This window comes from Pinus tabuliformis, chromosome 9 (assembly GCF_031772625.1).
Source record: "Pinus tabuliformis cultivar Carrire ecotype Pingquan chromosome 9, CPIR1, whole genome shotgun sequence".
Classification (NCBI taxonomy): Eukaryota; Viridiplantae; Streptophyta; class Pinopsida; order Pinales; family Pinaceae; genus Pinus; species Pinus tabuliformis.
The window spans coordinates 1,649,027,025-1,649,099,113 of NC_142307.1; positions in this window are offsets into that span (position 1 = coordinate 1,649,027,025).

Here is a 72,089-nt window from a genome sequence, read left to right on the forward strand (position 1 = left end):
ATTGTTGTGATAATTATGCAATGAATTTTTCACCATGCCAAATTTACTCAACAGGTTTTGAAGATTCTTGATTCATTTCAATCTATTGTTTTGTATATTTTTCCCCTATTGCAAGGAATGCAATCCGACCATTTCCAAATTTGAAACTGTGTGATTGATCATGCAAATTATCAATAATCACTAATTTTGTAGTATGAAAACTGAGAGAATTGTCTCAACATAAAATCAAAATTCCAATGAGTAAAGCTTGAGAATATTAGTGGCAATATTGTTTTAAGAAGGTACTTGAATTCTGAAAGAAAATTCACCATGACTTTTGAAATTATATGTTACACCAATATTAAGTCTATAGATTCATGACCTTATGTGCTAGGATAAATTGAAATTATGTGTTGTAGAGTGAAATATTTTGAGAATCTGTTTAAGCAATCATAACTTATGTTAGAATAATTAAATGGAATGCTTTTAACAAAATAAATTGTTTAAAAATTTTTATTGAATGTATCTTGAGATTCTTATGGTTATTAAATGATTACTCTAAGGAAATTTAAGAAATCAAACAACCAAAGAAATATTCCAAACCATAAATAAGAGACACCACTACCCGACCCAGAACCGGATCGGATCACTGGGAAGGTTATCCCTCCCCAACAAAAAAAAAATCATTTTATTAATTATATGGCCTGCCTGCAAGCGCACCCCTGAAGGAAACACCATCCCTCAAATTACAATACATTTTAGCCATAATAATTTCCTAGATAACACATAAAATTGCCTGCATAAGACATAAGACATAAGATTGTAAGCTTGCAGCCATGGCTATGCGTGTTCCTGCAAATTCCATTGTTCTTTTCGACAACAATGTCGAGAAATCTGCACACACTATAAGGTCAATAGTACCATTTACACAATCAATAGTACCATTTTCTCATGCAAGGAACAATCATAGCCCGATCACATAATCTCCACCCACTCAAATAGCCAACTGCATACTTGGTGGCTCTCTAGATCACAATGCAAAAGTTGTTGGCGCTTGGACCACGGTGTTTAACAACTAGTAGCAATCATTGCAGAAGGGCGAGCAATTATTTTCGTTCATATCAGAAGGAATGCAAATAGATTAGCGGACCTCCCTGCCAATAAAGGGGTGGAAGATAATATGGCTTTGTGTTAGCTCACACAGAGTTGTCTCTCAACTATCACCTGGTTCTCTCAATGTCAACCCTCATCTCTCAAAAGAAACCTTCGAGGGAGTCCTCAACCATTGACATGTATCAAGATAAAAACAAGCCTCATGGAGATAGCTCCGGTGGTCCACCGAAACTCAAAAAATTCTCATGCCTATGATAAATTTAAAAAAAAAAAATCTTTGATATTTAAATTTAAAAATCATTACAATGATACGTTAAAAAAAAAAAATCTAGTTTATTAACTCCAAATTTCAATAATAAAATTTGGAAATAACTAAATACATTTTCTGGAAAAGGAAAATAGAAATAAAATGAGAAATCCATATAATGATATACCCAAAACTATCAATGGTTAACTCCAAATCTCAATAATACAAGTTGATTTCTGAATATGTTTATATATAAATAAACGTAACATCTATCCTTTGATACTTTTGGCATGAAGTTAAACTAGGACAGGTTGCTATACCAAGATGGAGTTGGTCAGTAAAGCTACGTGTCTTTGGCCCAAGTAAGATATGGCTACATTGATTGAGTTGATCTAGAGGGAAGGAGTTGTTTAGCAAATTTGCAGGTCTTTCGGATTATGTAAGGCTATATTGGAAGTTTAATGAAGCGTTTGAGCCAATTTTTTTTTTCTCCTGAAGCAGATAAAATTGCTTTGGACTAGTTTACTACAACTGGTACATAATGATAAGTAATAATGAAATAGTAAGCATTACTATCTATCTAGCTATATCTCACTGCACAAACATTAATCATAGGGAGCAGGGTTCATAAAATTTTCTAATGAAAAGGTACTGAAATTGAAGTAATTCTAACTCATTTCTGAAATAAAAAACCTCTTTTGGAATATCAATTCAATCATAAAAATAAAATGCCAATACATTTGGAATTGACAACAGGGCAAACAATATAACGAGTACACAAATTTACAAAATGAGAAACAGAAACAGTTTGCAGCCGAGAAATGGGAAATTACAGCCTATGCAGAGAAGAACATCAGATTTTAGGTCGTAGAGGAACAAATAGCGTGCCAGATTTTATTAAAGAGGGATCGAAGAGGGGAACCTAACTTAAATTCCCACATTTAATTAAAACCTTATATTTCCCACATTTAATTTAAAACATTCCAGATCCATCTTACTGCTTTCTAAATCCTCTGGATACCATTCCAACAAATGAAAACAAAAATATGCTAATAGTGGAAATTACTCATAAGAATGGCTTTAAAAATGAACACCATCAAAATATAACTACACAGTCAGTATAGAACATTTTCCAACATGGATAGGGAAAAATAAAATATATGTTAATTAGTGGAAGAATCAAAGTCAAAATTTCAGAAGCTGTGAGGGGAACGAAATAGAGTAGACACAAATTAGAGAATACCTCAAACAATTGACAGGTCGCTCCAGATCTTTGTCTTGAGAGGGAAATAACAAATGTGTTATGGAGGAGTTTATTTGTCCAATAAAGAATAGATTAATAAGAACCTATACGGTTCTATGATAATATACAACTGCAGTTATGATTTATAAATTTAAAGAGGAACTAGATAAGGATGATAAAAAGATTCCTTAAAATATAGAGAGAACACTGCAATTATGGGAATAATTACATTAGAGTCGTATTGACCTCTAAAGACGTGATCGCGGGTTCGACTCCAATTTCTCCTACTCGCGGGTTCTATTACCACACCATAAAGACAAAGAGCTTCTTTAATCATAAGTATAATATAAAAACTATGGAACCTAGCAGGCTAGCACTGGTACGCTGCTGTGGGGGTCTAATTCAAAAAAATCCAAATTCTATTTACACAGGCATAGAAGTTGAATACTCAAAGAAATATAAATGAAATCAGAGTTTTAATATTGACTTTCCAATCCCCTTGGTAGAAGGTTTTTCTGAAAGGAGACCTCCAACTTGGTATTACTACAACCCTTTCTTTGCTACTAGAAGAGGGCTAGAAATTTTTATATGTCATCCACCAGAAATTTCCCCCATTTTAGAAAACTACGAGACTGAAACTGGCACATAAAGGAGAACATTTGGTACTTCATATTTATGGTTGGCTTTATGATAGAATTTCAACTGAACCTCACTTTTACTAACTTAACAAGTGTACATACTTGTATTTCATAACCCATGGATCATCGTCTTATGGTTGAAATTAGGCAATGTATTTCAGAAAAAGAAACTTAATGAAAACTCATAATTCTTCAGATTTCTGTGATTCTCCTTATTCTTCATGCTACCTTCAAGATCACCCACAATATTTATTTATACTTCTATTATAGCGGAAAGTTTATTATAGCATAGCGGAGAGGTGTATCTATGTCATTGGAAGGCCCAAGTTCCAACATATAATGTTACAAACAGTCCTATAACACTTCATTGGTTACATTAAACATGAGCATTGCATAGAAGTTCATTGATTACATTACAAATTTACACATGAGCACTGCAGAGAAGTTATTTACTTTTCTATCCCTATATGGATCTGAAGCATACTTGAGAAAGAGAAGAAGTGTGCCTTGGTTACTGTAAAATTCTAGCTAGCTGTGAGGGCGAGACTCAAGAAACCTACGTATTTTGTTATGATTTGAGTAAAGGGATGCTCAGAGGCAATGAGAGTAGAAATCATGTGCCTGTACATATTATGTCAGTCAAGGAGGAAGGAAACCATTCTGCACAAACAAATAAAAACAACATAACAAAACCTTGGAATATAGAGCTCCTACATTTTAAAGTCTTGAAGAGGTATAAAACAACTAGCTGCACAAACTATCCCGAGTTTTTCTTGAACACCTCTTTCAGATCGATTAGTTGAATCAATCAATATCCCATGATTCATCATAGGTGAAAATGTTCATATTATTTATATGTCAAAATAAATAAAAGTGGGCATTCCAGCCTACAAAGTTGAGCCTAGCTGTTGAGCAGATGCAAAGTTTTCCAGAACACATTTCGTCAAACATGCAACGTCAAATTTCGGGGTTGTTATAGGCTGATTTTAAATTCTGATATCTGCAGAGATTTTAAAATTGATTTCTGAAAATTGTTTGAAACGAGCTATATTATAACAGTGGTGCTTTAGATTCTTTTGATTTCACTCTACGTTTTGTAATAGAATCAAAGTAAAATAAATATAAACCTGTGTCTTGTCATTATTCTGAGCTATATTTCTTTTATTGTTTTATAAATGATGGGCAAGAGGATTTTGGAATGTAGTGAGAGAAATATCAGAAATAAAAATGGCAACCAACGTTTTGATAAAACAGGGTTTATTTAATTCGACTTCAAGTTTTTTTGTTTTGTTTTGGTGTTGTTGTTTTTTTCAAATAAGAATTCAAACCATTTTACCTAATCGTTATCGCAGTTTCTAGGTTTAGTTACAGAAATTTAAAAGAGATATTACATTTTTCAATTTCGAAAATTCTTTCTGATAAATTGATAATATTGAGAAAATAATCAATTAATTAGAAGCATGCCCTACTTAAAGGAAAATATCGGAGAATAGGATTGAAGCGTGCCCAGACATGCAAAATGAAACGCACGACACAGCTTGAAAACCCTGAAATAAAAATTACGTGTACCGGGAGGGTTTGGAGACCAAAAGGGACATGCAAGTGCCCTGAAGTAACGATCCTGTAACTTTCAAAACAAGTCGAGTTAAAAAATCCCAATTTTTTTTTTTTTTAAATGCCCATAGGTCCTAAGGGTTGAGCCAAAGCTCTGATATCACTTGTAACAATCCAAAATAAATATCTAATTAACTTATTAGCATTAAAATTAAATCAAATTGGCCATTACCTAGCCAAATAAACATGTAATTAATTAACTAAATTCAAACTATGAATAGTGTTTACCTATGCTTACCTATGGTAGAAGTAGGGTTACCGCGACAAGGTTTTGGGGACGACTCTCCACCCAACCGTAGGCTCAATTGCGCAATGATTTGCTACAACTGGCCACCCCTGAGCCCTCAATCAACGTACTACTGCCAGTGACTCCTAAGTCTTAAAACACCATTCTCCCAAGAGAGTGAAATATAGAATCTCGGAATGATGGAATGCAGGAATGCCTCTCATCTTCCTCAGCATCTATTAAATAGAACAAACATTGGATGGTAACCACATGCACACACTCCATGTGTCTACATGCGACTTTGATTTTTAGCTTTGTTGTTTTATTTTCTTCTTTTTCATAGCTTTAGTGATCTTTTTGATTGTTTTCTTTGTTTTATTTCTTTTTATTCTTATTTAGAGTTTTAGTATAGTTATTACTATTTTTATTTTTATTATTTTTTATTTATTTTCTTATATTTTTAAATATCAAGTTAGAGAAAGATTTCGGCGAAAATCACATGGAATTTCATTTGTCGACGCGTTTGGAACCAACCAGTGTGGTTCATCGTCAGGACAAGATGAAGAGACAGATCCAGCTTAGCATGTTAAATAGACTGAGCAGAGCCTCCAACGGCTAGTTTGACCAACCGTAAATATTGACCAATGGACCGGGATCAAAACATTTCTAATAAAAAGGAGATAGGAGACCAATAAATCATTTAAATTAATGATAATAGTTTATTAATAAATAGTTAAAAATTATAGGTTAAATATTTTTAAAAGGAAAATTAGATGCAGAGGACCGCTTCTATGAATAAATTAAATGTGAATACGAGCTAAATGGGAGTAAAAATAACTAAATGAATAAAATAATAATAAAAATAATAAATAAATAATAACAAAATAAATAACAATAAAATAAATAAATAACTAAATGAATAAAATAAAAATAAAAATATAAAATAAATTAAAAATAAATAAATAAATAAATAAAGAAAAATAAAATAAATAAAAATAAAAATAAAATAAAACGATAAAATAAAATGTGAATACGAGTTAAATGGGAATAAAAATAACTAAATGAATAAAATAAAAATAAATTAGATGCAGAAGACTGCTTCTATGAATAAATTAAATGTGAATACGAGCTAAATGGGAGTAAAAATAACTAAATGAATAAAATAATAAAAATAATAAATAAATAATAATAAAATAATAACAAAATAAATAACAATAAAATAAATAAATAAGTAAATGAATAAAATAAAAATATAAATATAAAATAAATTAAAAATAAATAAATAAATTAAAATAATAAATAAATAAATAATAATAAAAATAATAACAAAATAAATAACAATGAAATAAATAAATAAATGAATAAAATAAATACAAATAAAATAAAAATAAAAATAAAATAAATAAATAAAAATAAAATAAATAAAAATGAAAATAAAAATAAAATAAATAAATAAAAATAAAATAAATAAAAATAAAAATAAAAATAAAATAAAAATAGATAAAATAATAAATAAATAAAAATAATAATAAAATAAATAACAATAAATAAATAAAAATAAAAATAATAAAGGAAAAATTAGATGTATAGAGTAATGTATAAAATTAATTTTATTTAAAAATATTATAAAAATTGCGTGTTAATAAAGGTAATAAAGAAAATCAAAGGATGATAAGATAGATCGGAAATTAGTTAAAAATATAAGCAGTAAAGAATTAGAAAGGAAATTAGTTATAGGAAGGCCCTAAAATAATCAATAAAATAATAGGAATGGAAAAACGGCATCAGAAGAAATAGGTTGCTATATACACGCTAAATAAATAAAATAAATAAATAAGTGAAAATAAAGATAAAAGAACACCAAAAAACCAAAGAGGACGACAAAACGACTAGGAAGAGAGGGCTGGGACCAAACACCTACTGACTTTCCAGCCATCCTCTCTATTGAGATTGCTTGGTCTCTTTTCGATCTCAAGCGCTTCCCTGAATTTTCGATGATGGAAATGTGAAACCTTAGCAATGACACTGGCTTCTTCAATACAAACACGATGATTGGTTTTCTCAGCATGTTCAGCCAAAGCGGAAGACTTAGATCTCCTATGCTTCAGATCCGCTGCGTGTTCGCTAATCCTCTGATTAATGGAACGACCAGTCTCCCCAATATAGGGGGTCCCACAGGAACAAGGGATCATATAAACACCCTTCATATCTTTAGGGTCGATGGGATCCTTTACCAATATGAGGGATGAACGAATGGTGTTCAGGGGCCTGAAGGACACAGGGATACTATGTCTCCTGTTAACGATAGTCATAATAATAGTAGTAATACTAAGCATCATAATAATTTGAATATTAATTGTGACATTATTAACGAGAGTCACAATAATAGTTATTGCATTGATAATAATAAGAATTTTAATATTAATAACAACCTAATTAAGAATCACAATAATTGGAATAATTGTTATGATATTAGTAGTTACGACAGTTATAATAATATTTTTGGCATTAATAATAATAATAATATTAATTCTAATACTAGTTATAAAATAATGATAGTATTATTGGTATGAGCAAAAGATTCTCTAGCTTGAATTATAAAAAGAAAAATCGGTCTGCTGGTATTACCCCTTCTTCTCCTTCTAGTAACAAGGTTGTTAATCTCTCCAGTTTCGTTTTTCCCCCTGCTGTTTTTAAAGTTTTGGGCAAAGGCTTAAAAGTTGCCTTAGCCCCTAGAAAAATCCCTGTGGAGGATATTATCTATGATATTGAGTTTGGGATCCGAGGTCTACCTGATAGGATAAAGGATACTATCAGGCAGGATTGTGCGGTGGCCTTGAGAAAGGCTAAGCCACCTAAGAGTAACCTCAGCAGAGATGAATCTTTAGCTCTCAGATCCTTAAACCAGAACAAGGATATCATTGTTCTTAAGGCTGACAAGGGTGGTGCTACCGTGATTCTTAACATGGTTGATTACCACAGCAAGATGTTGGATCATCTTCATAATAGTGGTAACTACAAAAAGCTCTCCAAAAATCCCTTGAAGAAGGTTGCTAGAAATGTGATTGTGGCCATTAAATCCATTGATTCATTGAGTTCCTTGCACCATAAGCTCATTGAAAGCAACCCTATTACTCCTAGAATCTATGGCCTCCCAAAGATTCACAAGGAAGGAGCCCCCTTAAGGCCCATCGTCAACACCATTGGAGGTCCTACCTATCTTCTTGCGAAGTTCCTGGCTTTAAAGCTTAATCCCCTTGTTCGTCGGATGGAGTCCTTCGTAAAAGAATCTGCTTCCTTTATCGACGAGCTCAACGACATTAAGCTTGATCCTGGGGACATTCTTGTCAGTTTTGATGTTGTCTCCCTATTCACTTGCATCTCTATTAATGAGGCCATGATTGTGATCAACTGCCTAACAGATCCTGACACGGCTAAGTTGGTTGAGATCTATCTCACTTCCACCTTTTTCAGTTTTGAAGGGGAGTTCTTCGAGCAAACATGTGAGGTTGCAATGGGATCCCCCCTTTCCTCTGTTGTTGCTAATCTGTTTATGGAAGATTTTGAGTCCAAAGCTCTGAACTCTTCCCGGATCCTTCCTAAACTATGGAAGAGGTATGTGGATGACACCAATGTCATATGGTCTCATGGCCAGGATGAGCTTGATCTCTTCTTTGATCATCTTAATAGGCAGTCCTCAGCCATTAAGTTCACTAAGGAGCAAGAAGTTGAGGGATGCCTTCCTTTCCTTGATATTCTTATTTCTAGGAATGATGATGGTTCCCTCGCCCATCAAGTTTTTCGAAAGAAAACTCATACGGAGCAGTATCTTCATGCCAGTTCCCACCATTTCCTGGCTCAAAAGATGGGTGTTCTTAGTACCCTTGCTACTCGGGCCCTGAGGATCTCGGACAAGAAGAGCTTTGAGAAGGAAAAATCCCATCTGCTGAATGTCTTTGTGGAGAATGGGTAGAGTAGATACATGGGTCATAGGGCTTTCCTTAAAGCTTCCAAGAATTCTCTAGTGAAAAGAGAGCCTAAAGATCGTGTTCCTGGTGTCCATCTTCCTTATGTTCAAGGGACCACTGATAGAATTGGTAGGATTCTCAGGAGACATAGTATCCCTGTGTCCTTCAGGCCCCTAAACACCATTCGTTCGTCCCTCAGATCGGTAAAGGATCCCATTGACACTAAAGATATGAAGGGTGTTTATATGAACCCTTGTTCCTGTGGGACCCCCTATATTGGGGAGACTGGTCGTTCCATTAATTAGAGGATTAGCAAACACACAGTGGATCTGAAGCATAGGAGATCTAAGTCTTCCGCTTTGGCTGAACATGCTGAGAAAACCAATCATCATGTTTGTATTGAAGAAGCCAGTGTCATTGCTAAGGTTTCACATTTCCATCATCGAAAATTCAGGGAAGCGCTTGAGATCGAAAAGAGACCAAGAAATCTCAATAGAGAGGATGGTTGGAAAGTCAGTGGGTGTTGGGTCCCAACCCTCTCTTCCTAGTCGTTTTGTCGTCCTCTTTGGTTTTTTGGTGTTCTTTTATCTTTATTTTCACTTATTTATTTATTTTATTTATTTAGCATGTATATAGCAACCTATTTCTTCTGATGTCGTTTTTCCATTCCTATTATTTTATTGATTATTTTAGGGCCTCCGTATAACTAATTTCCTTTCTAATTCTTTACTGCTTATATTTTTAACTAATTTCCGATCTATCTTATCATCCTTTGATTTTCTTTATTACCTTTATTAACACGCAATTTTTATAATATTTTTAAATAAAATTAATTTTATACATTACTCTATACATCTAATTTTTCCTTTATTATTTTTATTTTTATTTTCATTTATTTATTTATTGTTATTTATTTCATTATTATTTTTATTTATTTATTATTTTATCTATTTTTATTTTATTTTTATTTATTTTTATTTTTATTTTTATTTTTTATTTATTTATTTATTTATTTATTTTTATTTTTATTTTATTTGAATTTATTTTGTTATTATTTTTATTATTATTTATTTATTTATTATTTTTATTTTATTTTTATTCATTTAGTTATTTTTATTCCCATTTTACTCGTATTCACATTTTATTTTATCTTTTTTATTTTATTTTTATTTTTATTTATTTATTTATTTTTAATTTATTTTATATTTATATTTATATTTTATTCATTTAGTTATTTTTACTCCCATTTAGCTCGTATTCACATTTAATTTATTCATAGAAGCGGTGCACTGCATCTAATTTTCCTTTTAAAAATATTTAACCTATAATTTTTAACTATCTATTAATAAACTATTATCACTAATTTAGAGGATTTATTGGTCTCCTATCTCCTTTTTATTAGAAATGTTTTGATCCCGGTCCATTGGTCAATATTTACGGTTGGTCAAACTAGCCGTTGGAGGCTCTGCTAGGTCTATTTAACATGCTAAGCTGGATCTGTTTCTTCATCTTGTCCCGACGATGAACCACACTGGTTGGTTCGAAACGCGTCGACAAATGAAATTCCATGTGATTTTCACCGAAATTTTTCTCTAACTTGATATGGATCATAGAAGCCTAAACTCAATTATTTTTAAATATCATTTATTATTTAACATTTATGATTTATTATTTTTATTATTTATTATTTATTATTAAGGGGAGGGATATTACAGATAATTGAATGCTTACATGCCCAACATGTTCAATTTCTAAGGAAAATCCCAAAGGAGGAAGTGTTAACAAATAGGCAACAGGGATGGGAAACAACTAAGGATCTACAACTAGAGCTTCTGTAACGCCCTCCTCCCACATCCACCTAAGTAACCATGCCAACTTGGGTAAACATGAGATGAGAAGCTACTATGATCAGATTACACCTCATAGATATCCTAAAGGAAGTGGAATCTATAGAAAATCACACACAGTCATCCAGCATCATCAATAGGACCCTTAGGAAACAAGTTAGCCACTTAGACAACCTTTCCCTGGGTCCCACTATTTTTCTAGACCTTTGAGGTCATATTTTCTCTCATGCTATGGGAAAGGGGGTGAACATAGGCCTAAAGTAGCTCTGATAGACTTACCTACCAGTGACCATGGATCAAACTTTCCAGTTTTGTGCTAGCGACCCCAGGAATTAAACCAATTTTTCAGGCCTAGAGCCCAAGCCACTGCACAAAATGGAATGAAAGCTGAGAATCAAGTAAAGAACACGGAAACAATGTTGAAAAGGTAAATATTTGATCAAGATCTTAGCCAGATGCCTACTAGCCATGATAGACATTTTATCAAACATATTCTTAACATGTCACCTATAGGTGTAAACAACAAAATTAAGTGTAGCGATCTCATACTTATCTGAGAATCTCCATGACACATTTTTTCCTCATGTCACTTGCTGCCTTATCATTTATTAGGTCATAAACACGTTATCCATACATACACAAGTAAAAACATGTTGAGAGCCATACATAGATGTTTTCATAAAATATGCACATAAACATCATAATAGGAACAAAAATACAATAAACTTATTATCCATCAAATCCATATATACATCAGTACATTTACACATGAAAATCAATGGAATGGATTTATTATTAATCAGTGCAATGAACCAACCAGTGATGGGACTACCACATTCCATCCAACCATATATTGGCTGAGAAAAGTCTCTCTTCAACCAATCACCCCTGTGCTATATTCGAAGCACGAATGTGGGACTCATAGAACACATAAAAAATGCCAATCAATGTGGATTCCACCGTAGTTCTCCTCTAACACCGTGAGCAATTTGAGTGCCTCCTAGTCTCTCAGGGTTTACCATGCATGCACAATTCGATATATGGATCACTAGGCCCTACCCCAAGATATACTCTCACCTCTTGGTTTTACCATATATCCTACCATTCAACGACAGTGATTTCTAGGCCCACTGAGGCATATAATCTGGCTTTACCACAACCCACAATCTAGTTTAGGGATTACTAGGCCAGTGGCTTCTTGCAACCTCAGTCCTGTTCAGGGACCACTACACCATGTATTTGTCAATTCCAGATCCACCCCACTCGGCCTTGAATCCAATCCATCCATCCCACACAAGCTGAATGAGAGAATCCATCTCATCAAAACTATAGGAAAATTCTAAGGTGAGGATAAAAATATTGTCAAACCTGGAAAAACCCATGCCATGGTAGAAAAGAAACCAATGCAATCCCATGCATGATAAATCTACCAAGGAAAATACACATGCAAGTCAATACCTACAATGAAGCATGTTGTAGCTGCTTGATCTTTCCTCTGCCTGCTTGATCTTTGCTTCCTCTTACCTTCTTTACCTTTCTTGCTCCAATGCCAAAGTGCTCCATGAAAACTCTAAGTCTCCCTGAGTATGAGAAGAGAAAGAGAATAATGAAAGAGCTCCAAAGTTAAACCAACAAAAGGTTACCAACTGATCCTCAGAAGCCTTTTTATGAATGAGGCCTCTAGTTTCTTCATTTTCAAATATTTTCCTTCATTTTCCTCCTCTCATGCAACCAGTGACCTTTCACCTCCTTTTTCTACTAATTTCCATTATTTTAATAAATAATTATGCCAAAAATGCCATTTTTCCTTTCCAAAGCCTTAGCCATCACCTTTGCCAATTTCCTTCGCCATAAACAACCAAAAGAACACCCTCAAGATGTCTTTCTCAACATTCATCTTAGAATACATGTCCCATTAATCCATGGTTATTTTTTTTCACTTTTATTACATGGAATTTTCATCAGGGATGTTAAAAACTGCTCCTCCTTGGGGCACACTGTCCTCAATGTTCAATCACACATATACCTCAACAACCTACTGAAAGAATACATACTCTTATGGAACTTTATAACACAACTCGATGCAATGTTTACAATGAAATATCTTCTCAAGAGATGAACATCATGACAACATGACAACCTACCACATAGTGGAGCTTTATATCACAACTCATTATTGTATTTATAATGATCATCCTACTAAGCACCAATCCTCATGACATCATAACATCATGATAACATAACCACATGATAGCATAATAACATGATAAAATAACCATAATGACATGACACCAATACTGCATAATGGAGCTTTATAACACAACTCATTATGGTATTTACATCCATACACAAGTTTACATATAGAAACATAACCATAAATATATATACCTAAACATATGCCAAATCATATACCAAAACATATATCAAACATATACTAACGTCATATCTAATCATATATCAAAATATCATATACCATATATGAACCATCATAGAGCATATATTGATCACCAGAAAGCATATACTAAACCAACATAAAGTAAATAGAAAACCACCACGAAGCATATACGAAGCCATCATAAGAAAATACTAAACCACCATAAAGTTACTAACAAACCACTAAAGTAATCACCAAAGCACCATAAGAAATCACCAAACCACCATATCAAAGGTGCTTTATTGCAACTGGCAAACAAGGAGGGATATAGAGCTCTCATCTGGTCTGCCATCTCCCACGTAGCTTCATTAGGACCAAAGTTCTTCTATTTCAATTCAACTTGCTTGATTGCTCGGTTCCGGATGATGAGAACCTTTTTATAAAATATACACTGAGGCTCCAGTTGGAATTGTTCATCTAGTTCCACGTGTATTATATACCAGTCAATTACATTATCAACATACTTAACAAAATTCTTAAGAAAAGATACATGGAACTCATCATGAACTTTCACTATCATACGTAGTGCAAGGTGATAGGCTCATGGCCCAATCCTCTCAATTATTCTTAAGGGTCCACAAAACCATGATGCCAACTTAGCACATGATCCAATCCACAAGGAGATCTTCTTTGTTTTGATGTGCAAGTACACATGTTCCCTAAGCTGGAACACCTTGAACAACCTGTTCATGTCTGCATAACTCTTATGCTTATCCTGTGCTACCTTAAAATTCTTCTTGATCACCTTCATCTCCTATTCCATGTATGCCAACATATCTAGTCCAATCAATACCCTGCTAACCAGATCATTCCAACTAATGGGAGTGTTACAACTCTTCCAATACAATGCCTCAAAAGACTCATCCTCAATGACTCTTGAAAACCACTATTATATGAAAACGTAACCAAACAGATATACTTTTCCCACATCCTCTATTGATGCATCACATACATCTTCAACATGTCCTCTAACATCATGTTGAATGTCTCTGTCTGCAGATGATAAGCTTTGTTGAAGGCCAACTCTTTGCCCAAACTTACAAATAACTCCTTCCAAAACTTGGAAGTGAAATTTGCATGCCTGTTTGGCACTATCTTCTTTGGAACACCATGTAGTCTAACCACATCTTTGATGAACACTTCTGCCACATCTCTCTAACACCACTCTTGAAATTCGGCCAATAATAATATCTCTTCACCACTTTCAGTGTCTTTTGATAACCCGAGCGACATACACATGGTTTCACATGAAACTCCTTCAAGGTCACCCTATTGAGCTCACTACTATCCCATACATATATCCTACCTTGGAACTTGACCAATCCATTCGTGGTAAGACAATAGTCCATGCACGTGTGCATGTACTTGTGACTGTACCTATACTTGTATTGCCACCTGTACTTGTACCAGTACATGTACCTCTACTTGCACATATACCTGTACCATGACATGTGCATGTACTATCACCCTACTGCAACCTTTGTACAATCTACTTATACCTTCCATCCTATTGTCCTGCCTAAAATATCTTATCCTCTAAGTCCGTCACATAGGAGATCAAAGTTGCAAAGTGATGTACCTATAACCATTTACTGAGAGCATATGCCACCCTGTTATCTTTCCCTTTGATGTTCTTGATCTCGATATCAAACTCGTTGATCGTGGCCAACCATCTAGTCTACCTAGTGTTCAGATTCCACTAGTCAAACAAATACCTCAACCCAATGTGATCACTCATAACCACGAACTGCCTTCCAAGAGGATAGTGCCTCCACATCTTCATTTCATCTATAATCATTTCTATCTCAAAATCATCTGTTGACCAAGTCTTCTCATGCTCATTTAGCTTTTGGGACCCATACCATACCACATATCCATCCTACATAAGGACTCCACCAAGCCCTCTCTTGCAAGCATATGTCCCTACCACAAACTCTATGTCCAGATCTCCAATATATAGAACCAGTGCTTGCATCGATAACTTCTTAAGCTGCTCAAAGCTAGCTTCACACTCCTTTTTCCACTCAAACTTCTTACTTTTCCTTTGCAATGATGTAATGGGATAAGTAATATGTTAGAAATTCCTGATGAACCTCCTATAATAGCATGCCAAACCCATCAAATATCTCACCTCATACACATTCTTATGAGCTACCCATGCCATGATGGCCCTTATCTTCTCTGGACCTACTGCAATGCCTTCCTTGGAGACAACATGTCCCAAGTAGTGCACCTTAGTCTGAAAGAAACTACACTTGCTAAGTTTAGCATACAACTGATGCTCCCTCAACAACCTCAATACTGCTGCTAAGTGCTCGGCGTGGTCTTACTCATTTTTAGAATATCCCAGTATATCATGAATGAACATAATAAAAGCTTATCCAAATATGGAGGCAACACACTATTTATCAACACATGAATGTAGTTGGAGCATCGGTTAAGTCAAATGGAATAACAACAAACTCATAATGCCCATACCTGGTGCTAAACGTAGTCTTGTAAATTTTCTCCACTTTGATGCATACCTGATGGTATCTAGGTCTCAAGTGAATCTTCAAGAACAATGTTGCTCCCTTCAGCTGATCAAATAAGTCATCAATCCTTGACAAAGCATATATTTTCTTGATAGTCACTTCGTTGAACAACTTGTAATCAATGCATAATATGAGACTAGCATCTTTCTTCCTCACAAACAATACCAGTATGCCCAAAGGTGATACACTTGGCCTAATGTATCCTTTGTGCAACGTTTCATTCAACTGCAATTTTAACTCAACCAACTCAGCCATGTTCATCATGTAAGGTGACTTCGATGTTGGGCGCGCTCCTAACACTACACAATCAAAAGGTCTACCTCCCTACAAGGTAGAAACTCTGCAATGTCCTTAGGAAATACATCCTGAAATTGTTGTAACACTGGGTATTTGTTCAACACATCTGCATCCTCAACTTCCTTATGCTTATCACTAGAAATATGTACTCCACATAGCTTGCACCCTTTCCTACAAATACACTTTTCTTTCATAGTTGGCACCATGCTATTTGGTGTGGCTTTCTTCTTACCTTGTAAGACCCTTGGTTCTCCACTATCATCAACACACTCAATAACTTTGTCATAGCATTCAACCTTGGTTCTATGTAGATACAACCAATCCATTCCCAATAACATACTATATGAATCGAACGATATTACATATAATGCGTTGCAGTAGGCATACCATTTAAATCAAATAAGAAAATTCTTTACCAGTGATGAACTCACTTCTTTGTACCTGTAGCCAACTGCACTAACCAAGAATTTGTATACAAATCCTTATTCAAGCTACACTTATCCACCAAGTCAATACTAAGGTAGCTATAATTAGATCCAAGGTTAGTCAAAATAGAAACTATTTGATCACAAAGCTTACCATCCATATCAATGATAGATGCCCCGTGTTTTTCATGCTTATTCTCCATTGCTGCATAGATACGTGGAATACTCTAACCAACATCCCCAACAGTCTATGCCTCCTGTGCATTGTATATCTTCGGCCTTCCACCATGATGTTACAGGCAATCTCTCCTAAGGTGTTCCTCACCACATGTCCAACACTCCAACTGACCAGTGCCCTCACCTCTATGTGATTGCTACTATTGTTGTGACGCATGTCCCTATCTAGCTGCATTAAATCTCTTTTGTGGAACCACATTATCTTTCCCATCTCCATGTTGAGGACATTTCCTCTTAGGTGGTCATTTGCGTCTACCTTTGTCCTTTCCTTTTCATCCGTGTTGAGATTCATTCTTACGCTTTGATTTCTCATACTAATGCTTCAGTTTTGTAATAAATTCCCCAAGTGAACGAGGCTCATCATACTCAATCCAGTCTCTAAATGCTAATTGAAAATCACTCACAAATCTGTAAAATTTACCATTCTCATCAGTAAGATATGGTACATACCTCCATTGTTCCAGAAATTTGGCCATGTACTCTTCGTTTATCACTGATCCCATCTTTAACTCATATAATTCTATAGCCTTACTATTGTAGTACCTTTCTGACAAGTACCTCTTCCTAAAAATCCACTTGAATGACCTGCAACTCAAGTCATTTTTTCTGATGTCTCTCACCCACTTAAAATCTTCCCACAGGATGTCTTCTTTACCTTTCAAGCTGAACATAGTTTTTCTAGCCTTCATCTTATATGTGGACTTATGCAACTCAAAGATTGTTTTCATTCCATGTATCTGAGCCTCTACATCTTTTGACTTCCTCACATCTCCATCAAAAGCAAGTGGTTTTTCTTTCTTTAATTCATCTTGTAAGTATCACCTATCATTCTTCCTATAAGGATGATAGCAATAATGATCATGATGTCTATCAGAACCAGAACTAGAATAATACATGCACTCATCACCCCTCCTTTCCAGGCTGTCCAATAACTGACCATCTCTCACTATGTCAGATATATTTAACCTTTTTCCACCGGGATATCTATTTCCATATGCCCCATTAGTCCCATCCTCATGTGCATGGTTGATTTGAAGCAACCCTTATCGTTTCTTCTTCTCAAAAAATGTGAAGAAGTATAGCATTGACCTCTGCTTGCGTATCTTGTGCCTGTATGATCCAATCATTATCTACATTAAAACTCCTTATCTCTTCCTTCAATCTTCTCAATGTATCATTGAAATAAGAAGTATTCCCACACCACATTTCTCATCTCACGCATATGGAGATTCTACATAATCTACCACCTTGATAGCCATTTGATCTTTCTCTTCCTACAATGCATAGTATGTTAGATAAACCAAATCATAATAAACCAACATACCATAGTATAGCTCGCGGAGGATACCTTGTCTACAAGATCACCAAATCACTGTGATATATGTATAACGTAATCATAATTGCATATAGAGATACACAAATAAATGTATCAATACATAAAAATCACTCTAACTAGGATCCAATCATCAATGCAAGGCCATATCAACAATGCATGCTATGACCTCATGCATGACAACAACCATTACTCTGTTGTACAAATTACTACATGCAACCGAAAATATGCACAACCAATGCCTAACCAGCTACAAATATAGATACACACATATAGTCGAACATAATCGATTGGTTCTTTTAATCAACCTACAATACTGATACATGTAATCCAAATATTTAGGAATGTAACCTAATATACAATGGTGTAAGTAGGTGACATAAAATCCACATGTAAGCGACAAATAACCATATCAATTTAGTGACATACTAAAGTCAAACACTCTTAACGAAATCAACATCAAATTCTCCATGATAACCATACTATAATGCTAATCCAATATCTAGGAATTGCAATAAATCTGAGAGTTGAACCATGCTCTGGTACCACTTTGTAACAGCCTCCTTGCATATCCACCCAAGAAATCATGCCAACTGGGGTAAACATGAGATGAGAGGCTACTATGATCAAATTCAACCTCCTAGGCAACCTTAAAGAAGTGGAATCGACGAAGCATCACACACAGTCATCCAGCAACATCAACAGAACCCTTAGGAGAAAAGTCAGCCACTCAGACAGCATGTCCCTGGGTGCTACTATTGTTCTGGACCTATCAGGCCAAAGTCACTCTCATGCTATGGGGAAGGGGGTGACCAAAGATGTAAAGTCACTATCATAGGCTAGCCTACCAGCCACTGTGGACCAAACATTCCAGTTCTGTGCCAACGACCATAGGAATTAAGGCACTTTTTTAGTGGTAGAGTCCAAACCACTTCCTAAAATGCAATGATAACTTAGAATCAAGTAAAGTACATGGAATCAATGCTGCAAAACTAAATAGTTGATCAAGTCCTTAACCAGACCCCTACTAGCTATGCAGACATGTCATCAAACATACTGGCAACATGTAACCTACATGTGTAAACAACATATTTAAGTGTAGGGATAACATACTTATCTAAGAATCTCCATGAACCATTGTTTCCTCATGTCACTTGTTGCCTTATCATTTATTAGGTCATAGACAATTATCCATTCATATAGAATTAAAAATGTGCTATGATCCACCCACGGGGTTTTGGATTGATGGTGAATGGGTGCACTGTTAAGGCACTCCTTGCGATAGGTCACTGTTTCAAATCCCTTGTGGGTGCTTACCTACGAAAAAAAAAATGTGCTAAGATCCATACATAGTTGTTGTCATAAAATGTGCATATAACCAGCATAATAGGAAAAAAAATATAATAAAGTTCACATGAAAGGTGCTTATGTCATCCCATGTTCATGTGGGACCCCATACATTGGTGAAATGGGTTAGCCTATTAACCAAAGGATTAAAGAACATGTGGATGATATCAAACATCGGAGGACCAAATCTTCTGCTTTAGCAGAGCATGGAGTGAAGATCAAGCATCATATATGCATTCAAGAAGCTAAGGTCATCGCGAAAATTTCTCATTTTCATCATCGCAAGTTTAGGGAACCCATTGAAATTGAGAGGTCTTCTAATAACATTAATAGGGAAGATGACTGGAAAATTAGTAGGTGTTGGATTCCCGCCCTCTCCTCTTAGTCTTTTTTTTCTTGTATTGTTATTTATTTTTCCCTTTTATTATTTATTTATTTTTAATTTTATATATTTTTAGTTATTTATAGTTAGTTAGATTTCTATTTGCATTTCATCTATTTATTTATTTAAAAATAAAATAAAATAAATAAATAAATATATTGTTTTTTGAACCCCCTATTTTTAATAATTTTTGAAGAATTTGGTGTATTTATTAATAATTAGTTAAATAAACAAATAATATTAACTAATAAAGAAATAATGAGTAATTTTTTTTATTAATATACTTATTTAAATAAATTAAACTACCATTTATTATTATTTAACGTTTTAAAGCAATCCCCTTCAATAATCATATATAGTCGTTCAGTTGTTTTATAATATTATTTTTATAATTTTCCTCCCGAGTCAAATATAGTTGTTTTCCTCTAACAGTTAGGTTGACCTATTTTCTTATTTAACCTTCATCTGAGATCTGTCTCTTTATCTTCACTTGAAGACAAACCACACTGGCTGGTTCGAAATGTGTCGATCAAATATTATCTATGTGATTTTCTCTGAAAATTTTCATTAATTAACATACAATAAAGTTATTAGCCATCAAAATCCATATATACATAAGTACATTTAGACATGAAAATCAATGGAATTGATTTCTCATTAATCATTACAATGAACCACTCCTAGACGACACTAGCATGTTCCAGCTGACCATAGGTTGGCTGAGCCAAGTGTCTCTTCAGCCAATCACCTTCGTGCCATATTCCAAGCATGAATGTGGGACTCGTAGAACACATCAAAAACACTAATAAATGTGGATGCCACCAGACTTCTATGCCTTCACCATGATGAATTTGAGTGCCTCCTAGTCTCTCAAGCTTTACCATGCATCTACAGTCTGATCCATGGATCACTAGGCCCTACAACAAGACATATTCTCTAAGCTTTATTGTGCATTCCATCCCATGATCACTAAGCCCAACAGAGAGATAATCCACCTGTTGACTTTATCGTATATCCTACCATTCACCAGCAGGGATTCCTAGGCACACCAAGGCACACAATTTGTCTTTACTGCAAGCCACAGTTCGGTTCAAGGGTTATTAGGCCAATGGCTTCGTGCATCCTCAGTCTAGTTTAGGGACCACTACACCATGTGTTTTTCCATTAAGAGATCCAACCCACTCGGATTCAAATCCAATCTAACCATCCCACATAAACCAATTGAGATAACACATCTCATCAGAGCTATCAAGAAATGGAAAGGCTAGGCTGAAAATACTATCGCACTTGGAAAAACCACGCGACGATAGAAAAGAAACACATGCAACCCCTTGCATGCTAAATCTAGCAAGGAAAATACACATGCAATTCAATACCTGCAATTAAGCCTATTGTAGCTGCTTGATCTTACCTTTACCTACTTGATCTTTTCTCCTCTTGCCTTCCTTTCCCTTCTTGCTCTAATGCCAAAGCGCTCTATTATCGGGACATATAGTGTCTATTCAGAGCTGCTAGTCCCACTAAGATAGGTAGCTATCATAGAAACAAACAGATTAAAGTTATTTGATTTTTCTTTACGAGAGAGAGATGGGAAAGAAGCAGAGAGTACCAACCTCAGTCTTCTGCTTCGCTCCTTGCTTGTTTCCTCTCCCCTTTGATAGAATATCACCACTGATTCCTTACTTGTCCAGCTTCAAAGAGCACCTGTAGATTCACAGTAGCATAATACCATCAAAGAATAGAGATCTTTCATTGTAAAAAATATAGGATCATATGTATATTGACCATATAAATGCATATAACAACACAATATTCATAGATACACAAGAATATGGAGGAAAACTCAAATAGCTTTATTAGTAAAAGTCATAGAAGAGAGGATTACAACCACTTAGTCTAACCCAATGCCATCCTCCCGTCTTCAAATCCCTATTCACCTCACACAAAGCATGATCACCCAACAATGTCTTCAAAGAGAAACCAACAACACCTCTTTGCAAATTACCAAATTCCAACCTCCAACCTCTGGATCTCTAAGTTGAGGGATCCATATATAGATATTTGCAGAGGTATGAGTTAGCTCTAGGTTTTTTATTAGTGTCATACCACTAATAGTTCTTGGTTCCACTTGGAGATTTCATTGATCTCTTATTCATCGCTGTGCGGATTCTGAAAGGCAAGTGTCATATGAGAAGTTTCTAGAAGATTCCTTGATCATCCACTTAGCAAACTGTCTCTGCCATTTGTCTATTCTTGCTCATCACACCCTATAGAAGGCCTTTTTAGTAAGCATCACACCTCCCGTGTGTACAAGGTGAGATGCATCACACCCTGGCCATGGAGCGAGTGAGATGATCCATTTTTGACAAGTTCTGAGCAGTTTTTCAGGGAGAACTTCTGGGAGATGATGTAATCAGCTGACCTTGCTCCTTTAGGGTATGAAACAACACTTTTAGGGACTTAGAAGCCCTTGGCTGCAGTGCCAAAATATGTTTATAATATTTGACCCCTAAAGCATGAGGTCGTAAATCTTTTTGATGTCGAGTGAAATGGTTTATAATGAGGATCGAGGTTTTTCGAACTGGAAGGTGACCTGTAATAAGATACAATACAATACATCATCTTCATAATATTTTCATGATCTAGCTGAGGCAGGCATTTCCATGCTCAGCTTGATAAATTCATTTTCATGTACATAGGATAAACAACTGTCTGTGTGCAGACTGATGATTCCGGTAGAGCCATCATCCCTTAGTTTGGATGATTATTTGTGCAACAATGATGTAAATTTGATGTCTTTATTTTCCTGAATATATCGCAGCCTGAATGGATGAAACTAGATCCATGGTCTTCAAAACTCGTTCAATCTTCGCCTGAAAGTACAATTTGGTCAATGTGAAAAGATGTTCTAATGTCGAACATGGAAAGACATCCTCTGATTACCAACCAATGATGTAAGTTGTTAACAGGCATGAGAGGAATCACCAATGATGATGATGACCCTCAAGGTACTGCAGTACCATTCATGTGTGTGAATACATGAGGTGATGTCAAACACCACGCAAAATCTTTCAGTCGAAGGCCATTAATGTAAACCTGTCACTAGAAGTGAGAAACTTACCATTGAGACATGCAAGCTCAAAGTACTAAAAGGGTTGTTCCTAGGTTGGCTTCTTGGATAATGAGCTGATGTTGACAAGAAGTGACCTGTCATAGGAGGGCGTTAATGGATCCCACATCTACAACATGGAATGGAGAAAATGATTATGTAGAGGTGAAAACGATTTGATGATATAAGGTTCAGGGTGGCGGTCATGAAAGAATGAAGCGTGAAGGTATTGCAACGATGAGACACAAGCTGGGTAGGTGAATTCTCTGAGCGACTTCTCTTGAAAATATCGGCAACACTAAAATCGATTAGTAGCATTAACCCTAAAAGTGGATGGTACGGTGGACCAATGGTGATATGACCGGTGAACGGGATAACCCAACTCGACTCAATCATGGTGATGGAGTGAAAGTGTCATGTTTAAGAACGACCTGCTACCAATAAAGTTTCTTCAAGTTTTCTTCCCAATTTTCCCCCGTCATTTCTGACCAATACCTCTTTATTTTTGTCAAGCTTGAGGAGGATAACATATGCTTGTTCTATAATTTGCCCTTCGAGCAAACCCATCGGTATGTTTTAACGAGCCTAGCGATAGTGAAACTCGCTCTTGTCTGAATGGACAAGTTTGTTGCTATTGTTTCAACAAGTTTAATGACAAGGATAACTCGGTCCTTTTGAATTTTAGAGAGTCTGAAAAGAGATGGAAAGGAAACTCCAATATTCCTTTTTCGTAGTCTAATCCCTTAAGTCCGAAAAAGTATAAAAAAATGCAAAAGGGATGACTTTTCAATAGTTTTAATGAGTCGAACAAGACAAATTCTCGATATTTTTGTGTAATAATCCATCAAGTCCAAAAAGATTAAAATCTAGAGGAGGGATAACACTTCCAATCACTTTAACAAGCTGGAGAGGCCAATTGCTTGGAAATATTTTCATATTTTACGAGTCAGATGAAAAGAGCTTAAAGGAGACTCGTTTTTTGAGGAACGAATGATGTTTTCAGATAGCATATGGTCCCAGGTAATGTTTGGAACTTTTTCAATCACGACAGTGTAAAGAAGGTGGCTAATAAAATCGCTCGTCGCAGCAGTTCCTCAAAAGGATTAAACAATCAAATGGAGGTGTATGATCAGCTAAAACAGAGTGGAGGTGATGGTAAGAACACGACCAAGGCTCAAAAGCTGATGATAATGCATGCATAATGTTTATTTACTTGAGGCAAGTTTATTTTTTAACGAGCTTAAACATTGGTGTAACATATTCTCATTGCTAGGTTTAATTTTTAACGAGCTTGAAATTTGTGTAAAACTGCTCGTGGCCTGGTTCATTTTTTAATGAGATTGAACCATGTGACAACATATGCTCAAATTCGGTTTCATGTTTACACAAGCTTGAAACGAGAAACCATGCTTGTTATAAGTTCGCATGCCCCCAACATAATGATGCAAATCGAGGTGCATGCCCCCCAAGCTTCATTGCATTCATCGCGGTGGTTGGAATGAAGGTTTACCTTCAAAATCTTTGAAAGACTCGACTTGGATTTTACAAGAACATAATCAAAGACTCGATTTGGAAAGGGAGTTGTTTCATTCTTTTAATGAGGCTGACATAGTAAAGGAACTATCCCCATAATCCACCGTATTTTCAATATTTTGATAGTAAATCAAAAACTGAAGGATGATTAAGGTTGCTAGAACAATCTTCATGGTAATCCAGAAGATGGGAACAATGGTGGTAATCTTCCCATGGTGCCCGCTCTATGATCATTGACTGAACAATTCCTTCGTCTGTAGAATGTACATGTGACCAAGGATCTGAAGAGGTGCCATATTCCTTAGACTTATCTATCCAAACACTTTATGAGCATTGATTTGGGTTTGCCCTCGAGGCCAAGAAAATTGATTGCTACAATATTTCTAAAATGGCGATGATCCATGTTGACAAAATGTTCAGGAATCTTCTGAATCTTTTAGATATAGAATATATCATATTGCAGGTTCCCACCATGGTCACTTCCACCATATCACTCGGAGACGGTAGGGTGAAAGTACCCATTAAGGTAGTGTCCTTTAGGAGGCCTACTCCAAAATTTTGAAGTGATTGAGAGCTTCCATGGATCATTGGAATGCTTCCTGTAACTTCTGAACTATTGGGGAGAAATGTCTGTTGGTCGACGATTGTAATTCCTCCTTGTAAGGGAAATGCAATCTTTCTGAAGTATGTCAACACAATGGCATCCATAGCATAAATCTAGGTCCTTCCTAGTAGGATGTTGTAATCAAGGTTTCCATCGATAACTTAAACATCAATTTCTACTATTTTCCCCCCCAGTTCGACTTGCAAGTTAACTTAAAATCCCGTACAGAGTGTCTATTCATCCATCAAATGATTTTAACGTCACTGACAATCGCGACAAGGGTGGTGAGCCTAAATTTTTCCAACAACTCATTAACACAATACATGTAGATGCCCCCTCATCAATAATTGTTCGATGAATAGTTTTGTTGAGGGCTTTCACTTGAATGAGGAAAGCGAGTTGAGCTGGTAACTGAGGTTTGTATCCTTTATTATTAAAGGCCACAAGATTGGAATCCATTCGGCAATCCCACCTATTGCTGATAATAGAGCCTGCTTTTGGGAGGGGCAATTTTGTAGTACTTCGAGTGTTGACATAGCGGACGACGATTGGGCCAAGTCCTCTACTATATTATAATTCTGTTCCACTCTGGCAGGAGGATTAAATGTCGATTTGTGTACTACTCTCTTTGGTGGCTTTATCGTTAGCTAAGGAATGATGGGTGGCACAACTTTGGTCAAAGTTGTTTTCGAACTACTAGGTTGATCAGTAGACTTGTTGTTCGACAACTGTGGATTCTCATAATATTTATTCCTTGTCAATATCAAAGCATCATTTTGTTGTTTTGAAATGGAAAACATAAGGACTTGGGATGGGGAAGAATTGTCACTAGCAACCAGACTGGTTCCCGGGTTTGGAAACGGATCAGTCAATACTGCTGAGGTTTTTGAATTCTTAAATAATTTCTTAACTTCAGCTTTATATGGACAATCTCTCGTCCAATGATCCTCATCGCATATGAGGCATGGCTGAGTAGGTTTCCTTTTCCCAGAAGGGTTTGCAGAAGATTTTTCAGGAGACGAATCATCTTATTTCTTCTTTTTGCTCTTCCCTTTCTTCTTGCCTCCCAGTTGCTTCGGTTCTTTGCATTTGTCAGTTTACACAGCATTAACCTCTGAGTCTAGAATTTCTTCATTTTCATTTTGATCAGAAATCTTACAGGCTTTCTTAGATGTAGCCTTTATCGATTTCGTGCTCGTCGTACCTATCACACCATCGTCAGCATGAGAGTCTTTGTTCGATTTAGGAGGAGGAGGAACAAAAAATTCTGGTCTCGGAGCATCATGGATTTTGTCATGGAGCATCCCAGATTGAGTATAGATCAAGTCTAGATATTATGCATGAGCAATAACCAGTTGTTCAGTGACAACCCCTCCCTTTGCCACATCTTCTGTTATAGAAGGTAACAAAGACTTAATAAACCATTCAGCTAGTAGGTGATTAGGGACATATGTTTTTACCATTCTAGGACGACGTCACCATTCACGAATATGATTGGATATATGAGTGGTCATCGTTTGCTTGAAATTTGTAAGAAGCTCTGCTCCTATTTCATACCTTATTGGTAACTGAAAATGGGTTAAAGAGGTTGTGGCAAGGGTGCTGGAGTTATCAAACAAAGCTCTAGGCAATTCAATGTACCATTTTTCTACCAGACCAGTTAACGTTCGCTAAAAAAGGCGAAGCCGAATCGAATCATCATTGAGAGTGTTGGATGAACACCACAGATGAAAGGTCATCACATGATTCGACAGGTCTTCACCTAGATTTCCATTAAATTTAGGAATATCTGATGGACGTTTACGAGGAATCACTGGCCACCGAGGGGCATAAGTGATTGGATCGTTCGTTAGCTGATTTAGATCTGGTAACTCTAGAGTCGCCACGAAGGGCAATTGTTGATTCAGGTTTGACAAAGCGTACCCGGGATAAGATGGGATTTCCTGAGAAGTTTGTATTTGCATACCAGCATAATGCATTTGATGCTGATAACTTTGATAAGGTGGTTGGGCATGACCAATTTGAGACGATTGGTTATAACCGTTTTGCATATACGGCTGCCCATTACCTGCAAAGTTTTGCTTCTCAAGTCCTTGGTAAGCTTTTTGGAATTGTGGTTGTTGATATTGCACCAGCCATGGTTGTGAAATCATTTTCTATTGCCCAATACTAGACATTTGACCAAGATGAGGGGTAATAGTACCCATTTGAGCCTGAGTCGCTCCAGTTAAGGAGCCACTAACTGGTGATTCTGGTTCTGTCACGGAGACAAGAGGCTATTGTACAATGACCTGAGAAACTTGAGGTTGGCATACTGTTAGCGCTTGAATCTGCCTCAGGCTGAGGAAGGCAAAACTCAAGGCAACATCAAACCAAGCTCAGCCTCGTAGCTAGCCCTACGTGGACAGGAGAGGGCTCTCTCTGGGTCTAGCTCGACTAAAGGTTTTCAAAGGGGCTGAGATGACTCAAATTTAATACTGATTTTAGGCTACTAAAGAGACAGGAACGTTTGCTTTAGATTTTTGAGTTTTTTGCTGGAGAAATGGGAAAACCAATTTTGGGTGCGGGGATTGAGGTCAGATTTTTGCAGAGATCGAGTTAGGGTGAGGTAGGCAATAGTATTGATGCCTTTTGATCGGGTGTATGGACGGATCAGAATGACCAAGAGTTGAAGAGGGAAAAAGAGAATATGGATCCTCTTCAAACTGACGAAAACATAGAAAATTAAACAAACTTAAAGGCAGAGCATAACAATCTATGGATTCTACCTTAACACTTCATTTGTTCAATTGCAGAAGATGAAAGAAGGGAAATGATACGTATTAACAACTTACAATTATAGAAAGAATCACACCATCAACACACAAAGCCACAAGGATACCAACAGGTGCTGCAAAATCTCTGATCTTCCCTTAGCCAAAATATGAAAAAATATGTACAATAGTGTCCAAAATCTTCCCAAGAGTCCAACCTGTGCTACTGAATGAAAATTTACATATATAGATCAAGCTAACCTCATTCCCTAACCTCAATGGGTCAAGCTCCTCCTTCTGAGAGTGGTTTCCACAAATTCTAAACATGGAGCAGGAATCTAGGTGATCAAAACAACCTGCTTCTAAAAAGAAGGAAATTGATTCATTACATTAATTGTTTACTAATTTGTGAATGAATCATCTAGAAGAAGGTAGATAAGTGCCATGTTACCTTACATACATCAATTTACATCATGGTGGGTCAAAAATTACATCAAGGAGTAAAACTGGTGAAAACTGGCCGAATTCCTGAGTTGGAGGATGAAAACTAGACCAAAAACCTCAATGCGCAGCGCCCTGATCTCAATGCACAGTGCACCTTTCAGACTGATTTTGAGGCACTTCTCGGCATCCAAATTGAGCACAAGATAGCTCGTTGGAAAGCTCTGGATGTCTACTTTCCAACCCAAGTGGAATTTTGTAATTTGGAGCTCATTGGCGCCCTCAAAACGGAATTGTCCCAGAGGTACTTCCTGCTGTTGCAAAAGGTGGCAGTGAGGTCATTTTTTGCATGTTTTTTTACCCTATGGGTACCCAAACCTTGATGAAATGCCTTGTAAATAGCTAGGAAGGTATATTTCATCACGAAAAATCCAAAAATGCAAACCATTTGTGATTTGGACCTCCCAATCTTATGGGTAGCGCGCTGCGCACTGCGCGTTGAGACAAAAAACCTGTTTTTAGGACAAAATTTTCAAAAATGACAAAAATTTCTCCAAATTTGCCCAAATTTGGAGTAATGACCCTCTATCATGTAGTGTGCTCCGCCAATGAAGTCTCGGCCAAAATTTGGAGTGGATCGGGCTTTTTTCGCCGTTTTAGTGCCTTGCTCAATCGCCTCCTAAGGATCTTCATTTTCGCTTTGCAAACATGCATGCGGGCCCAGTAATGATTCTTCATGTGACGAAGCAAGTATTTGTCTCTATTGGCCTTCGCCAACAACACCTCCAAGTGTCGTTTGACCTTCTCATGCACAAATTGCCGCGCACCAGGTGTCAAATCACCTGGTCTTTTACGGGCCAACCTACGGTCTTCACGGATTCGTTGCAGCTCTATAAGTGTGGGCTCGTAAATTGGCTCCTTTCCTCTGTCCTGAACCTGTACTTGTACTGAAGAAGAAGGCGAGACCCCTTCCATACCATGTGGAGATAATACTCGCCGTGTAGCTGCAAATAAGGCCCTGTGGCCTCGCTGATATGTCACACATGCTGGAGCGCTGACATGCTCGGTCTCAGGAATGTCAAACTGATGTGAAGGCCCTCCCTCACCATGAACTATCTCAGGAGGTGGTTGTGGGACTGTGAAAATATCCCGAGAAATGAAATCCTCCCAAGTAATGTCCTGTTGTGCCAATTGATGAACCACTATGATCTTGATCAAAGCATAATGATAAATAATATTGTTCTGCTGTGCTGGGGTCTTCCTTTGTACTAAAGGCACCATCCTCTCTATGTTGCGACACATGAAAAATAGAATGTTCATCATATGTACCCTTGTGAAATGCATCAAAAAATGAACATGGTACGCATATAGACGTGAGAATCTGCCCTCACAAATGAAATATCGGATGATGAGTTTCATCAATGGTGCATACTCATCCCTCAAGAATCTGAAAGGAAAAACTACACTCAAATGTCTTATATACGCGGACTTAATATATGGCTGACAGTAAGATTTCTCTAACTGCTGACATTTACTCCATTTCTCTCCAACATTTGGTATCCCAATGGTCTCTGCAATAATCTCTGGTGACAAAATGAAATCAACTCCGGCGAGGTTTACATGGCCATCATGTAAATGTAGAATGAGCAACCGAGCTAATTCACGATGAAACTGAATTTGTGAGATTAGCTCACAATAGTGATAGCATGATTGACGACGAAAACAATCCATTGCAAGCGGCTAAGCCTACAATTGAACCAAAGAAATAGGCTCTTCCCTGAGAGGCTTACCACCTTTGCCACCTCTGCGAAACCTTCGTGGCACATTACCCTCTGCTATAGAATCATCGTCATACTGCTGCTCATACTCTGACTCTATGTCTGACATAGCTCTGAAAACACAATGTCTGCAAAAATGTATGTTGTCTGCAATAGTAGGTTGTAGGTGTGGTGAAATTATTATTTCAATACATGCTCAAAAACCAACCGAAACATCATAAGACTTACGCCATAATGGACATTCTGTTTTAGTGTATTGGGCATAAAACAGTCCTAAGGACAGTTTGACAAATGGAACAAATATGAAGTGTTGTTGGCTTAAAGCTTTCACATGGGCATGGAGCTATGTTTCATCGAGGAAAGGCAGAAAAATCTTCACCACTTACCTATATTTCTTTTAATACCCTTAAAAAAAAAATTGCTAGGGGCTTAGGGTTTCATTTGATTTCTTACACCCAACACATCACCTCCTCTCTTCAAACACACTATGAACACTATCAAATTGATTGAGTCAGTTATAGAACACCTACTTGAAGCTTCTGGGCGCATAGACAAGTTTTTCCTGTGGCTGAGATTCAATGTGCAGCGAGCCACCCCAGTGCGCAGCGCACACTCCTATGCGCAGCGCCCGTGTAATTTTGCATTGGCTCAAACCGCCCAATGCGCAGTGCACTGCCCAACGCGCAGCGCGCACTTCCTATGCGCAACACACACCTGTAACACTGTCCACTGGTTTGTAAACACGATCTTTCGCCTTCCAACACTTGAACACGCTCTTGCCTTGATAGTTGGTGAACAAATAGACTTGTTTTCCCCTTTTATAAGTAAACAAAATATCTCATTTGATTTAAATTGATTTTCAAAAACCCACTTTGTAAGGTTTGGCACTTTTCACTTTTGGTCTTTAGTACAACACTACTTTTTGTTTTTTCTTGCTTTTCTGAGGTTTGAACTGATCATTTTTGTTGATTTTGCAAGGATCTGGCATTTGGCTTTGGAAAAGATCAGAGGCTTGCATCTGGATCTTCTTGTGATGAAACAAATACAATTATTCCAAAATGAAGTTGGACAATTTTTAGTTCCAAAATAGAGTTTTGGACTAAAAATGTCTTTAAATGCTTTTTGAGAAAGAATATAAAATAAAAATCTTTGAAACCATCCTCATGACCTGCAAGCTTCTATTACATATATGCAAAGGACTAAAAACCCTAGACTCTAGGACTAAAAACTCTTCTTTACCGAAACCAATTATTTATGACAATAAGCTTTGGTAATTGTTTAGGAATTTGGACTACCCTACAGGTACAAGCATGAGGCAACACAAGACAACTAGACCCCCTCGTCAGTCAATGGCATGCCGCTAGCGAAATGCAACGAAGTGGAACAAGTGAGACACCTAAAAATGATATTCAAAAGCGAAAAGATCTCTGACGGAGGGTTGTAAGGACCGACTCTAACACATACAACAAACAATTCTTGTAGTTGCGACACCATCACAATAGCTGGTGTAGTGGGGATGTTTGACACAGGGAGACTCGGCTGCATTAACTATACAACTCTTGGTTGTTGAGGCAGTATTGGCACCCAACCGCTGGATATGATTCCAATTTGACCTGAATTCGGTTGTTAACTCTCATATGGCGACAATCCACTGCTCAAGGGAATGATTGGCCTTTAGAGACTAGACTTCCCAAATTGACATTGTTGTGAAGCATCAATTTGTTGAGATTCAACGTAAGAGATTCCAGATACTATTCCGAATGAAAAAACGAGAACAAACCATACTGTTGAAACAGTCCCTGGGTGGACTCCTTCTAGCGGTTGAGAGCTAGTTGGGATAGATGGTATACCAGTGAACGTCATCGAAGTGGTGGCAAGAGGTTCTGCTACCGCTGTATTGGATGAGACAGTCCTAGATGTTGATGGTTGTCCAGACATATCAAGTCTATCCAAAAGACTTCCCAGTGCTTCTACAGGAACTTGCGATGAAGGGGTATTAACTTCTGAAGTAGAAGGATATAGGTGTATCTCAGTCCCAAAATGCGATGGAGTACTTGATGGAAGATCCTCCGTGATCTCTTCTATAGCAATCAATCCAGGTGTAATAGGTAGACCGTCAAGTCCATAAAATATTTCTGGTGTCGAAGAAGGTATAGACTTTGTAGCGACAGATGTTGGAGGGGTAACACCTTCTGAATCAACCTTGGATGGATCTGGTTCAGGAATAGAAGTGTTTACTGTTACACTAGGATCAGTTCTAATGTCCTCTTGTAAATGCAGAACTTCTTCTGTAGAGGCAGGGATACCAGAAATAGTTGGAGTAACTAGAGTCTCAGAGGATGTTGAAACACAAGTTTCAAACAAACGAAGAGACTTTGAACCTGTTAAGCAAGTTCACTTGACCCAGAATGGTTTGGTTTCCAGAGTCAAAGATGGTTGACTCGTCAGTCTCTGCAAACGTCGGGGTTTTGATTGACGTTCTTCCACGATTGCGGATTATTTGATCAACTTAAAATAAGAGGGGAAAATGTTATTATGTATTAAATGAATTTTAGATGCTTTGACACAACTTGCTTGTTCACTTTTTAAGAGTCGAGAAAAAGCTATAGATGACTCTAGTCGCCTTTGATTTTTAATGAGCTTGAAGTGAAAGTGCTCAGATGGACCTTTTCTTTTAAGGAGTCTGAAAAGGAACGAAAGAGACTACACTAGAAATCTAGACAGAGGGATTACAAAACCAATCGCAAATCTACAAAATACTTTTTATGGTAAGTTAGTCAATCTTCCCGAATGTTGTGTTCAGTGCATTTCGATTGATAGGGCGGCAGACATGGCTTCCTAGGGATAAACGAAATAGCTTATTGTGGTCTCCCAATATATACTTGTCAGTACGTGGGAGCACAAGTCCGTACTGGCACTTGTTGTCTCAAAGAGGGGGAATCACCCAACCTATGATGAAAGCGACAATTACCAGGCTTTACGATTCTAGAATACATCTCTAGCCTAGACTTCTAAATGTTGTACGTTAGGTTCCAAAGCATTTTTATGTTCATTGAATTTATTTTACAATCGATCTTTCTCAAGAATTTTTCATTTAAGGTTCACTGCGTGATGTAGATATACAATCCCTAAAATGCAATCTAAGATGATAAACAGTCGTTTAATCTTCTTTATGCAATGAAAATCCTAGCTACTAAGGAAAGAGAAATGAAATCCTTTCAACATAGAGCAGAGAGCACACACTAGATGCACTGTCCAAAATCAAAAATCAACAAGAAGTATAACTGCAAATGCATGTGCATGTATTTTTTTTAGCTTTCTTAATATCTGAATGACAAAAAGAATGCTAAATAAAAATCTGAATTATTTCTTCTTTGAGAGCGACAGTACTAACGATTTTCTTTGAAAAAACGACACGAAGGCAAGACGACACTTTGCAATTTTGAATTGAAAACTGCTTTCAAAACTTGAAATACTTATAAACTTAGATCAAATGCAAGAGTAACAATGTAATCGACTATCAAAAAGAGAAGTATTCTTTTCTTTGACTGAAAACGACACTTGCGACACTTCCAAATCAAAAGACAACAGTTCGATTAAGCTACTATTTTGTAAAAGAGAACTGTAAATGGCACACAATACATAAAAACGTTCACAATTTTTTGTACAATAGAGGTTGGATGATGCAAAGAAGGGGGTTTCAATAGTGGTCTACTTATCACAGACAACAAAACTCTTGAATAAAATTGAAGACAGTGGAGAAAAAACCAAAATCTGGAGGCAGATCTCGTCTTGTCTGATCATCGCACCTGCAACACAGGGAAATAGGGATGCATCCCACCTACTCCACACGGGAGGTGTTATGAATCTAGATTTCCTAAAGGAGAGGGTACGATGGTCAAGGAACGAGACTTTAACTTGGTTTTTGGTCACAGTTTTCATTTTAGTTCAGGGATTTAGGCCGAGCAAATGATAGTCAATAACTACAAAGTATAGGGCTGATCTAATGAGTTTACTTAAGCTACCTCTAGGGCACTTAGGATGTTTGCAGGTCAATTTTTTAGTTCATAAACAAACCCAGAGATTGACTGAAGCAACGTTGACCTACTTTGCACTTGCATAGAAAATACAGTTCGAAGGCTAGCTCGCATAGCTTCAGGCTCCGTCTGTGGTTTATGAATCAAACAAATAGAGACAAGAAATGAAACTAATTGCTCCCTAGTGGAGTCACCATTTTCTTATCAGGATATCTATTATCTATTCAAAGCTGCTAGTCCCACTAAGATGGGTAGCTATCTTAGAAACAAACAGACTAAAGTTATTTGTTTTTCCTTTACGAGAGAGAGATGGGAAAGAAGCAGAGAGTACCAACCTCAGTCTTCCACTTGGCTCCTTGCTTGTTTCCTTTCCCTTTTGACATAATCTCGCCACTGCTTCCTTACTTGTATAGCTTCAAAGAGCACCTGTAGATTCACAACAACATAATTCCATCAAAGCATAGAAATCTTTCATTGTAAACAATATAGGATTAGATGTATATTGACCATATAAATGCATATAACAACACAATATTCAGAGATACACAAGAATATGGAGGAAAACTCAAATAGCTTTATTAGTAAAACTCATAGAAGAGAGGATTACAACCACTTGGTTTGACTCAGTGCCATCCTCCCAACTTGAAAGCCCTCTTCAGCTCACACAAAGCAAGATCACCCAACAATGTCTTCAAAGAGAAACCAGCAGCACCTCTTTGCAAATTACCAAATTCCAACCTCCAACCTCTGGATCTCTAAGATGAGGGATCCATATATAAATATTTACATAGGTGTGAGTCAGCTTTGGGTTTTTGATTAGTGTCATTCCACTGATAGTTCTTGGTTCCACTTGGAGATTTAATTGATCTCTTATTCATACCTGAGCGAATTCTGAAAGGCAAGTGTCATATGAGAAGTTTCTAGAAGATTCATTGATCATCCACTTAGCAAACTTTCTCTACCATTTGTCTATTCTTGCTCATCACACCCTACATAAGGCCTTTTTAGTATGCATTGCACCTCCCATGTGTACAAGGTGAGATGCATCGCACCCTGGCCATGGAGCAAGTGAGATGATCCAATTTTGACAAGTTCTAAGTAGATTTTTAGGGAGAACTTCTGGGAGATGATGTAACCAGCTGACCTTGCTCCTTTAGGGTATGAAACAACACTTTTAGGGTCTTAGAAGCCCTTGGTTTATGGACATATGTGATTCGGGTTACAGTGCGCAAATATGTTTATAACATGCTCCAAGAAAACTCTAAGTGTCTAGGAGTATGAGAGAGATCGAGTGAATAATAAAAGAGGTCAAAAGCTAAACAGAGAAAAGGTTACCAATTGATCCTCAAAAGTCTTTTTATGAATGAGACCTCTATTTTCTTCATTTTCCATTATTTTCCTTCATTTTCCTCCTCACACCCAACCTTTATCCTTTCACCTCCTTTTCCTCCTAATTTCCATTATTTTAATAAATAATTATGCCAAAAATGTCATTTTTCCTTTCCAAATCCTTAGCTATTGCCTTTTCCAATTCTCTTGGACATAAGAAACCCAATAAACACCCCTTAGGATTTCTTGCCCAACATTAAGCTGAACAAATGTCTCCCATTCGTCTGTGGTTATTGCTTCTAACTTTTATGACATGGAATTTTCATGAGGGCTGCTATAGTACCCTCCCCCTTGGGGGACACTATCCTCAGTGTTCAATCACACATATATCTTAGCAACCTACTGAAATAAGACATATTGCTTATGTATCTTTATAACATAGCTCGATGTAGTATTTACAATGAAAGATCTGCTCAAGAGACGAACACCATGACAACATCACAACATACCGCATAATGGAGCTTTATATCACAACTTATTATAGTATTTACAATGGTCATCTTGCTATGTGCCAACCATCATGACATCATAACATCATTAGAACATAACCACATGATAGAATAATAACATGACACTGATACCGCATAGTGGAGCTTTATAACACTTCTCGTTATGATATTTACATCCATACACGGGTGTACATATAACACCATCACCATAAATATAAATAGCAAAACGTATGCCAAATCATATACCAAAACATATATAAAAAATATACTAACATCATATCTCAGCATATATCAAAACATCATATAGAATATATCAACCATCATAAAGCATGTATTGATCACCATAAAAAATATACTAAACCGACATAAAGTAAATACTAAATCACCACGAAAAATATAACAAGAAATCATAAGAAAATACTAAACCACCATAAATCAACTACCAAATCAGTATAAGAAATCAGCAAACCACCATAATAAATCACCGAACCACCATATGAAAGTTGCTTTGCCTCAATTGGAAAACAAGGAAAAACGTCTTGCATTGGATTTTCCATCTCCCATGTAGCTTCATCAGGCCCAAAGTGCTTCCTTTGCACTTTAACTTGCTCAATTTCTCAGTTCCGGAGCATGAGCACATTTTTCTATAATATACACTGAGGCTCTATTTTGAATTCTCCACTAGGTTCCACTTGCAATACAAACAAGTAAACTACAGGATCAACACCCTTAACATACTTATTAAGAAAATATACATGGAAAACATCATGGACTTTCACTATCGAAGGCAATGCAAATCGATAGGCTATTGGCCCAACCATCTCAATGATACTTAAGGTTCCACAAAACTATGGTGCCATCTTGGCACATGATCCAATCCGTAAGGATATATTCTTCTATCTGATGAAAAAGTACACCTGTTCCCCAACCTAAAACTCCTTGAAAAACCTATCCCTGTCTGCATAATTGTTTTGCCTATCTTGTGCTACCTTGAGATTCTTCTTGATCACCTCCATCTCTTGTTCCATGTCTGCCAACATATCTGGTCCAATCAATAACCTACTATCTAAATCACTCCAACTGATGGGAGTCTTACAACTCTTCCCATACAATGCCTCAAAAGGAATCATTCTTAATTATTCTTGATAATCGTTTCTATATGAAAACTTGATCAAAGGGAGATATTCTTCCCACTTCTTCTAGTGATGCATCACATACATCCTCAACATGTCCTCTAATATCCCGTTGACCCTCTCTATCTATCCATCATTCTTTAGATGATAAGTTGTGCTCAAGGTCAACTTTGTGCCCAAACTTGCAAATAACTCCTTCGAAAACTTGGAAGTGAAATTTGCATCCCTGTCTGACACAATATTCTTTGGAACACAATGTAATCTAACCACAACTTTGATCAACATCTGTACCACATCTCTATAACACCTCTCTTAAACATTGTTTAATAGTAATATCTCTTCACCGTTGCAAGTGTCTTCTGATAACCCAAGTGACCTGCAAATGGTTTCGCATGAAACTCCCTCAGGATCACCTTCTTGAGCTCACTGCTATCTAGTACATATATCCTATCTCAGAACCTAACCAATCCAGCTATGATAAGAAGATGGTCCATACCCTATGGACCTGAACCTGTGCCTTTACCTCTACCTATGTAGAATTTTGTAGAAATTTTCCTACAAATCAGCTAGCTTTGATACTATGTAGAACTTTTTCTACAAATCAGCTAGCTCTGATACCATGTAGAAATTTCCCACCCGTAGATCAACCTGGTAATGCAATGTAGTAAAGAAAAACACTTGATCTACTTCTACAAACAATTTAGCGGAAGCTTAATCAACCATGAGAAACATCAATAAAAACACATATAATTGATAAGAAGGAATCAATCACACATAACAAAGAAGAATTTACCTGGGGAAAGCACCTGCCTAAAACACCATCTCTGTATTATCATACAAGTGAAAATATAGTCCAGATTACACAAAACCTTAGCTCGGAAGCTATCCATCTCTTAGTACAATCCCTTTACTGGTCATAGATAGTCAGAGGCTTCTCACAAACCTTCTCCTCTGCCCTCCAAGCCTCCTATTTCTATGCACAATTTTCTTGTGTCCTCCAGCTAAAACCTGTGTGATTCTCACCTCACACACAACAATGACCTCAAAAATAACTCCACAAACCTGAAGGAGATAAATCCTCATCATGGATGAGCTTCCTTTATAGGAAAAATATTCATCCAAATGATAGTACACTATCCCTTATCTTATCTCAACTGAGTCTCTGTTTGAACTTCCATGCATCAGTTATCCATCAGAGAATACTCAATTATCTGAAAATAACAGTTGTCACATGCATGAAAGCATCAATAGACTATATCTCATTAATTTAACAACATGTTAAATTAATCTAACTGAACTTGACTAAGTTAAACAAAGTTAGCTAATCCTCTCAACATAGAGCTCATCCTTAATTCCTCAATTAGTGGAGCAAATCAAGGACACATTCCCCAATCAGTGGATAAATTATTGCATGTTCTCACAAAGACTTCAAGTTTGATTTTTCTTAACTAATTAACTCATGGATAATTAATTAATTAATATTCAAACTATTGGTAAGACAAAATTTGAATTTACTTCCTATTTTAGACCAGGGACTGTCTAAAAATAGGAATCCAACTTGAACTGCTAAAAATAGAACTTCTACTTTTAGCACTTCCATTTTTCATTCCCTGATGTCTAATCCAGCACTGATGCCCAAACTGTTATTTTTAGTAGTGCTATTTTTCGCACTTCTATTTTTAGCAATTCCTTGTTGCCAATTTTCAACACTCCCTCTCAACAAGAAATGCTTCCTCTCAAACCCGATCCTATACCTCTGGAATGTTCTGCATGCAACACGTATACCATGTGTGGTTGCTCCAGTAACTCTAGGAACAAAAAAAACTCCCAACTGACCACTCTGTTGGGCTAGAAACATACTCTAATGCTAAAGCTCTACCTGCTGCTAACAAGTGCTCCCTTTCTGACCTCTGCACTACTGCAACATCTCCATGCATCTCGCACCATTTCACCCTTCTCTGTGCTGCCCTGTATAGTGAAACACACTTGTGCTTCTCGCATTGCTCCAGCCTGCATGCTCTGCACTATCCTGGGACTCCCTGCACTATAGCTCTCTCTTCCACTCCATCTGCATCTCTTTCTACCCAATCAGTCAGTTCCTGCTGCTCCACATCAAGGCTCCCATAACAAGGTCTCATACAAGAGGCTTGGTATCTCAAGGATCCTACCCCTACTCTATGGAACGATCACTCCACATCGCCCCACCTCCTACCTAGAGGTATGGCTGCATGTGATCCCTCAGCCACATAGCTCGAAGTTCCCCCTACTGGAGGACTCTGCATGAGTAGATTTCTCTACTCAATCTCCACTCGACTTCCCCTGTTGTGACCGCTCCACAACCTCCGGAAGCTGCTACCCCAATCATGGCTCCTCCACAATTGTCTGAGATTTCTTTTGGCGCTGCATGTTGGGAGGTCATATACTCTCCCTCTCAACCACCAAGTCTATAACCTTTGCCTTGCTCCTCAAGGCTCCGCATGGATCTTGTATCTCAAGTGCATACAAGTTATTGGCTAGCACACCAATCTATTTCCACTTTCCTACCATCACAAAATTCTCTAGAAAAAGGGTTGATTTTAAATCAGCAATATCTCCCTCATTCAAACTCTAATTCAGTTGATTTTTTTTTTTTATTTTTTTTTATTTTGGGTATTTTTCCATAAGGAATCCAAATATGCTAATTATTTCTGAAAATTTTGTGTAGAAATGTTTAGATTTGCTTTAAAAACTGTTGGCCCAAAACTCAAAACTCGAATTTTGTAGAATTCTTCCTACAAATTAGCTAGCTTTGATACAATGTAAAACTTTTTCTACAAATCAGCTAGCTTTGATACCATGTAGAAATTTCCCACTTGTAGATCAACCTAGTAATGCAATGTACTAAAGAAAAACACTTGATCTACTTCTACAAACAATTTAGCGGAAGCTTAATCAACCATGAGAAACATCAATAAAAACACATATAACTGATAAGAAGGAATCAATCACACATAACATAGAAGAATTTACCCAGGGAAAGCACCTGCCAAAAACCCCATCTTTGTATTATCATACAAGTGAAAATATAGTCCGGATTACACATTGCCTTAGCTCGAAATCTATCTAGCTCTCAGTACAATCCCTCTGATGCTCATAGATAGTTAAAGGCTTCTCACAAACCTTCTCCTCTACCCTCCAAGCCTCCTATTTCTATGCATAGTTTTACTCGGTCCTCTAGTTGTAACCTGTGTGATTCTCACCTCACAAAGAACACTGACCTCAGAAATAACTGCACAAACCTAAAGGACATAAATCCTCATCATGGATGAGCTTCCTTTATAGGAAAAATATTCATCGAACTGATAGTACACTTTCCCTTCTTTGATCTCAACTCGGTCTTTGTCTGAGCTTCCAAGCATTAGTTATCCATGAGAGAATACTCAATTCTCAGAAAATAATAGTTGTCACATGCATGCAAGCATGAACAAACTATATCTCATTAATTTAACAACTTGTTAAATTAATCTAACTAAACTTAACTAAGTTAAACTAAATCAACTAATCCTCTCAATATAGAACTCATCCTTGATTCCTCAATCAGCAGAGCAAATCAAGGACACATTCCCCAACCATTGGAGGAATTATTGCATGTTCTCACAAAGACTTCAAGTTTGATTTTCCTTAACTAATTAACTCATGGAGAATTAATTAACTAATATTCAAACTGCTGGTCATACGAAATTTGAATTTTACATTCTATTCTAGACCAGGGACTTTCTGAAAATAGGAATCCAACTTGAACTGCTAAAAATAGAACTTCTATTTTTACCACTTCCATTTTTCATTCCCTATTGCCCAATCCAGCACTGATGCCCAATTTGCTATTTTTAGCAGTGCTATTTTTATCAATTTCCTCTTGCCAATTTTCAACAACCTATACATGTATCTGTATTCCCATCTGTACCTATATAATTACATGTACTTGTACCTACGCGTGTACTTGTACATGTACCATGACTTGTACCTGTAGTATCACCTTGATGCGACCTATGTACAATCTCCATATACCTGTCATCTTGTTGTCTTGCCTGCAAGATCCTATCATATAAGTCCATCCCATAGGAGCTCATAGTTGCCAAGTGATGTACATGTACCCATCTACTAAGAGCACCTACCACACTGTTCTCTTTACCTATGATGTACCTGATCTTAAAATAAAACACGCTGATCATGGCCAACTATATAGCCTACTTGATGTTTAGATTCGGCTGGTCAAACAAATACCTCAACCCAATGTGATCACTCATAAGAACAAATCACATGCCAAGAAGAGAATGCCTCTACATATTTAGTGCATGTATAATTATTGGTATCTCAATATCATGTGTCGGGTAGTTATTATCATGCTCATTTAGTTTTCGTGACTCATAACATACCACCTATCCATCTCGCATAAGGACTCCACCAAGCCCTCTCTTGGAAGCATCTGTGCATATCATAAACTTCTTGTTTGGATCTGTAATTTGTAGTACTGGTGCATGTGTTAACAGCTTCTTAAGCTGCTCAAAGCTAGCTTCTCACTCCTCTATCCATTCAAAATTCTTACCTTTCCTTTTGAATGATGTAATGGGATAAGCAAGATGTGAGAAGTTCTTAATGAACCTTCTATAATAGCTTCCCAAACCCATGAAATATCTCACCTCATCCACATTCTTAGGAGAAACCCACTCCATGATGGCCCTTATCTTCTCTAGATCTACTGTAATCACTCCCTTGGAGACAACATCTCCCAAGTAGTGCACCTCAATCTGAATTATACTACACTTCTTGATCTTATCGTACAACTGATGCTACCTCAACAAACTCAATATTGTTGCTAAGTGCTTGGTTTGCTCTTATTAATATATCATCAATGAACAAAGTAAAAAACTTATATGAATATGGATGCAACACACTATTCATCAAACACATGAATGTAGCTGATGCATTAGTTAAGCCAAATGGAACAACAACAAACTCATAATACCCATGCCTGGTCTTGAACGCAGTCTTGTAAATGTCCTCCTCCTTGATGCGTATCTGATGGTATCCAGATCTCAATTCAGTCTTCGACAACAATGTTTCTTCCTTTAGTTTGTCGAACAAGTCATCAATCCTCTACAAAGGATATTTGTTCTTGATAGTAACTTTGTTCAACTACCTGTAATATATGCATAATCTCAGGGTGCCATCTTTCTTCCTCACAAACAAGACTAGTGTGCCCCAAGGTGGTATACTAGGCCTAATGTATCCTTTGTCCAACATTTCCCTTAACTGCAATTTTAACTCAACCTACTCAGGAGTGCTAATCCTGTAAGGTTCTTCTGATGCTGGAGTTGCCCCTAGGACTAACTCAATTGAAAAGTATACCTCCCTATGAGGTGGAAACTTTGTAATGTCATTAGGAAACACTGGGTACTTGTTCAACACATCTTCATCCTCAACCTTCTTACCCTTATCACTAGAAATGTGTACTGAAAATAGCTTGCAACCTTTCTCACAGCTAGATTTTGGTTCCATAGTTGTCACCATCCTAATTGATGTGGCTTTCTCATTACCTTGCAAGACTCTTGGTTCTCCATTGTCATCAACACACTCAATAGCTTTGTCATACAAATCAACCTTGGTTCTATGTAGATACAACTAATCCATGCCCAGTAACATACTATATGAACCCAACGATAATACATTTAAATGTGCTACTATAGGCATACCATCTAAATCAAATGTGCAATTTTTTCCCAATGATGAACTCACTTCCTTGTACCTATAGCCAACTGCACTAAAATAGACTCTGCATGAAACTCCTTATTCAAACCACACTTATCCACCAAGTCAGGACTAACATAGCTATAATTAGATCGAGGGTTAATTAAAATAGAAACAACTTGATCATAGAGCTTATCATCCATATCAATGATAGATGTTTGGTGCTCTTCTTCCCCATTTTCCATTTTTGCATAGATACATGGAATAATATAACCAACATCGTCAACAATATGCGACTCCTGTGCACTATATATATTAGGCCTTCCAGCTTGATGTTGTAGACAATCTCTGCTAAGGTGTTTTTAACCACATGTACAACACTCCAACCGACTAGTACCCTCACCTTAATGCTACTATTTTTGTTATTGTTACCCATCTCCCTACCTAGCTACATTAAATCTCCTTTTCAGAACTGAATTTTCCTTCCCATCTACATGCTGAGGACTTGTCCTCTTAGGCTTCCATTTACCTCTTCTTTGTCTTTTCCTTTCCATCCATGTTTAGATTCATTCTTACAATTTCATTACTCATTACAATGCTTCAGTTTCCCAATGACTTCCTCAAGTTATCAAGGATCATCATACTCAATCTGATTTCTAAATGCTAATGGAAAACCAGTGACAAATATCTCCACTTTAGCCTTCTCACTAGTAAGATACGTACATACCTCAATAGTTCCAGAAACATGGTCATGAACTCTTCATTTGTTATTCATCCCATCTTTAACTCATATAATTCTTTAGCTTTTTTGTTGTACAACCTTTATGACAAGTAATTCTTCTTCGAAAGTGTCTTGAATTCCTACTAACTCAAGTCATCTCTGCTGATGTCTCTCACCCCCTTAACATCTTCCCACTAGATGTTTGCTTTACCTTTCAAGCTAAATATAGCTATTCTAGCCTTCATGTTATTTGTGTACTCATGCAACTAAAAGAATTTGTTCATTCCAAGTAACCAAGCCTCTACATCTTCCGACTTATTCACATCCATCAAAAGTAGCAGGTTTTGATTTCTTGAATTCATCTACTAAGTATCCCTTATCATTCATACTGCTAGGATGATAGTGACGCCGATCATCATCTCTATCAAAACTAGAACTAGAATAATACATGTACACATCGCCCATCCTTTCTGGTGTATCCAATAACCGGACATCTCTCATTGTGTCAAATCTATCCGACCTATGTCTACCAGGAGATCTACTACCATATGGTCCATTAGTCCCATCCTCATGTACATGGATGATTTGAAGTGGTCCTTGTCATTGCAATTTTGACAGACTCTGAATAAGTATAACATTGACCTCTACTTCCTTCTACTATGCCTGTATGAATCAATGATTATCTACCTTACAACTCCTCATCTCTTCATTCAATATTCTCAATGTATTAGCCAAATTAGAAGTATGCCCCACACCACATGGCTCATCTCATGCATAGGGAGATTCTACATAATCTACCACCTTGCTATCCATTTCATCTTTCTCTTCCTACAATGCATAACATGTCAGATAAATCAAATCATAATAAAGGAATGTACCTTAATATACTCTAGGAGGATACCTTGTCTGCAAGATCACCAAATCAATGTGATACATATATATAACGTAATGATGACAGTGCATAGACATACACAAATAAATGTATCAACAAATAAACATCACTCTAACTAGGATCTGGTCATCAATGTAAGGCCATATCAACAATGCATGTTATGACACCATGCATGGAAATAACTAGTACTCCATTGTACAAATTTCCACATCCAACTGGCAATATGCGGAAGAAATGCATAAACAACTACAAATACACATAAACACATGTAGTTTAACATAATTGATCAGTTTTTGGAATCAATCTACAAGACTCATACATGTAATCCAAATTTTCAAGAATGTAACGTAACATACAATGGTTTAAGTAGGCAACATAAAATCAACATGTAAGCGACAAATAACCATATACATTCAGTGACATACACATGTCAAATACTCTTGACAAAATAAACATCAAATTCTCCATGATAATCATACTACGACACTAATCCAACATCAAGCAATTGTAATGAGTATATAAGTTTAAGAGACACACATGCAACTGACATGCATGAATGACTAACACACTCAACCCATTCAGTCTGAGAGTTGAACCATGCTCTGGTACCACTCTATAAAACCCTCCTCCCACATCCACCAAAGTAGCCATGCTAACTAGGGTGAACATGAGATGAGAGGCCACTATGATTAAATTTGACCTCCTAGGTAAACTTAAAGAAGTGAAATTGATAGAACATCACAAAAGTCATCCAACAACATCAACAGAACCCTTAGGAGACAAGTTAGCTACTCAGATATCCTGTCACTGGGTCCCATTATTGTTCTGGACCTCTGAGGCCATAGTTTCTCTCATTCTATGGGCAAGGGAGCAACCAGAGACCTCAAGTCACTCTCATAGGCCTACCTGCGAGTGACCGTGGACCAAAATTTCCAGTTCTATGCCAACAAACTTGGAAATGAAGCCCCTATATCAGGCCTAGAGCCCAAGCCACTGCCGAGAATGTAATGAAAGATTATAATTAATTAAAGTACACAGAATCAATGCTCGAACAAAATCGCTGATCTAGACCTTAACCACACCCCTACTAGCCATGACATGCATTTCCTCAAACATATTGTCAACATGTAAGCTACATGTGTGAACAATAGAATTGAGTGTAGGGATCTTATACTTATCTGAGAATCTCCATGAATCATTATTTCCTCATTTCACTTGTTGCCTTATCACTTATTAGGTCGTAGACACAATATCCATTAAAATACAATTAAAAACATGTTGAGAGTCATACATAGTTGTTGTCATAAAATGTGCATATAGCCAACATAATAGGAACAAAAAAACAATAAACCTATCATCCATGAAAATTCATATATACATCAGTACATTTATACATGAAAATCAATGGAATGAATTTCTCATTAATCAATGCAATGAACCAACTGGTCATGGGACTACCAAGTTCCACATGACCATAGATTGGTTGAGCCAAGTCTCTCTTCATCCAATCACAATCATACCATATTCTAAGAATGAATGTGGGACACATAGAACACATTAAAAACACCAACCAGTGTGGATAGCAACAAAGTTCTTTTCCTACACTGTGAGGAATTTGAGTGCCTCCTAGTCTCTGAATATTTACTATACATCTATAGTTTGGTCTAGGGATCACTAGGCCCTACACTGAGGCATATTCTCTATGATTTACTACACATTCCATCACATAATCACTAGGCCCAACAAAGAGAAAACCCACCTCTTGGCTTTACTGTATATCTCGTCATTCACTGGCAAGGATTGTTAGTCCCACCAAGGCACGTGATCTTGCTTTACTACAACCCACGGTCTAGTTCAGGGCTTATGAGGATAGTGACTTCGTCCATCCTTAGTGTTGTCTAGGGACCAATACACCATGTATTTCTCAATTCTGAGATCCACCCCACTCACCATCAAATCGAATCTAGCCATCCCACACAAATCGAATGAGAGAACCCATCTCATCAAAGCTATCAAGAAATGGAAAGGCTATGCTGAAAATGTTGTCACGCCCGGAAAAACCAATGCCATGGTAGAAAAGAAACACATGCAATTCCATGCATTCCAGATCTAACAAGGAAAATACACATGCAAGTCGATACCTACAATGAAGCCTACTATAGCTACTTAATCCTACCTTTCCTTGCCTGATATTTGCTTCCTCTTCCCTTATTTTCCTTTCTTACTACAACGTGAAAGTGCTCCGAGAAAACTCTAGTTTTCCAAGAGTATGAGAGAGACAGAGGGATAATAAGGAAAATGCTCCAAAGATAAACCGAAAAAAGGTTACCAGCTAATCCCTAGAAGCATTTTTATGAATGGGGCCTCTATTTTATTCATTTTCCATTATTTTCCTTCATTTCCCTCCTCACATGAAACCTGTGACCTTCCACCTCCTTTTTCTCCCAGTTTCCATTATTTTAATCAATAATTGTGCCAAAAATGCCATTTTTCCTTTCCAAAGACTTAGATCTTTACCTTTCCAATCTGCGTAGCCATAAACAAACAAATGAACACCTCCTAGGATGTCTTGCTTAACATTTAACTTGGAATGAGTGTCCCATTCATTGTGGTTATTGTTTTTAACTTTATTACATGGAATACTCACTAGGGCTATTACAACCTGACTGGGGAGAAGAATGGCAGAATTATATTAGAGAATTTCAGTGCACAAATGTTATGATAAGGGATCATCCAGATGTGCTTCAATGGGTTCATGCTCCTACAGGCCAATATACCCCAAAGTATGATTATAGTTATTTAATTGTAAGAAGGGCATGGGTGGTACATGATTAGTGGTGCAAATTGTTGTGGAAATTGAAAAGTCTGTTGAAATCAAGATTATTATTTTGGTGCATCGTAAAGAATAAAGTGCCCGCTTGGGATAATATATAGAAGCAAAAAAAAATGGTCCTTGATTATGTACACTATGCTAAATCTTGGAAGAAATTGTCTGTCATCCTTTCGTAAGATGTCCTTTCATCATCAAGGTTTAGGAGTCCATGGTGAGATTATTGGGGATAAGTCAAACATGGAATGGGGAAAATATATTGGATGCTTGAAGAAAGAGATGAGGATTTGTAATGTAGATAATGATTGGATCATATAGGCACACGAGAACTAAGCAGAGGTCAATGTTATACTTATTGATATTGTTTTAGAACTACAATGACAACGGTCTCTTCAGATCAGCCATGCACATGAGGATGGGACTAATGGAGCATATGGAAGTAGATTTCCTGGTAGAGAGAGGTCGAATAGATCTGACATAGTGAGAAATGGCCAGTTATTGGATAGTCTGGAGGGGGGGGGCGATGAGCACATGTATTATTCTAGTTTTGGTTCTGATAGATATCATGATCATTGTTGCTATCATCCTTATAGGAATAATGACAAGCGATACTTACTGGATGATTTCAAGAAAGAAAAACCACTTGCTTTTGATGGAGATGGGAAGAAGTTGAAAGATTTTAAATGAAAGCTTTGCTCCAGATGGATGGGACCATATGAAGTTGACATGGTGTTTGATAATGGGACTATTAGACTTATAACAATTGATGAGGCACACACTCCCTTGACTGTAAATGGACACCACGTTAGAATGTATCACCATCCAGCTTTTAAAGACTCCTTTATTAAACATTTCTTTGATAATTCTGGTTTTGAAGTTGTTAGTATAGAGAGCCCTTCCTCTGCTCCTGTGATATATATATATATATATATACATATATATATTGAAATGTTGTTACTACTATATCGTTCTTTTAATTGCAGGTACTTCACTGGTGTTGTTACTCCCCCAGTGCTATTACTTTGCGGGTAGTAGTTTCGTCTTAGTACTTAGCTAGTGTTGTTACTTCATCGAGGTAAGTCATGAGGTACGTCCCCGCTAAACTTTGTGGATTTGATTGATAATTCATTTGATGTCACTTGACATAAACATGGATGGTCATCCCTTAGCTGGGGGTAGGTGTAATAATAAATGAAAAGATTCCATAATTCAATCGTATTAATGGCTTTTCATTATGACCATTCAACCCTGTGCTAGCACATAGACCCCACGACCCCCACCATACTTCGCAAGGTTAGCTATATGCATCCGGAATTGAAATACGTACGATTGTATTAACGGATGATCCTTTCCAGTGATGTGAAATAATTACCATAATTTCCACTCATTATTATGATAATATAGCATGGATTTTTGCATATTTCATGATTACCTTCTTAGATTTCACTATCACCGCACCGCGTCACCATCACAACCCTGTCACCGAAAATTGACCTATTGACGCTCTTTTTCAAAGGTCTTGTTGTTACTCCAACTATTGCTACTAAGCAACCGCAGAATGAGTAGGCAAGCCGTTAGGAACAAACCAAAAAGCACATTCAAGGTTCTACAGAATCTAGAGGTATGATAGGTATTTTTAGACGCAATATGGCATGTGTATTTGATAGGTTGTAGATATTTGACAAAACTATCATATTCGAATTCAAATTAAACTTGGATAGAAATCATTCCAGAGTTCATGGGCTAGATATTTTCATCCTAGAGGAAGTTATTTCAACTGTCAGCGGCTACCAGAATGAGGGTAGAAATGGTTTTCTCTAAAATATCCTTTTCCAGAGTTCCTGTAATTGTTTTTGAAGGCTGGAGAAACAACAATCCATAAGGGTGGGGGGTATGATCAAAAGTCTCTGTCGCACCCATCGGATGAGGTTGCATATTTTTTAATGAGGTATATTACTTATAAAGGTCGGTCTTATACCTTGTTTAAATATCATATAAAGCTTCTTGCATGCCTTCGGTTCCAACATGAACGGGTTCATTCTTTACATATCCTATATTTTTTATGGAATAGTCTTCATCTAATGGCGTAGTCTACTAATCAGTTTCGACAAGCATTAGCGGTCCTTACAAATCATGGGTTGGTTAGGCTATTGGTGGTTCATGCTCTATCTCAAACTTATATGGCTTGGCCACAATTCATTGTTCTAGCACAGGAAAAACTTACGGCTATGATGCTTGCAAAGGAGGATGAGGAAGAATTAGTGGCAGAAGAAGAAGAGGCCACAATGATGTTGTTCCACAAGAACCAGCATTGCCTAATGACCCAATGGGAGTAGAAGCAATGGAGACAGAAGAGAATGCATTAAACATTGCTCCACAGGAACCAGCATTGGCTACCAATTTGAGGGGAGAATCATTGCCCTGAGATGAAATTTCAGGTGGTGCTTACACATAAGAACGAGAATCACTTGTCCAAGAAAATGAGGAACCTTTAGATGAAATTGCAGGTGATGCTAATACACACGAACCAACATCACCTGCTCAAGTGAATAAGGGACCCTTGGAAGAAACATGGGTCGTAGTCAACACTTCTCCACAAGAACTAGTGTCGACTCCTAAGCAGGAGGACAAATTGTAAGGAGCACATGTAGAAAAAGGAAAAGGGAGCATAAAATAACAAGTGAACACAAGGGAAGGTGAAGGAGGGATTGAGGGAGAAGGCAGTGATTGAATGGAAATTTACGAAAATATGTTTCACTCTTCGCTTCTTGTGTCCTTACAAAGAGGGGTAAGGAAGTTTCAGTCTCCAAGATTCTTGGTGAAAGAAAAATCCTCTCCCTTGATCTTAAAATTTTTCCAGGCATTATTGACACCATTTTTGACACTGTTGGACAAGAACCAGTGTAGAATGGTGAACGAATTGGGCAAATTGAGGGATTGGTGGTCAAAACTGTCACACACGAACCAATGTTGTTCAAAGGACAAACCAAAGAAATTTTGGTCGATACTATCTCCACAGGGCCATTAGAGGAGAATGTTGTTGTTGAAACTAGCCTCCAAGGGCTAGAAATAATTTTTGAGTAGATGGAAGAGGATAGTCGGGAAGCAGTGTAGTCGCAAGAAAAGGGTGTCGAAGGAATTACCAACAAAGGCCTGTAGTGACTCCAAGGCCAGCAAGGGAAGATGTGGAGGCACCGAGACCTGAAGGGGAAGATGTGGATGTCCCGAGACATGAAGGAGAAGATGTTGGGACTATTCCTCGAGTTGAGGAACAAACAAAGGAAATCAGGATAAAGAAAGAGTTGGTTGATGAATTTGTTAATGACAATCCGCCAAACCCCACATCAGCTAGAAGACCAGTAGACGAGGTCAATATGGAACAAGAAATTATTGAGAAATGTGAAAAATGAAGACCTCCTCTTAATGAAAGATACCCGTCAAAGTTTAGAGAAAACATGCACCAGAAAATGGAAATCGTGAATATGAGGAAGTGGGTACTGCGCTTACAAAGAAAAGTGAGGAGGCATAAGAATAATATTGTGAAACCTAGGGCCAAAGCCATTTCAGTATTAGTGTAGACTGAAGACAGGCCCACAACCTCCGTGGCTACACAAATTGAATCATTTTTTCATTTGATCGAGTCACAAGAACTTTTTATGACTACAAAGATTCAGAAATGGGAGGATGTTGCATCTCACCTTCCATGAGGGACCATTCCTTCAGAATCCCAATGGGAAGGAGTGAGGGGAATTCGTCAGAAAGCCATGAAAGTAGTTACTGATTACATGGACTAGATGGAGAGAGAAATGGAAGCAGGAGAAATAGCAAAAGAAAATTAAGGAACTAGAAGAGCAGGTGCAACTACTCAAGGTCGATGAAGAAATGTTCACTCTGGTGCAGCAGGTCATGGCTTTCTGACCCCATGCTCAAAACTATTTTCTATTCCTCTATGAACAATACTTATTCTTTTGTTTAGAAAGCATTCATTAGGAAATAAACCATGTAATAGAAGACCCGATAAAGTTTCTACAAACCTTGAAGTCTCATAATACGTTGAACCAACAACTGATGTGTGAAATCTATGTGCATGATTACTTTCTTGGCGATGATCAATCATTCAACCTTGTGGAAATGTCGAGGATATTCAGTTAAGAGCCTTTACCTCCTACATAGTTAATCAGGTTAAGTGGAAGAAGGGCCTTGACATGTTCGAAGAGAATCAAGAAAACATACCACTTGTCCTTCAGATGGAGAATTGTCAATCTGTGAACGTCTATAACAGACATCATAGCTTCTTGGAGATTGAAGGATGGAAAGAATAGATGCTCGAATCCCAGAAATAATGTGTTGACATGTGCACAATCTTTTTTTTACTTGCCAGTTGGAGGACCGAGACAACTCTCAGAAACAGTGGATGTTGTCATCGTCAACCATTAGTACACACAAACCCTTTTGGGCCCCCAACTTTTCTCTGGCTTTAAATAGAGTACCTTGGTATATTTCATGCATGTAGCTTCGTGGGATCTGATGGATGGCTTTGAGGTTATGGTTTCCCATTATTTGTTTGTCATCTAATAAGTATACCCTATTTTATGTGGTAGACGAGGGTTGGTTGAAGGAAGTCCTCAAGAAAGATGGATATAATCTTCTAGGAACAGAAATGGTTGCAAAATATGATCTCGAACACCTTCATGTTGATCACAACAACTCCAACTTAGATCTATGCAGGAGACGAGTTGCATGAGGACATGCAGAAAGGCTGCTTGGGGGGTGATGTTGGTGGCTGAATTTTCATGTTTTAACCCACTTTTTTACACTGTTTCATGTATCCATTTTACACGATTGTTGGTCAATTTACATTCTAAACTGCATAGGTATATCTCTTGTCATGTCTTTATGAATTATTAATCAATGAAGAATAGTCATAGGGGAGTGTCTCCTAAGTGGCTTGCTAATTCGATTATTCTTGCAGATTTGGAGGGAGAATGGCCACAACCGTGGCTTAACCAATGGTGACCATCGAGCAAGTAGCACTATCTTGGGACATCAGCTACAATGGTGGACCAAATTCTCAATCAAAGCACCACTATATTTATCTTTTGTTTTACTTTGGAGACCACTATATAATTATAGGTAGATGACTATCATAATTATAGGAGTTGTTAGTGTTAATGTTGGGTCTAAAATGTGGATGCAAATTAGACTTTCATTTACTATCAATTTGGGTAAGGAAAGAGCTCCAAGGCTAAACCAAAAAAAGGTTACCAACTGATCCTCAGAAGCCTTTTTATGAATGAGGCCTCTATTTTCATCATTTTCCTCCTCACATGCAACCTATGACCTTCCACCTCCTTTTTCTCCCAATTTCCATTATTTTAATAAATAATAGTGTCAAAAATGCCATTTTGCCTCTCCAAAGCCTTAGCCCTTGCCTTTTCCAATTTTCGTAGACATAAACAACCAAATGAACAGCTCCTAGGATGTCTTGCGTAACATTCAACTTGTAATGATTGTCCCATTCATCTGCAGTTATTGTTTTTAACTTTTATTACATGGAATATTCACTAGGGTTATTACAGCCTAACCGAGGAGAAGCTTGACATAATTATATAAGAGAATTTTAGCACACGAATGTTATGATAAGGGATCATCCAGATGTTCTTCGATGGGTTCATGCCCATAAAGGCCAATATAGCCCAAAGTATGGTTATAGTTATTTAATGGTAAGAAGGGCATGGGTGGTACATGATTAGTGGTGCAAATTGTTGTGTAAATTGAAAACTCCATTGAAATCAAGACTATTTTTTTGGTGCATCGTAAAGATCAAAGTGCCCACTTGGGATAATATATAGAAGTGAAAATAAATGGTCCTCGATTGTGTACACTATCCAAAATCTAGGAAGAAATAATCTTTCATCGTTTCTTAAGATGTCCTTTCATCATTAAGATTTGGGAGTCCATGGTGAGATTATTGGGGATAAGTCAAACATGGAATAGGACAAATATATTGAATGCATGGGAAATCCAGTGGAACTTAGAAAAAAATGAAAGCTTTATAAATATCCATTTGATGATCTCTTGGGGCATATGCTTGGCTAGGAACAAAGGACTTTTTCATGACCTCCCATCATCACCCTCTCTGATTGTAGTTGAATGTGCCTCTGTTTTTTCTTTAGTCCCTCTTACATGTCCAAAAAATACCTCTAGGATCATTAGAGAAGAACAAATTGTGCCTGATTTACCATGGGAATATTTTTATGGTGCCTCTGATGCATAGAAGAGATGTGGTTCAGAGCTGGTTATCCCCGTAGATGAACAAAAAATTCTCAAATCTTTATTTGGCTTCCGCTCAAAATCAAACAACTATGAAGAATTTAAACCCTTTAAATTCATATTGTGTTGGCTTCTTCAATTGGCGACGGATCAGTTCAAATATTTGGTGACTCATTAACTATTATTGACTCATTTAACAAAGTACAAAGATGTCGAAATCATCTTTCAATTCCAATCTTAGAAGAAATTTTACTTTCAAAAATGGTTTTTGATCGCATAACAGTTTTCCACATCTAGAGGGAGCAGAATTCACAGAAGACCACCTTTATAAGGAAGGTTGGCAACAGGTTCTGGGTGACTGGCACATAACTAAAATGGAGGATTGAAGGATCTATTTCTCTCATCATCAACCATATAATTTTTTAACATACTAGCCTAACAATAAATTTTTGTCTTTTATCATCTCATTTTCTTTTTTGGACATATTGCTATATATCTGACTTTATATGGTTTGGTGGATACTAGTTTTTATTTTTTGAAAAAGAGGACTATTGCAAGGGTCTTTTTCTCCATTAATGGGGAGGCTTAGAAACTAGACATGGATATTTCCTAGAATATTGGACTGAGTAGTGTTTTGCTATGATTATTTCCATTGTGGTATTGCTATGTTTTTTGGTGGATACACAGTACTCAAAATTCTTAATTTCATTTACATATGTAACTTTTTATTTTCTTAATAGAAAGTTCAAATTTTCCTCCGAAAATAAAAATATGGTATAGATAACTAAGGTTAGCAGTCAATTGCATTGCATAGATTTATATTTTTTTCAAACATAGATATTTTTCATGTTTATATCCTTTGGTTTCATAAGGATTATTGTAGAAATTGTTTATAGATTCAAACTACATATTGTAATATGCTAAAATAATTTACTTGAATCTACTCTACTCATCAACAGAAACAATAAATGATCGATGAAATAAAGAAATCATACAAGAGAAAGAATTAAATGAACACAAATGTACACAATCATTTCCTAATGAAACCCACAACTAAAATCCCTTACTATACATATATTGCATTAATAAGAAAATATTAGAATATTACAATTATTTTCTCAAACCAGAGCAACCTCTGCACTATCTCTATCTATCACACAACTAACACGTGAATAAGATTCTATTGGCACATACTTATTTCACAAACTCCATGCACAAACATGTGCTTCCTATTTCTTGGTCTCACTAACTCGTGCTCACCAAAACAATGATTAAACTTGTGTCGTCATTCAGCCTTTGAAAGGAAATTTGAATGGTTAAATTTGTTGAGTTTTCTAATTAAGGAATGATTTATTTTAGGACTTTTGCTGATTTCATGTGCCATATATTTAATTTAGATGACTATAATTCATAGTATATTGTCTCTAAACTTGAGTCTCAACTAGGTCCTTCTCGTAGCTAACATGTGTGAGTTAATTATGAGTGAATATTTAGTTTACTAGTTGATCACTACAGGCAGCACCACACTACACTATAGGTAGCACCCCAAATTTTAGCAGGAAACACCACACTATACACCAAAAAGCACCACACTCAACTATAGGAAACAACCCACTACTGTAGGAAGCACCCCACTACTGCAGGATGCACCCCACTACTAGACCTCTCACAAATTCCTCCATCAATTGGAACTAGTTTAACTAACTTTAACTCAATTAAACTGAATTAATTAATTACAACTCAAAATAAACTCAACTAGTGCTCCTAATTGTGGGATACTCTCTACATGACACTTGTCAAACACTCAACTTGAATTAACTGAGCCAACTAAGTCAAGTTAACTTAGTTAACTATTACAAGTTTTCATGTGATGTGGAATTACAATTTTATTCCCAATTTAATTCAAGGACAAATTAAATTAATATTTTTTTTCTTGATGTTATTTTTAACACCTCTTGCTTCTATTTTTAGCATTCCATATTAACAATAGAGGAAGTGAAATCTATCTAGATATGGCACCCTTGGAATGTTCTACATGCAACACTTGTCATAGTTGTTGCTATTGCAACATCTACAACCTAAAAAAAAAAATCCAAACAAAAGAAATAGAATCAACTATGTCTGCAGCTGTCTGGAAATATTGTGTTGCTGCTAACTCTGCTAATGAGCATCCTACCCTGTTGTCAACACTACTCCACACTCCTTAGTATCTGATTGACACAGATCCTGAAACTAGGGTTAATAACAAATAAAGGAGAGAACAAAATTAATCTAGGACTACATTATTGATTTTATCATAGTAACTGCATTGAGGTTCCATTCTTTCATTGTCGCAGGAAATATGCTTGAATTAGAAGTGGGATAGGGAGTCTACGCTCAAGAACATATGAAAACCAGAAACCTACATGTATACACAAGATAAAAGGATAAACAATTATAGCTCTCACCTACAAATTAAAGGGGACGATAAGTTGTACTTGTCCTTTAGTGATCAAGTCTCCTTGGTTACCAAGATACCCTTTGAGAAGACGTAGAGTCATTAACTAGGGTTGCAATGGGTCCCACATGACCCTCCTTGGACATAATATATATCATGTAATATGAAAGAAAAAATATATATTAAATTAGTATCGACTCAATACCAAAAATTTGTAGACATTTAACTAATAACGAAGAGTAAGAGGAGAGCACAAACCATAATCATAGTTGTTACCTGGAATAGGTAGGGTCCGTGAGGATAACCTGATGAATCCAACGACATCTATGAATTCCATTCACCAGGATGGGATATCACGCATGCATACTATTAAAAATCATAGTTGGGAAGGAGAATATCTACAAAAGAAAGGAAAAGGGCAAGAGTTAATATCCACTCTAAGGGAATGTGATGTTAAGGGAAAATAGCTCAATGAAGGGAATGTAGGAATATTATAGAAGGGTTTCTTATCTAAATAGTACACGCTGCAACTTACCTTTACACCATGGAGTGGATACCAGGTAGGCATGGCGGTCAGGAAATACTAGGGAACCCGAACTTAGCAATAGGAAAGAAAAGATCATGAATGAATGTTGAAATCCTTGTCGCTATTAGGTTAACCATTGTACGCTCATTCCGCCATTATATTTTTAGGTAATCCCAAACTACCATTGATAAGAATACAGTGGCGCTGACCTTGTGTTGTCCACATGGGCTTGTGTTAGGTGGAAATCTTCCATTCACATCAGATTTGGAATGAAAATCTATGTGAGGGAAACTATTGTGGGAAATGGACAACACTAGACCCAAATGAATGAAAATGTAGTGGATGATTAATGAAAAATAGATAATAAAGCCACTATTAAATTTATAAACCTTGGCACAGATCACTAAGGTTATGGTACCAAACATCGCCCATAGATATTAATAACATTAAATAATAATGTGATGGTAGTGGTGTACTGAAATAGAAATGTCATCAATATTCGTACAAGGATATATCTATATTAGATATTTGCACTACGAAGCTTCATAATAGCTAAGATCGAGGCATTCATTCTGAGCATGGTAAAATAAAAAATCGTATCTATATATATATATATACCCTAGGTTGGGACGCTAAAGACATGGTTGCAAAGGGTTTCAAATATATGTTCACTATAATTGAAGAAGTTTCATTAACCATGGAGATGACAAAATCGAGGAATAAATTCTAGGTTCTATCGAACAAATACCAAGGGAGGGTATAACTATTAAAGGTACAAATAAAGCTAGTGATAAGATACACCATGTTCCCCTTAAAAATATAAGGTAAGATCATCATGAATGTGACTCATAAGGAGGAAAGTTAAATAGGGATTAATAAATAAGTGCCAATGTACTTGAAGCCTTAAAGAAAAATTTAGGTAGTTTACATAATGTATATATTATCACATGCAAGAGAGAATGGTTGTATAACGCCAAAAATGTGAAAAGTCGAGAAGGCTCAATATCATTCTTCATCCAAATAATTAAAGTGAAATGCTAAAATGATAAATTATTAAGGGGATATCATGAGTGTAATTATAAATTTGAAAAAAAAGTGAAAAAAATAAGTAGTATGATAGGAAGGGCTATCACCCAAGAGGGACATGACAACACTGCACTTCAACCATCACCTCAATGTTCAATAAGAAAAAAATACACTCTACATCAGGCAAAAACACACTAGACTACAGGAAACACCCCACTATTCTAGGTCGCACCCAATTACTATAGGGAGAACCCCACTATTGCAAGATGCAGCCCAATACTACAGGTTTAACCCCACTACTGGACATCCCACTAATTCCTCCATTAGTTGGAACTATTTTAACTGACTTTAACTCAATTAAACTAAATTAATTAATTACAACTCAAAATAAACTCCATTATTGCTCCTAATTGTAGGAGACACTCTACATGACTATAGTTAGACCCTCAACTTGAATTAACTGAGCCAACTGTGGAATACTAAAGAAGGTATGTTTTTGGTAATTGTTTCAGCATTTTTTCATTAGAAATTACAAACCTTTTGCATCATGAACTAGGTAAATGATAAAGAATTGTAAAAAAACTTGAGAGATTAATGTGAAAAATGAAAACACTGAAAATTGTCATTTTCTTATGCAGGAAGAAGGAAAAATGAAAGACTGTCGTTCCAAAGGAAAGAGCAAGACCGGGTTAACCATTGTCCCTTTGACGGGGAACCATATGCAAACAAGGCAAACCAAATCAAAGCTTATCAGCCCTGGAAAGGAAATTGAGATATCGACTTGATGCAAGAAAGGAAAGAGATAACTGAGGACTAACGGTTTGGTGAATCCCTCAGGATAATTTGATCGTGAGGGATCGCTGCTTTAACTATTTTTGCACCTAGACATCTCCGCCTTCACCATTATGAAAAGGGGTAGCACTATTAACCCAAGGAGTCTGTTATGTTTTATGTAATTACCCTTAAGATTGAAACTTTGATCTCCGAGTCTCATTGAGAACTAATCTACTGTAATTCTATCTTATTCATTAATACAAACTTGGTCGCTATTTCTTCTGTGAGTCTGGAATAACTTCAAGTGGTGTACCCCTGGAGGCTAAGGGCCCCGCCCTGGAGGACACTTGCTCGTGTACTATTACTTTTGATTTATGTGTGGTTTTCTTATCAATGTTATTCGGTAATATGATATGTTCTGTTAGTTTACATCACACGCTCTGTTATATTTGATTTACTGAAGCTTTTGAAGACAAAACTATTGTATTAACTTTGCAATGTATTATTGTTCATTTAAGTGCTGATATAATATCGCTGGTCTTTATAGAATACTGTTGGTGTTCAATTACAGAGTATCTGTGTTGTACACTTATTTCATTGGTATTACTGAACTCATCTTAGGGATTATGTTCTTTACAGTTGTTGAATCTATAGAAATTGATGTTCCATTCTGAAATATAGTCATAATCTTTATAACTGAGATTGATAACTGGATTACCAAGATCAAATTACTATTATGGTGTTCCGTGTGCATGTATGTATGGTTTTCAAGCATTGTTTTATAGTCCATCATTAATCAGTGTTGTTCCATTTTTGTGTGTTGTTCAATTCGTCCTTAAAAGTGAAGGATTGCCATTTAATTCTTGTAGGACACGATTATTGCATTTGATCTTGTAGATTAAGGTGTTACTGCTTACTAGACTTAATTGTTGTTACAGTTTCTTATTTGGTGTTCCATTTCAGGTTTGTTGTTCTATTTCTTATTTGTTGTCGTTCCATTTCTTGGCACTTGTGTTATTGTTATTTTGGTGTGAAGAATGATCTAAGACTGTAGTGGGCATTGACATTTACTGTCTGGCCCCCAGATCCATGATCTGTTCTTTGATTTCCTTTAGTTCGATCAGTTTACAAAGGGATGAGTTACTTCTACTAAACCCTTGACTGATAAATTGCTTAGTTTTCTGAATCCTTGGTCTAGTCTTTAAACGTAGTTTTGTTGTAAATAAGCATCCATTTAGTCTTGTATTTTTGAACACTGTACTACTAGCATTACTCTGGAAAATGATAGCCTCATGCTGAGACACTCTTTGAAATAACAAAATGTTCCTAGATTGACAAACTAATTTGAGGTAATTAGAGGTGGAAGAGACCCTTTTTATAGCTCGACATTTTGGCGTCGTTGTCGGGGAAAGAGTGTAGCCATTTGTTTCTTTTCAGAGTAGTGTTAGAACCTACTAGGGAAGAAATGGGTTTTAAAAATGGAAGGTAAGAACCTACGTGTGGAGCATGTAACAGCCTTGCTCCCTTTTCCGCTTTCTTATAGATTTGCTGTTGTTTTGTTTGGGTAGAACCTAGCAGTTGATTTGTGTGCATGACTAAGCATAAAAAGCCAGGAAAAAATTCCAAACCTCTACCCAAGCCAGAAAAAGCTAAGGGGCCAGTGACCCTTGGCCGATCAACCTTCATAGACGAAATCTTCAAGAAAGCAGAATCTCAGCCTTCAGGAGCACCCAGAAAAGTTATTTCTAGATAGCCTACTAGTTCCCTTCAGGCCACAGGATCACCGTCTGTAGCCTTTGCTGAGGTGCATAGTAAAACTCAAGAGTAGGACTTTCAAGAAATTGAAAATTCTACTCCAGAACTATTGCAAGAAGGGAATTTCAACAATCTTTGTGAAGGAGGAAGAGAGCCAGGGGAAACTGAGGAGCCGAGGTCTCCTCTTGGGACAACTCAGCCATTGAACAACCCAGACAAGGGAAGTACTGCAAAAATCATTTGTGAAGAAATTCAATCTCCTTAGACATTAGGCACTCTCATTATCCCAGATAGAGGAAGCACTATTAAAACCATTCCTGTTAAAGCCATTCCCTCCCAACCTAGGAATACCCTCCTAGATATCCCAGAAGGTTATTGGCATATATTCGATCAAATGGCTCAAAACCAGCCAAACACCCAAACCTCTACATTACAATACCCCATAGTGGATACTGGAGAAAATGTGCCTATGAAAGCAATCCCTCTTCAACATATCCCTACATTCTATGGTCTTACATCGAAAGATCCGGATGCATTTCTATTTGAGTTTGATGTGCTGTGTAGGGGATATGATTACACCACCGACCCTAAAAAACTGAAATTATTTCCCTCTACATTAAAAGGGGCTGCCTTAAGATGCTTTATGGGATTAGGTGGCGGGGCTATAAATAACTGGGATCAAATGAAAGAATCTTTTCTAAAAAAATATCAGGACTATTGCAGGTCTAGAGAACTGAAGGACGAAATATTCCAGATGGTAGCTAGACTAAATGAAACATTAGAGGAGTATGTGGAATGTTTTCAGTATAATCTTCAAAGATCTCCTTATGCATCACTACCTTCACCTGACAATGTGTTAAAAACAACATTAATTAGGGGCATGAAGGAACAATGGATTGAAACATTAAACATTATGGGAAAAGGAGATATTTATCAGGAAAATTTTGCTGACATTATTGATTTATGTATCAGGAGCTTGAGAGGCAGCACAAGATTAAAACCAGTAGAACATGATCGGTTTGTAAGAGATAATAAAATTTTGACAGAAGGAGTAATGCGTGCAGAAATTGGAAATTTATTGGAAAATTTTAAAACTGATATACTAGGGACACTAACTACATAGCTTGATATTATGCAAGCAAAACAGAAGCAAATGGAGGCAGAACAAAATTTGGCAATCTTCTTTCCCCGATGTAGGAAGAAACATAGACATAAGGAGTGTCCACTAGATGCAGTACAAACATGCGCCATCTGCACAAAAGATCACCTTACAGAAAGTTGTCCCTCACTTACTGGAATAAAAGCAGTATATAAGGAAGCATAAGAGGAGCCAGAATCGGTGTATCTGCTCAACCAGTGCCATCAGTGGCAGCTGCGATAGTCTGGTATGTTTTCGGACCCAACTTCTTCTTTTCAATCTCCACAGTATAATGCTCAACAATATAATATGCGGCAAAATCAACCTCAACCCCCATTACCAAATTGGTCACCATAGTCATGGTCAAACAATACCTGTTACCTCTGTTGCAAATAGTAAAGTTGTGGAAATTGAATCGGGAAAAACCTTAAACATTAATGCAAACCTCACCTCCGAACAAGAAACGAAGCTCATCCATTTATTGAGGAAATATAAAGAAGCATTTGCATGGGACTACCCTGATATGAAAGGAATTGATCCCCAATTATGTACACAACACATTTACATAGAAAAAGATGCAAGACCTGTTCGCCAACCTCAAAGGAGACTTAATCCTCATCTAAAAGATGTGGTAAAAGTTGAACTTCAAAAACTTTTAGATGTCAATTTCATCTATCCTATATCTGATAGTAAATGGGCCTCTCTGCTTGTGGTAGTACCAAAAAAGAATGGGAAATGGAGAATTTGTGTGGACTACAGAGAACTAAATAAAGCAACACCAAAAGACCACTTCCTTCTCCCATTCATTGATCAAGTATTAGACACTTTGGTAGGAAATAAATTATTTTCTTTCCTAGATGGCTTTAGTGGATATAATCAGATCCATATTGCCCCTGAAGACCAAGACAAAACCACTTTTACTTCTCCTTGAGGAACATTTGCCTACAAAGTTCTGCCTTCTAGCCTATGCAACGCTCTTGCAACATTCCAAAGGGCTATCCTCAACATTTCTGCAGACTTAATAAGTGAAGGACTTGAAGTATACATGGATGACTTTACACCATATGGAGACGATTTCGATCCAGCATTGGATACACTGGAAAAAGTATGACAATGCTGCATTGCTACCAGGCTTTGTTTAAGCCACGAAAAATGCTATATGATGACCACTGAAGGACTTATTCTAGGACACTATATTTCAGCAGCTGGCATTCAGGTAGACCTAGCCAAAATAAAAATAATTTTTCTTATTCCCACTCCTACCACTCAAATGGAGGTACGCAGTTTTCTTGGATTTTCTGGTCATTATAGGAGGTTTATAGAACATTTTTCACATATTACTGCACCCTTGCATGTACTAACAGGTAATGTTGATTTTCTTTGGACAGAAAAATGTGAACGTGCTTTCTAGGATTTGAAGAAGCTTGTGTCCAGAGCCCCTGTCCGTCGAGGACCAAATTGGGATTTGCCATTTAAGATATCATCAGATGCCTCAGATACAGCTATTGGAGCAGTCCTTGGGCAGTAAGAGGATAAAAAGCCATATGCAATTTATTATATTAGTAAAAATTTATCCCCTGCTTAACTAAATTGCATTGTTACTGAAAAAGAATATCTAGTTGTAATACATGTTATCAATAAGTTTAGACATTACATTGTTGGATATCCTGTTATCTTGTATACCGGTCATTCTGCCATAAAATATTGAGCAAATAAGCCTATCATGAATGGCAGAATAACTAGATGGTTGATTTTATTGCAGGAATTTGATATTACAATCAAGGATCGACCTGGAAGAGAAAATCTTGTAGCCGATTTTCTCTCAAGAATGCTAAAGCCAATTAATGCAGCAGTAGTTGAAGATCAATTTCCAGATGAACATCTGTTTGTTGTTGCTGTTCAAATGCCTTGGTATGCTGATGTTTCCAATTACCTAGCAGTAGGTAAATTGCCGAAACATCTAACCCCTAATGAGCGGAAACAGATTGTTCAGCGAAGTACCCGATTTTCTTGGATTGGGGGCTACATGTTCCACACGGGGGCAGACATGCATACCAGGAGATGCATTCGAGAGGATGAAATCTTTGACATTTTAAAAGCCTGCCATGACGGACCATGCGGCAGACATTTCGTTGATTGTAGAACTGGAAATAAGGTGCTGCAAATAGGGTATTATTGGCCTACAATATTCAAAGATGTAAAGAAATTCGTCCAAGCTTGTGACAGTTGCCAGAGAGTCAGTCCGATGAGATGCCCCTCAATCCACAGCTAGTCATTGAACCATTCGAATGATGGGCCCTTGATATCGTTGGACCAATTAGCCCACCCTAGAACCAGAAAACATATATTTTAATGGCAACAGAATATGTCACCAAATGGGTTGAAGGAGAGGCATTGCCGAGAGCTACAGAGGATTCTATCATACAGTTCCTATTCCATATATTTGTGCACTATAGTCTTCCAAGAGATATAATTATGGATGGTGGACCACAGTTTGCTGGGAACAAAATAACCGCAACACTCAAAAACTATCATGTCCAGTATAAAATCGCTACTCCATACCACCCACAGGGAAATGGTCAGGTAGAAAGTAGTAATAAAATAATAGAAACAATCCTAACAAAAACCATTGCGTCACATAGATGTGATTGGGCTACCAGACTACTAGAAGCACTGTGGGCTTACAGAACAACATGGAGAAGTACCACTGGTTACTGACCTTATCAATTAGTGTTTGGAAAGCAACCCATTTTTCCCATAGAATTAGAAATCCAAACATTGTGAACAACACAGGAAGTTGGCTTAGATCTAACTGAGGCACAGATTAACCAATTACAAGAGATCAGTGAGCTCGATGAAATCAAGCTCTCTGCACTCCAAAACACTGCACTGATCCAACATGAATGAGCTAAATGGCATGATGCTCTCATTAAAAATAAATTCTTCCACATAGGAGACTGGGCACTTTTATACGATTCCAGGTTTCAGGACTTTCCCGGGAAACTCCAGACTCGTTGGTTGGGATCATATGAAATCCCGAAGGTACATGACAATGGTACTCTTACTCTTATCACTATTGACGTCTCTAGATATGACTTCAAGGCAAATGGCCACAGAATTCGTCTTTATTGCAAACCACTCACTCCAGAGTCTTTCTGCCAGCAGCTACGCCAAGAATCTGATATGGAAATTTTAGGGGAGAGAGAGAAGTATTCCTTACCTATGATTCATTAATTCATTTGTTTCTTTTTACACTTTGTACATAATTTCTTTGTTTTGTCGAATTATTTCTGTATTAACACCTTGCTGTTACTTTTCCAAGCAGTGGCAATTTGATTATTTTCTGTTGATTCCCTTTCTCAAAGGGACAACATTCCCGTCTTGTTGTTCCTTTTTCAAAGGAACAACACCTTTTAGATCAGCCATTCATTTTGCTTTAATTTTGTTATTTTTCTTTACTTTTTGCTTTTTGGTATTCATTTTCGAAAGGAACAACACTTTTTCTTTTCATTGTTCCTTTTCCAAAGGAACATCACTTTTGATTTTTGTTGTTCCTTTTCCAAAGGAATGGCATTTGTGTGTTCTAATGTTCCTTTTCCAATGGAACGACATTTTTTATTTTTGTTGTTACTTTTCCAAAGGAACGACATTTGTTTGTTCTGCTGTTCCTTTTCCAAAGGAACAACATTTTCAATTTTTGTTGTTCATTTTCCAAAGGAACGACATTTGTGTGTTCTGCTGTTCCTTTTCCAAAGGAACAACATTTTTTATTTTTGTTGTTCATTTTCCAAAGGAATGGCATTTGTGTGTTCTGCTATTCCTTTTCCAAAGGAACAACATTTTCGATTTTTGCTATTCCTTTTCCAAAGGAACGACATTTGGGCATTCTGTTGTTCCTTTTCCAAAGGAACAACATTTTCGATTTTTGTTGTTCCTTTTCCAAAGGAATGGCATTTGTGTGTTCTGTTGTTATTTTTCCAAAGGAACAATATTTTCGATTTTTGCTGTTCCTTTTCCAAAGGAATGATATTTGTGCGTTCTGCTGTTCATTTTCCAAAGGAACAACATTTCCGATTTTTGTTGTTCCTTTTCCAAAGGAACAACATTTTCGATTTTTGTTGTTCCTTTTCCAAAGGAACAACATTTTCGATTTTTGTTGTTCCTTTTCCAAAGGAATGACATTTGTGTGTTCTGCTGCTCCTTTTCCAAAGGAACAACATTTTCCATTTTTGCTGTTCCTTTTCCAAAGGAACGAAATTTGTGTGTTCTGCTGTTCCTTTTCCAAAGGAACAACATTTTCGATTTTTGTTGTTCCTTTTCCAAAGGAATGACATTTATGTGTTCTACTGTTCCTTTTCCAAAGGAACAAAATTTTCAATTTTTGTTGTTCCTTTTCAAAAGGAACGACATTTGGGATTCTGTTGTTCCTTTTCAAAAGGAACAACATTTTTTATTTTTTTGCTGTTCCTTTTCCAAAGGAACGACATTTGTGCTTTCTACTCTTCCTTTTCCAAAAGGAACACTGCTTGTATTCTTTTTCTCTTCCTTTTTGAAACAACAACATCACCGTATTCCTTTTACTTATGCTTGCTCCCCTTGCTGTTATAAATTAAGGATTCTTACTATTCCTGTTCTTTCAAGTCTTTTGGAATATAGCTATGCACTTATGCAATGGATACAAAATCACAACATACTGAAATGGGTGAATTATAAAATCGCTATTTTTATAAGAAATTTCTCTGAATTGGTAAGAGGACAGAGAGAAGGACACACTTACCCATTATCTTTTGTTGTCATCATTCCACTAACTCTACTCTGATTGGTTATCTTTATCATGTTGGTTAATCCTCTTTGATTATTATTCAGGAATAAGAACAAAGGGTTTATATCTTCCTATTGAGATGTTAAGACTTCTTCCACCATTCCTACTCTTAAGGAGTGTTGAACCACCCATTGTATATAAATCGGAAAGTTCTTTATGAGAAGGAAAGAAAAAAGATCAAAAAATAATGTCTTAATGACTTGTTTATATAAGTTGTCAAATGCAGGATAGGGGATCTCATCAAGAGCCAGCCTACCATGATCATGAGGAAGAAAGTGAACTGGCATTCCCACTATGGCCACCACACCAGGGATATGGTCCAAAATGTATATCAAATAAAGAACCCTTGGAATAGGAGGTCTCATCACGAGCCGGCCTGCCCACCTTTTGCTCCTTCCTCGTGAATGGTCACCAAGCTAGCATAATTGCCTAAATTATGACATCGCACAACATTTCCAAAGCATACACAAAGGATTAAGGTTCCATGGGTGAAATTGATCCAAGTGGATATTGGTGGCCACCCACCTATCCCATTTGGACCCCCACAACTGTCTCTGTCAATTTTTCAGTTTCCTTAATTATAGCGCAGCTTACTATTTTTAGCAGTTTTTCGGGTCCTAAACTTCTGGATCCGTTTTGAGGCCCTAAACGACGTTTTTTGGAAATCTACCTCTGTGATTTTTTAGATAAAAAATCATCTTTTTTGTCATATTCCTCGGAGAGATATTTCCAATGGGCTATCATGCGCGTCAAACGGAGATCGTATGCCAAAGTTACGACCCCGGGAAGTTGATGTACCAATTTACCCAAACAGGGCCCATAGTTTGGCATTTCACCTTCTAGGGTTAGGTTTTGGAATGTTAAGGGTTTTCCATTGTTTCACAATAATAAATAGGCCCTTGAGCCTCATTGTAAACATTGTTCAAAACAGTTCAGAGGCATGTAGTCGGCACATCTCTTCTCAGAGATAAGCTACCATCGCCCTAGCTGGGTTATTTCTATTTGTAAACATATTTCAGTATTCTCCATTAATGAAATGAAGTATTATTTCCGCTGCATCTCTGTTTTTATGGTTATCACATCTTTGCATTTATGGTTATCTCTATAATCTATTGTGTTCCTACTTAAATCCAGATCAGTGGTATCAGAGCGGTCTGCTTTTTCGATGTTTTTCTTTGCATGTCCCCAACTAGGTCGGGATATAAGGAGTTAGGGCTTGAATTGGTTGAACCTTTGAAAGACCAGCCTTGCAAATCTCGACGACCTCCCATGGCGGATGAGAAGAAAGACGAGCGGGTAGGAGATCCTATCAGAATCTTGCTCGAGGAAGCCCTCGAGCAGCAAAGGAACGCGATGATGGATAGCTTTGTGTAGATCCTTCAGCGGCTACCCAGAGGCGATGCATCGGCTTCCAACAGCTACTCTGGAAACGCCACACCGTTTAAGGTACAAGTTAATTTTGAAATCCCCATCTTTGAGGGTCAAATAGACACATATGCCATAGATAAATGGTTAAATATGCTAGATGGGCATTTTTCTGTTCATGAATTTTCATGTTAGGAAAAGATTATTTTCGCTCTTCCCAAAGTAGCCCCCCACCTCAAGGACTGGTGGGAAACATATTGCGAGCAGAAGGATGAAAGTACAGGCTCACTGTTTTCAGCTGCCCCACTTGGAATGACTTCCTGGATGCCATCAAGGAGCAGTACTACCCTGTCAAAAGCTATGAGGAAAAATACATCAAATGGACCACACTGCGGCAGGGACGAGACCAAGATGTACCAGAGTTCACAAATATTTTCCATACCCTTCGCACACAGTTGGGTATCAAAGATTTTGAGCTGCATCTGGTACTCAAATACCGCGGCTGTCTACACAGATACATCGAGAAAGAGATGGAGTTCTTGAAAATCTCCTCACTCGACACAGTATACCGATACACTGTCAAAATCGAGCAAACATTCAAATAGAAGAAGTGAGACTTTGGATCTGCAAATCCGAAGCACAAAGGACAAAGCCAAGGCGGGGTGACCTAAGACAACCCCTCTAAGCTGCAAGAAAAGTACAACACCATGAAGCCGAAGAAGGACACAGGAAAGTGGTGTGAGTTCCACAAGAGTCCCACTCATAACACAAGTGATTGTCGGACCAAGCAGTCGCTGGTGGCCGAGTTGAAGGCTTCCGAATCAGATGCATGTTCTGACTCTGAGCCGGAACCCGACAAGGGGGATGGAAAAGGGAAGAAAATCATTGATGCGGATCCTAGCGCCACTGCTGCTAATGCCAAGATCCAGAAGAATGAGCCCGAAGAGCCAGAGGAGGGGGAACATCTTTTCCACTCATAGATGTGGGAGAAGGGTTTACCGCTGCAATTCATTGTCCATAGTGGTAGCCAAAAGAACCTCGTTTCAGGAGAGGTCGCGAAGCGGTTGGGCCTACCATCTACGCCACACCCACAACCATACAGTATTGGGTGGCTTCACGAAGGACGAGATCTCAAAGTTCACCAGCAGTGTTGCCTTCCCTACAGCATCAAGCCCTTCACAGATGAGGTATTCTGTGATGTTACACCTCTGGATGTTTGTGATGTACTATTAGGCTAGCCATACTTGTGGAGACAACATGCTATGTATGAGTCAAGGCCTCGCGCTGTCATTATTTCTTTGGATAATTCATTATACAGGATACCAAAGGTAGCTCTACCTACCACCACCTCTTTGATCACTGCTAAGAAAGGCAGCAAGCTCATCTCACAGACTAGGAAATTTATTTTCTGTCTGGTTCGTTCCCAAAGTAAGGGAAGATCGTTGCTACATCCATGACCCCCGCAAAGGGTTCCTCCACGCAGCAGCAACAACATAGGGATACAGTCATGAAATAACATAGGAACAACTTCTCCTTACCCAGAGGGGTACCACACAAGTTTCAGGTGGGCGAAAAAGTTTGGTTACATCTGCAGAGAGAATGCCTTACCAAAACCCATCAGAAACTCAGACTGCTTCGACATGGTCCTTACACCAGTAACAAGGCTGTGGGCAACAATGCTTTGAAGCACAACATTTCTCCATTCCTTTGCTTGCACCGATTGTTCAATGTGGACCATCGCCGACCATGCTTCCCACCATTTCTGGACACATCGAAGATTGCAGAACAACTCACTGGAGACCCAGCTCAGCAGAAGCTTCCTCATCTCAAGGAGGAACTCAACACAATGGGGACCATTGCTTCCTAAGGGGGAGGAATGATCCAGGTGAATGTTGGTGGTCACCCACCTATCCCATTTGGACCCCCACAACTGTCTTTGTCAGTTTTTCAGTTTCCTTAATTATAGCGTAGTTTACTATTTTTAGCAGTTTTTTCAGGTCCTAAACTTTCGGAGCCGCTTTGAGGCCCTAAACGACGATTTTTGGGAAATCTACCTCTATGAAATTTTAGGTAAAAAATCATCCTTTCTGTCATAGTCCTCGGAGAGATCTTTCCAATGGGCTATCATGCGCATCAAACAGAGATGGTATGCCAAAGTTACGACCCCGGGAAGTTGATGTACCAATTTACCCAAACAGGGCCCATGGTTTGGCATTTCATCTTCTAGGGTTAGGTTTTGGAATGTTAAGGGTTTTCCACTGTTTCTCAATAATAAATAGGCCTTCGAGCCTCATTGTAAACATAGTTCTAAATAGCTCAGAGGCATGTAGCCGACACATCTCTTCTCAGAGATAAGCTAGCATCGCCCTAGCTGGGTTATTTCTATTTGTAAGCATATTTCATTATTCTCCATTAATGAAATGAAGTATTATTTCCGCTGCATCTCTGTTTTTTATGGTTATCGCATCTCTATATTTATGGTTATCTCTGTAATCTATTGCGTTCCTGTTTAAATCCGGATCAGAAATAAACAACTCTGCCAAGGTTATGGACACCTGTCGGCAGCAGAGCATTGTTAATGGTATTGAAGTCACATTGTTTATACCAATAGGTAGTTATCAACACCCTTCTGTTTCTTATAGCTTAGTAATAAATTACATAAGAAGAATGTATATTATTTTCTGAACCATACAACGCATGTAAATCTATTATCACCAATCATGACAGAACAATTGACAATGACCACATGAGACTCTTTATGCATGGCAGATGTCCTATCCTCCTCGCCTCGCATCATATCACAACAGTCTCTTATGTATTAAGCGATCCAACTTTACACCTCGATTTCAGTAATTTGCTACTTTTATAAACATGGCATATTGCCATATGTTGTTCCTGAAAATTAGAGGAAAGGGGCTTCTACCAACAACATTAGGAGAACCGTGGGCGGAATTGGTGAAGACCATTCAAAGCTACATCACCTGTGAAGGAAGAAAAGACGTGGTAAGACCACGACACCTTAAACTTTTAGATGTATTAAAGCAAAAATGCTCTGTAAATTTACCTGCATTTTTGAATTCGTTACTTCATGACATTGCATGGAGCATGAAAAAGGCACAGCATGTAGAATCAGTTGTTAGTCATCATGGGTTGATACGGTTAATAGTTATCCATAGCCTTACACAATAGCAGAGCAGCTGGGAAGAGCTAATTACCATGATAGATGGAGGATTGACCACACCGTCCCAAAAATGTAAACATGCCACCAGTACACCGGAGCATCCAAAAAAACAAAGGAAATCAGTCTGACTAGCACAACTAAAGGGAAGGGAGGAAAAATTTCAAGAATATACCAACCAATCAGTAGAGATAGATGATACAGGGGATGAACAACCCACACAATTAGAAAGAGAGGAAAATGAGGAATGTGAAATGCAGGAAAATGAGGAAGGAGAAACGGAGGAAGAAACCAAGCAACCTGAGCAGGAGGAGGAAACGGAACGACAAGAAGGTAGCACATTGCAAAATCCATTGAGAGAAGATGAATTGGCCAAAATTTTGGCCAATATGGGTGAATATTGTTATAGACATTTTTGTGCCTTACAGCATGAAGCATGAAATGTCAATAATCTAAGGGATCCAAAGTCCCTAAACATGTTGTTCCTACCCCTAGAGGAACAAGGTCAGCAAACCACAACACTAAATATCAGTTCTCCACCTGAAAACACTCAAAAACAAGCAAATTCTGGATCATGTCAACTGCTCCACTGAGCATCTGCGCTAAATGTCAACTGCTCCACTCTGTACCTGCGCTGAATGTCAACTGTAAAGAAGGCTACCCCTGCGCTGGGCGAGATTGGCCAAGTGGCACAGTCATTCCTCAAGGTGTCAATGCCCAGGAAGCTTCCAAAATGACACTTGGATCAGGGAATTCGTCTAGTGATGAGTAAGACGGTCTAGATCTCCAAGTGGAAGCAAGAACCTGCAAGTGGACTCAAGAACTGAAGAATAACTGAAGTGGGAGAGGACACTAGTCAGCTTCATGCCAGCCTCAAGCTGACTCATCCTTTCTCCAAAACTCCTATATATAGAGCTCTCTCATGAGGTCTGAGGAGGCTGGAATCTTGTGAATGTAAGGAAGTGCTGTTGGTTTGAGTATAGAAGTATTGGGTGATTTGCTTGAAGGAGGTGAAGAGGACATTTCTTTCTGCTGGGAGGTGTTGCTGGATTGGGCCTCTTATGGTTGTAACACTCTCAGAACTTTATTCTTCCATTAATAAAGCATTTGAGGTTTTTCTATATGCATGTGTCTCAATGGCGTATTGATACTTGTATATTTGATTTATTCTAATCCTTGAATCAATTATGAATGTATGCTTCTTGTAGTTTCCCTCTCTTGTCATTTTGCAGGATCTTGGTGTAGCTGGGCCAGTGAAAGAGCAAGGAGCTGGGAGCAAGCAGCAAAGAGAGAAGATTGGATCAATCATTAGCGGAAGACAACGGTTAGTGGATCTCTTTCTCCCCTCTCTTACATCTCATAAAGAAGTAATCTCAAATAGCTTTGCATTCGGTTGTTGCTGAGGTACTATCACCCTTAGAGTGGGATAGGGTCATTCCGTATTGGATACTTTTCCCAACAACAAATTGGCGACTCCGCTGGGGATCGTATCTTGTTGGTTGTTTGTGTTTTTGCTATTCATTTCATAAACACAG